Consider the following 72,089-nt stretch of genomic DNA (forward strand, 5'->3'; position numbering starts at 1 on the left):
TCCACCAGGTATGTCAGGAAGAACAAGGACTCAGAATTATGGCAGAAGATGTCAAATATTATTCTTGCTCTTGGACCTCCATCTTAATTCTAATTCCTCCATTGCCTAATGAATGGCCCATATCATCACCATCAGAATTTATTCAGAGCCTTCAATGCCTTCAATATTCCCAATCTAACACGTACGAATTCTACTTATATGGGAATTAACATCTTTATATTCAACCCACCATTTCAATCCTGTATGGCCAACATATACCTCAACTATTCAACCAAGTGATCACCAGGCCAACCTCAGTTTCCTCTCTATATTCATGGAAATCTCTGGCAATTGAACACTACTAAGTTTCATTAATAATGACGAAAAGAGCTCCCAAAAATCACCTCAGCATGAAATATATGAACCTGATCCTCAAAATAGTCGACGTCCTGCAAAATATTATACAGCTTCACTGACGGACCCATATTTCCCTCCGAGTCAAGAGTTGCCATGGGCATGCACCCCTATTAATCCCTCACCTTCTTCAACTCTTCTCTACCAATGTATTGCATCACTACACCGTCATGAAGGAAATATTTTCTCCATTGCAGTATTGCAAGGCAAGGTGTGTTACCGGTTCAGAGAGTAGTCACGAATAGCAGATGGATTTTGCGGAGAGGGGATACCTTAAAACGAATTCTAGCGATGTTCGTGCCATATTAGCTTACGGTAACATGCTCTTCACAACACACAAGGATCATAAAGTTCGGGTATGGAGCGTGACAGCATACAGTATTTATGTCCTTCAATTTGGTGCATTGTTAAATTTAAGTTTGATAGCTACTCCAAGAGCAAAACTGGCGTAGCTACTCCAAGAGGCTGCATTGGTGGCAGTTCAGAGAGGGCGTGGTTCTATCCTTCAGTTAGACATAGATGATGTTGTTAACCACTTAACTGTGGGACCAAAGCGTGTAGGGATTGAGTTGGGTCATAAAGGGCAATGTCGTAGAGCAACTACTGAGGTTGGAACTGCAATGCCATCTTATTCACATTGGCGGAATTAGAAACATGGCACTATAGAGGATTTTCTCAAGTCCAAGTCGCAGGAAGGTGTGAGGGTCCTGCTTTTGATATGGGATGATCCTACTTCAAGAAGCATCTTGGGTTTGGATTCATTATTGTACCCAAACTTCACTGCCTGAGTAAGATCTCCTGGACTAACAACGAAGTATACGGTCTAATTCCCAGGACTACATAACGACTTCTTCTACCAAAATAATCCTATTTATACTTAACTTCCTAAACAAACATATCTAATAAGAATCCTATTAATACTAAACTTCTAATAACATAATAAAACCTAAACAAACCTATATATATAAAAAAACCCACGATCCTCCTAACACAAAACAAAAAACAAAGGTAAACTTTCAGTTTTTTCTTTTAGTCTGATTTACATTAGTTTTACATATATAACTGAGTTTTTTTTTTTTCTTTTTTTCATTGCATACAATAGAAGATATTTAATCAAGGCTTCAGAAAGAGTTAACAAAATAGATAAGGTAAACAATTTCTTTTCCAGTATCTTATTTAATAATTTTGTTGATTTCTCTTTTATGATTCAACTGATGATAATATTAAAGTTTAAACACATGAGATATTAGCGTCTTTTAATTCAAAATTATATTTAACTATATTGAACTTAAGACTGTATTAGTGTAACAACCACTCACTATTAACTCGTTACGTGGATACGGATCTCCTGAGATTGATCCTTCACTCATGGACGGCTTCGATACTCAAAGAAAGATGTTCCGGTATGTCACATGAGCCCCCCTCTTAAGGAAGTAAAGTTCCCAACACCTATGAACATAAGCTAGGGAGGACCGCATTTGATGGGCTTAGTGCTCTTAGGTAGACTAGACTTCTGTAGTTCTTTCTACGTCCATCGGTACAGCTTCTTAGTCATCTCTGGATTTCATGTTATCATGGGCAGGACCGATCACTACGCTTAGAGTATAGGCACCACAGGCTGAAATAGTAATCACTTTCTTTTTCAGCTATCCTTCCCTAAAGGCACCGGCCGGTAGGGTAAGTCAGACCTATACTAGGAGTCTCAGAACCAAAGAGATTTAGATGCATAACTGGCCGGGCCTCCGATTCTATTATCCGGGATTCAATCCAGAAGAAGGAGATACTATGAATAATAACAATGAGAATAAATATTATTCACCTTCACAGCTTGGAATCTATTAGTGATGAATAATAACTCTAGAAATCAAAGTTTACCCTTCATTAAACCCCTCCCCCAAACACTACGAATTAATTTCTTTCCTCTCTCTCTCTCAATATTTGCCGCTTACTTCTGTAAGCTTGGCCACTGCATAAGCGAATCAGACACCTAGAGAAGTCATTAATTTCTCTCTTCAAGCTCATTAAACTTTTGGGGTTTGGCTAGGAATTTTTTCAGGTGAGATCTTTTTGCTTCAAACCCCACCCAGAACTCTATTGTCTCAAATCAAGATGTTGAGAAACCCTTAACAGAACTTCCATGATCGCGAGGCAAAATCAAGCTATTTTATTATTAATATTATTTTGAAGTTGTTCTATTAGGAGTGTTGATTTTTATTTTTTGGGTTTGGTTCTAAATTTCTGATGGTGAAGATTAGTTCCTCATATTCGTTATATATTTCCAGAAATAGAATTTGAGATCTCTGCAATCGAAGGGTTTCCAACACTAATTTTATTGTGTTCAATCTTAGAAATCTGGTAAGTTATCTTTTCTTTCATGAACACCGTGATTCAGCTATTATTAGAACTGCACCAGTTTATTTTCTTTACACTGATTTTAATCAATGTGTTCTACTTTCTTAAAGCAATTTATCGTTTGTTAATTTGCCACACTCAACCACTGGAGTAGTGGAGTCTATCATTCGAAATCTCAATCTGCAAGTATATTTAGTATTTTAAGTAAATTAATTTGACGAGCATGCTACCCCTTCCGTTTGCCATCAATCTATACCAAATGGTGTTGAAACTTCCGACTGTTAGACAAAAAATTTTTGAGCTTTTAGTATTTTATTTTCCATTAGGTATGGTGTTGTAACGACATTAGTATTGAAATGAAGATTGATTTTATCAAGTTAGGTGTTAGTTGTTAGCTTAATTGTTTCTTCTAATACTTTCTATTTCATTTTGACTTTGTGGGCTGTGCACTATCTATGCTATTTTCTAAGCACCAAGGATACTTTAAATACTCGAGAGTTTAGATTGATACTTGATCATTAGCCAGTATTCTTAGCTCAAGTTATTAGCAATATGGGCTGCACCAGGCCAAATAATTTCCAATAATTTTCTGATATATGTTCCTGTTCAATATTGCATTATGTGAACGAATATCTAACATAGTCTTATATCTGTGTTTGCAGCGCCAGAAGACTTCATGAGGGAAATTATTCTTGCGAAGTTCTGATTTAATGAAACAAGAAAAATGTTGTTTCATATATCTTAATTATTGTAAAACTGTTTACTGGTTTGAAATCGATTATTTTTATACAAAGCTTCCTTGGTTACATTTCATGTATATTCGCAAATAATTCTTTCTACTTATATAAGAGGCATCAAAAGCTGCCGTTTGTGCCCTTCGTCCTCTATTTTTTCGCTTTTCTTTCCTAATATCTAGATTGGCCCCACTGCCCCCACAAAACCTTCGCCACTGTTTTTTCTTTTGATTTCTTTAAATAAATGTTATATATATACGACAGGAAAAACATAAGTGGTGTTATTAATTATTGTCATTAGTTTTTCTTACCAATATTTGTTTTAATTAATTTTGAAACTGATGCATGTAAAATCAATTAAAAAATTGTCGATTCCTACCCAGACGTTTATGACTTGGGAAATGCTAAAATGCCACGAATTAAAATCATAAAACATACACAATTTGGAAATAGAATCACAAATTAGAGTATGACGCTATTACTTATCACATGTTATTATATCATTTCAAGGTATTTTTTTGGATCCCACAAAATTAGAAATCGGAAACTGGAAACAACTGGTAAACCACAAAAAAGAATAATTAACCGGAAATCGGAAATTGGATACAAATGCATTGAACTAACCTCAAAGAATAATGGATTAATGGGAAATCAGAAATCGGATGCAAATCCATCGTACTAACCTCAAAGAATAAATAGCTGGAAATCAAAATTTTGATGTTCAAATGCATAATTAACGAGAAATCAGAAAATAGATGCAAATGTATTGAACTAACCTCAAAGAATAATTAGTATAAAATCGGAAACTAGATGCAATTGCATTGAACTAACATAAAAGAATAATTAACGTACGGAAAATCAGAAATTAGATGCAAATGTATTGAACTAACCTTAAAAGAAATTAACGGGGAATCGAAAACTGGATGCAAATGCATTAAACTAACCTAAAAAAAATAATTAACGAGAAATAAAAAACTGGATGCAAATGTACTAAATAACATCAAAGAAGAATAATTAACGAGAAGTTGATAACTGGATGGAAATGTATTGAACTAACCTTAAAGAATAATAACTAATGAGAAATCAGAAACTGGATACAAATACATTGAACTAACCTTAAAAAATAATTAACTGAAAGTCGGAAACTAGATGCAAATACATTAAACTATCTAACCTCAAAAAATAATTAACGGAAAATCGAAAACTGGATTTGCAAATGTATTAAACCAACCTCAAATAAAAATAATTATCGAGAAATCAGAAACTGGATTTGCAAATGCATTGAACAAAACTTAAAGAATACTTAACGAAAAATCGAAAATTGGATTTGCAAATGTATTGAACCAACCTCAAAAAATAATTAACGATAGATCAGAAACTGAATTTACAAATGCATTGAACCAAACTTAAAGAATACTTAATAGGAAATCAGAAACTGGATACAAATGCATTGAACTAACCTAAAAAAATAATTAACATAAAATTGGAAAATATATGGAAATACATTGAACTAGCCTCAAAACATAGTTGTATTGGGAATGTCTCGACAAGTATAGTTTTACAGTTAAAATTTAGTTTATAATATCTATTTTCGTATGATTGAGAATGATTTGCCATTCAAGTAGCTTCAATATGATCTTTGTTTCATTGGGTATTATTATTGAACTTTAATTAAACTTCTCTTATTAAACAACTATTAAACAACAAAAAGAAGTCAAAATGTTTTATTAAGGCTGAGTCCAATGGCTCTCTATCCCTTTAAAAGTAGTGTTAAAGTCAATAAAGTAGAGCTAAAATCAACAAAATAGAGCTTTAAAAGTCAATAAAGTAGAGCTAAAGTCAACAAAATAGAGCTAAAGTCAAAGGATTTTACTTTCTATCTCCATTTTACTCTCTATAATATTCATATTTTATAACTATGCATAGTTAAAAATAATTTTTAAAATAATTTAATATAATAGTACCCGTTCGTAGGACGGGTTCGAAAACTGGTATATATATATGCATCTATTAGTGAATTTTCAGCAAATATAACCGTTCTATTACAAGAAATATATTATCCTGTATCTTAGAGGACATTATGAAGGATCAATATTCCGATTGTGTGAATGAAAGGCTCACTAAATAGATGTGTTTTTTCTTCAATATTGATTATATATACCAAACGAATCACATATTCTTATTATTCCTATTTTGCAATACTACATTAGTAAAAACATATAATGTAACAATCTGACCATGGGCCGGCCTAATGGCTAGTATTTGCGAAGGAGAATGTACTTTTGAGTGTTTTTACGAAAAGGACTTCTAATTTCTTGGCTATTTCGTTTCAACTTTTTTATTTTAAAAATTGTAATTTTCCAAACGTGCTTATGCTCTATCTGCGTTAATTGAAAAATAAAAAAAAGAGCTTTTTAGCTCGATGGCTTATGACTTATGCTGAGGCCAAATGCCCCCTAAATATAACTACTAGAATTGACTCCTCAAATATAAGTTCAGACCGATCAGAAATAAAAAGTAATCTATGATTAAGTGATTTTAACTCATCATCACCACTGTAAACCCCATTGATTCTCAAATATCTCCTTCCACATCATAATCTTGCAAAATTTCTGAAATACAAATGGTTTGGAATAAATGGATTCCCCCGCCACCACCACTCCCTCCCACACTAGCACCACTATGTCTTCCCTTTCAATTGGTTCGGATGGAGGGCAAATATCAGTTTAGAGAGTACTAAACAATTCGTCCCGGTTACCCAGCCATTCGATCATCTAGTCAATCACTATTGTAGGGTTAACAAGTATCACCCCCCACTAGATGAGCCACCCCAATACACAAAAAGAAAGTAAAATGAGAGACCCTAATTTCCCATCTAGTAGGGGTGGGAGTCCTAATTGGCTCATCTACTAGTTAACCCACTATTGTATTGGGAATGCCCTAATGGCTTGAATTTTCTTGAGATCATCTCCCCATGCCACCATAGAGATGCATGTAGGAAACACATTTTAAAGTTTAGTTCAGATCTCATAGTCAAAGTGCACCGTAGATCACATTGCTTTTTCGGCGTGGGAAACCTTATACAGTCCTAGTTCTTCATGACAACAAGGCATATAAGAATAACCGTATGTATTCATCCACTACCCTTTTAAAGATTGTATTGAATCATACTACATATCATCACGTTTTCCTTGAGCAATGTCATTTTCTTCTAAATCTTTGTTTATTTTTCCCTTCCAGCTCTAAAAAGCACAATGGATCGATCGACTTCATAAACAAGCCATTCTTATCACAAATAATGTGCTTAAATGTGTTCCTACTTCATACCGTGCACTTAGCCATTTCTATGTATGAATGCCATAGTCTGCAATCCTGCAAACATAATTATCATGCTTCACTTATTTCTCTTTACATATTTTAATCAACCTTAGGATAATCTTCAAGCGTACGCGCGTTCATGAAACTATAAAGATACATAACTTTTTGCCCTTGTTTGACATCAACCTTTGTGGATGTTTCGCGCATGGTGGTAAGGCATATTTTTATTGTTTTAATGGCATTTATGGCACCCTCTTCAAGCCCATGGGGCTCATGAGGTATTCAAAACCATACAGTGACATATGACATTCTGTGTTCTTAAATCCATTAATATAAGGGTTAACTAGATGAGCCAATTAGGATTTCCCCCCACTAGATGGGAAATTAGGATCTCCCCCCTAAATACACACAAAAAAAAAGTTAAAGTGGGGGTAATACTAGTTCACCCTTAATATAATCACTTCCACATATGGTCCAGTTAAATGTGATAGGACTTAGATTCGAAATTTGATATTGGAATTAAATGATTAATGTAAAAATGAAAACAATTTAAGCCCCAAAACCTAGTATAAAGTAGAAGTGGTGCTCTAGAACCTAAGCGTGGGCTATAAACAAATTTATCTTAGCTAATGAACACATTCTCCACTACTAATCACTAGTTAATTAGGCAAGTCGGATCCACTAAATGAAGGGAAGTAGGTAGCTTAGGCCGACCGGTGACTTGGACACCACCAAGTAGTACACCCGGCAATTTTTAACTCAAATAACGGTGCTGATGTGTTCACGCCACTCAAACGTGTCAAATAGTCATTTGTTGACTTCTCAGTCAAACTGTTATGGCGCCAGAGACATTCTTCGATCCCTTTCAACGGCAGTTAGGCAGATAACATACATTCTTTTGTAGTAAACATCTTGGCCTTTTATATCTTCAACACTGGCGCAACTTACATTTTTATCTTTACTTGAACTTGTTTTAATTTGCTTTTGTTTCTTCAAGTTTCTAGCTCAAAGAAGCGTGATTCTAACTATAACTATAATCACGTTTTTAAACAATGAGTATGCGCAATTTTTTCAAGTGCAATTCATTATGTTTAGTTGTTGTTATTTCTATACTTGTGTTTGGAGAAGGAAATGGTGGAGTTTCGAATGATAAAACTTCGCTTATTTCCTTCATGTCGGTCATTGTCTTAGACCCTGAACATGCTCTTAAGAGTTGGGGGTCATCAGAAATTCATATGTGCAACTGGGAAGGAGTCGAGTGTAACAATGCAAGAACTCATGTTGTTCTACTTGACCTCAGTGGAAAGTCGCTTCGAGGAACAATATCTCCAGCTCTTTCGAACCTTTCTTTCTTATCCGTGCTTGATTTATCGGACAACTTCTTTACTGGTCCTATTCCAAAGGAGCTTGGATCGCTTTCTGGACTCAAACAGCTTAGTCTTTCAAACAATGCATTTGATGGAGAGATTCCTACCGAACTTGGCCATCTTAAGCAGTTGGTTTATCTTAACTTGGGAAGTAACAGGCTTGTGGGCCAGATTGCGCCATCACTGTTTTGCAACTACTCATCTTCATTGCAGTACATTGATCTTTCGAACAACTCTCTTTCTGGAAGAATTCCTCTATGGAATCAATGTCAGCTCATTGAATTGCGATTTCTCCTATTATGGTCTAACAAGTTGGTAGGCGAGATACCTCCAGCTCTTTCGAACTCTTCAAAGATTGAATGGCTTGACTTGGGATCAAACTCTCTAAGCGGGGAGTTACCATTTGTACATAAAATGCCTCATTTGCAATTCCTTTATTTGTCCGAAAATAGCTTCACTGCTCACGACGGTAACACTAATCTTAGTCCCTTCTTTGCCTCTCTTGTGAATTCTTCTAATCTTCAAGAACTCGAATTAGCAGGAAATAGACTTGGTGGACAGATACCTCCTATTATTGGTGATCTTTCTGCTAGTCTTGGACAAATTAATCTTGGAGAGAATCATATTTATGGTTTGATTCCTCCTAGCATATCAAATCTTGTTAATCTCACCCTCTTGAACTTTTCTAGTAATCTCTTGAATGGTTCGATTCCGCCTGAAATAAGGCGACTGAGGAAACTAGAGAGAGTATATTTATCAAACAACTCGCTCTCTGGTGAGATTCCCTCAGCATTTGGCGACATTCCTCATCTGGGTCTTTTGGATTTGTCAAAAAACAGGCTCTCAGGTCCAATTCCAGACAGTTTATCTGATCTGTTTCAGCTTAGAAGACTCTTACTTTACGATAACCACTTGTCAGGAACAATTCCACCAAGCTTAGGAAAATGTATCAACCTGGAGATTTTAGACCTGTCTCACAACAGAATTTCTGGGATGATTCCAAATGAAGTTGCAGGATTGAGAAGCCTCAAGTTGTACTTGAACTTGTCTAGCAATTTTTTGCAAGGACCTATACCATTGGAGTTGAGTAAAATGGACATGGTTCTAGCCATTGATCTGTCTTCAAACAACCTCTCCGGCACAATCCCAGCCCAACTTGGAAGCTGCATTGCCTTAGAGTTCCTCAACCTGTCGCAGAATCTCCTCAGAGGTCCTCTCCCAGATCAAATTGGCAACTTGCTTTATCTTCAAGAACTTGATATATCTTCAAACCATTTGCTTGGAGATATTCCGCAATTCCTGCAAGCATCATCGACTCTCAAAAAACTGAATATCTCTTTCAACAACTTCTCTGGAGCTGTGCCAAATGATGGAATTTTTGAGTCCCTTACATTTGCTTCTCTCCAAGGAAACCCTGGCCTTTGCGGTTCAATGTCTGGTATACCAGTTTGCAAGAAGAAACGGATTCATAGTTCAATAATCTTGCCAATTCTCATCATGTTAGTTGGCACTCCTACCATATGCTTCTTTGGCAATCATCTAGTAGTCAAGGCAAGAGCTAGACAAATGCGAAAGTCAACAATCTTCAGCGAAAATGTCTTTGATGATGAAGAACAAGACAGGACACAACCAAAGTATCCAAGAATATCCTATCAACAACTTGTTGAAGCCACAGGTGGATTTAACAGTTCAGGCCTAATTGGGTCAGGCAAATTTGGCAGTATCTACAAAGGAACTCTCCAAGACAATACAAGGATTGCAGTGAAGGTCTTGAATTCAAAGATTGCTGGTGAGATATCAGAGAGTTTTAAAAGAGAATGCCAAGTACTAAAGAGGACTAGACATAGGAACCTGATAAGGATCATAACAGCCTGTAGTAGTCCAGATTTTAAGGCACTTGTTCTTCCGCTGATGTCGAATGGGAGCCTAGAGAACCATCTATATCCAGGCCAGTGGTCAAGGCCAGATCTGAATTTAGTTCAGCTTGTGAGCATCTGTAGTGACATAGCTGAAGGAGTGGCATACTTGCACCATCATGCACCAGTCAAAGTTGTACACTGCGACTTAAAGCCTAGTAATATACTCCTTGACGATGACATGACAGCTTTGGTGACTGATTTCGGGATTGCAAAGTTGGTGAAGGGTGGTGATGATAGAACTGTCGATTATACTGAAGTTTTGCATTCATATACCATCAATTCTACAGCAGGAATTTTATGCGGAACAATTGGATACATTGCTCCAGGTATGTAGATCCTCTCGGCATTTTACACCAGCATAAGCATGCGACTAAAATCATGTACGTGAAACATGAATGGTTGTACTTTCACCATTGAACCAAAATGATATCAAATATTTCTTTTTTCCTATTCTGTGAGGAGGATAGTTAAATGAACTTCAATCTATAATGAGTCATCCAAACTGGAGAAAAACGGAATTAAAGATGCACGGTCCAAAAATAGCCATGCATGTGTTGTCTGCAGAATGCTGAGTTCTTTCAATTCACAATATCTTATTCTGCAAAAATAACCAATTAACTAATTTTAGTACATTCTTTTTTGTTTTCAACTTCTGTAATAAATCTTGATATTGGAATACTTAGATAGGCGTAGCAGCGCAGGCGCGCAGCCACCATCTTCATGAAAATAATAACTTAATACATAATTTCCCTTTTCCTAGACACTAAATTAATCAAGACTGGTTCTTAGAAAAAATTAAATGGTTAAACAATACTGTTTGGATACGGCGAGAGAGAGGAGAGGACAGAACCAAATTATTGACTAACTATACATGCGACCCATATGATATGGACTTCAGACTATTGGCTGAGAATGTTTGGATTTCATTTTGCTCTACAGTGGACTACTTGTGGATCATTAATCCTATCCAATCATCCAACAGAGTAAGCATCATTCATGTAACAAATCACAAACAAATTGGTCTGAACCATTAGTCTCCCATTCCATCGAACGATTGTTACCAATCCGAGGGCAAATAGTTCAGGTTAATGAGAAAATATGATTACCAAGCATACATTCCAAATGCTAAATGCACTTCTATGTCAAAGCTCTTTGTTTAAATGGTACGTGTTTAGCAGTCGCTCACAACGTAAAAACTGACTCATTATCTATTGATTATTGTTGATTACAGAATATGGCTTGGGAAGACACGCATCGCCGCAAGGAGATGTATTTAGTTACGGGGTTCTACTCTTAGAGTTGATAACAGGAAAACGGCCTACTGACATTCTGTTTGATCAAGGTTTGAGTTTGGGAGAATGGGTGAAGAGTCTCTATCCATACAATCTTGAGCCCCTAGTTAAACAAACTTTGCAAAGGTTTTCACCACCAGAACCCCCAGCGTACTCTACCAAGACTTTGCAAGATGTTATCTTTGAGATGATTGAGCTTGGTCTAATGTGCACACATCGATCTCCTACGATGAGACCAAGCATGCTTGATGTAGCTCATGAAATGGGCTGGTTAAAACAGTATCTTTCTAATCCTTCCACCCTGAACATTGAGGAAGCTTCTTCTTCAAAAGATGGTGCTTCATGTTAGTAAACGACATAAATGAAGTTGGCTAGTGCAGGGCTTGTTCTCCTTTCTGAATTTTAAATAGTCCTCATTCAGTTTTGGTTCTTCCAATATTTGTGAGTTTCAATTCATTGTAAGACTCTGCAATTCCTTTGTACACAATGTTTAAAGCATTCTTTGGATTATTCCAGTTTATATTTTAACACCAATCAATTGATAGACTTTGAGAAATATGATATGTACCACTTTTATTTTTCTTTTATTTGTTGCTAATTTGTTCTTTCAGTTTTCGGTCTGTGGCCCTTGAAGTAGATGTCCATTTTGAGCCTGGAAGTTGAGATAGTTCAGTTTTTAATATGAGAATACATATTGCTACCACTGCCACTTGGGACTATAGATATTTCTTTCTATTGAAAGGGTAATGGTGATCCACGATAGTTGATAACGACCACCATCATATACTAGTATACTACAGATGTGCTAAGTAAACCTACACAAAACAATTCTGAGTAGTTCAACCCTATTCGTCATGACTTTAGACTTTATGTGCTGAAGTATGAGAATAAAGATGAAGAATGCATGCGGAACAGGGTTTAAGGTTAAAGCAAACCTTATCTTGTTTACACCTGAGGAAGGGTGGGGTGCAATGACTTCAACTCTTGAAGGCCTGGAATTGATGGGTCGGGTTCACCGTTCACGTCGTCCAACAATGCGAGACTAATTATATCTTTAATGATCTAACTCTAAGGGGGTTTTGCAAGGTTTATTATGACTTTTATCTTTGGCAATAAAACAGGTGGGTGGGTCTGCCTTAACCTCAGCCCATTTTTCAAACAAAATGCGACTCTAATAATGTGCGGGTGCCCATCAATATTATTTGTTCGGAGGCGAACCTGATCAATCAAATTATATATTCAGGTAATTGAAATCACTCTGAAAGCAATAGAAATGACACTACTCCATCACTCATCTCCACTACTAATGCAAATGTACAATCCTGACTTATGGTCTCAAAGTACTTTCTTGTGGGTTCCAGCCTTCTAGTTTTAAGAACTTGGTTATCAGTTATAGAATCATCTTAGAAGTCTACGTCACATATTACATATACCTATGTATCGACCTAATTTATGACCACCGAGACGACAGGTGACGAGCCAGGGTAACATAATAAAAGAAGGAGAATGAGCACATGATCCAGTCTGCGAAACAGAGAAGTACCGTGGAATCCGGAAGGGCATAGGGGTCAGCGGAGTGTCAATGCCCCAAAAGGAGATGCTGAATAGGAAAAGAAAGAGCTGAACCATAGCCACCATAGCCAGGACACGATAACTTGAGAGACAGGTGAACAATGCAAGGAGATGGGACACGAAAGGAGATCATGAGGAGAGGAGAGCGGTTAGAGAAGAGAAGGTGGTTAGAAGGTATATAATGAAGAGAAAAAAGAGGAAAAAAAAAGGGAAAAGGAAGAAACCAGAGAGAGAGAGAAGAGTAAGGACTGAATACAAGTAATCTTAGAGGTTGTAATAAGAGATTATACATTTGGCGCCGTCTGTGGGGACGAGAGAGGCTCACGATCAGGTGTTGATAATAAAAGGTTATAGAATGGCAACAGTAGCTAATAAAGCAAGAGGGAGACCTAAAAAAGTGAGGGCTGAGGGTGTTGGAGAAGAATCTATGAGTGTGGAGATAGAAGAGATGGAAGAGGTGGTTCAAGAGGACGCGGGGGAAGCAACCAGGCTGTTACAGGAGGAGATAGGGAGGTTGAGAGAGGAGAATGACAGTATCTGAGGAAAGAAAGAGAATTTACACGGGGAGAGGAGGAGATCAGAGAGCCGGAGAATAGTAAGGTGCAAGGCCAGCATGAGTAAGCGCATCTTCGGCCAAGAGGCAATCTGGGGGAAGGCATCACCATGGAGATGGTCCAGGCGATAATTGAAAATGACAGAGAGATGAACCGGGTGGCGGAAAGAGAAAGCCAAGGGGTGGTGAAGAAAGTGGTGGCAGGTCTTAATCAGAATCTGCTGGTAGATGCGGTCTGGAACGCCGAGGTGCCCAAGAGGTTCGTGCAACCAAGATTTGAAAGATATGACGGGAAGGGCGATCTTGTGGACCACCTGCACTATTTCAGGTAGCAGATGCCGTTGTGGCAAGAGAACAAATATGATGGACTCCGCTGCATGATGTTTCCCACCAGCTTGAAGGGGGGAGCTTCGGACTGGTATTATCGGTTAGCGTCGCGGAGTATAACCAAGTTCGAGGAATTAGAACAGGCATTCGTAGACCATTTTATCCACCAGAAAAGGAGGGTAGTGGATATAGTGGATCTGTTTAACGTCAAACAGAAGTCCCACGAAACACTTAGGGAATTTCTGTGTAGATTCAAGGAGGAGACTCTGAGGGTGGAAAGTCTGGATGAATACACCGCCGTCATCGCATTCCAACATGGGCTAAAACCGAGAACTAGAGTCCACGAATTTGTGTCAAAAATCGAGGTCACGACCTTACATGCGTTATACCCGAAAGTTGAGAAGTACATACGTTATGAGGATACACTACTAAAAAAAGGGTTTGTTATCTCGGTTCCAATTTTTGCTTTATCTCCGTTGTACTCAAACCCGAAATAATAGCTCACCTGAATAAGGTTTAAGACTGCTTTTTCCAAAACAAACAAACTTATTACCATGGTTGACTCTTGACCGAGATGAAAAATGTTAAGTTACATCGGTTCATCAGTAGCCGAATTAAAATAAATTTCGGTTACCTCAGCTATTTCTTTATCTGAGATAATCAATTTTTCGAATATCTCGGAATAGACTGATATAATAGGAGGGAGCGAAAAAATAGAAAACACAATCTAGTATCCAGTATCCACTAAGTCATGGTCTCTTCAAACTCAATCTTCCACGATTAACGAATTAAAAAAAAACTGAATTCCATCCTCTTCAGTCGTTAAAAACTCTAATCTCCACTCAATCGTTACTAGGGAAGTAGCAAGCCTCAAATACAGTTGGAAACTTGAAATCAACAACCATCGGTTCCCAATCTCTAGTAAGCTTTCCTTCCCAATTTTTTCTGTTGATGGCATTTTTATTCATAAGCATCTCCAGTTTTTTTTTTTTTTTTTTTTTTTTTTTTTTTTTTTTTTTTTTTGATTGGAAAATAATTATTGCAATTTTCTTATTAAGAATCTCGTTTTTCGAATTTTGATCTCTTCGTGAAAAAAAATATGACTGGAGTCATGTCACCGCCATTTGTTTGATGAATTTCCTCAGAGAATAAAACAGTGGCATCCATCATTTTTTCATATTTTTATTCAATTTGATTCTCCGCAAAGTGTAAATGTTTGGTTGTTTGGGTTTGAAACAATTTCACATAGAAGAGAATAGTCAGGAGGCCAGTAACGTTATTCCATTAAGTACTTCTTTCTTCACTTCATTTGTCTGCACTTCTTCTGTTCAAAATAGCATATAAGTTTCTGGCCTCTATTAGATTTAGAACCAATGAAATCCCACAAATATTTTACTATAGTGAACCTTGCCATAGCTGCATTTATCATGTTAAAGATGTATTCTAATACCCTGAGATGATACACATTCTACAAGCAATCCAAAAGAGCTCTAGTAACTCGGGCATTCCCAAAACCATTGTGGGGTAGTTTCCTTCCATTGCTTAAAATCTGCATCTTGAAGGTAAGCGTATAAATGTTTTCTTAACTTCATTAGCAACCACGCCTTGTGCAATATCTTCCATGTAGTGCACTAGTACCTCAGGTTCTATGATGGACAGTACTAGCCCAGACCTATCGAATCCAACCAGCTGATGTAGTTGTCTTCTTTATAGCTCCACAGTGTGTGCATACCTCAATCAACGATACATATAATGAACTGATGATGGATATCACTGTTTTATGTACACCTTTTTAGCCTTACACTGATGGTATGTATTAATGGTTTATTTGTTAGTTTAAAAGTCACATCTCATGTGGGTAGAAACCCATGAGGCCATGAGAAACATAGGTGAAGGACATATATGAATTTGTTGAATTCAAATACTAATATATTTGTGTAGGGTGTGTAATGGGGTTCTTAACTTAATTGATTCACCTTTAAGTATGTTTGTCTGTTTCAGTTGTATGCACATTTGTGAATGTTTCTGCAAGACAATTAATCTCGAATGTTGTGCGTAATGGACTGGATTATTGTTAAGCATAATGAACTGGTGGCATGGAATCCAACAGAGAGGTGAAGCCCATACTAATGTTTCTTGGTAATTGTTTTAATTTCTATTTTTTTTTTCGTTAATGAACTTGGTGTTACTGTTCATTGTCTGTGTAGCTTAGAGTTAAACAATATAGGATGCATGAAAGAAATAGAAAATGGTTTGTTTCAGTGGAAATATTGTGCAAGAAAGCTCAAGGTCAGTGGTTTTTTTATTATGAGGTCTAGTGTGATTTGGTTGTTTGTTCTTGTGGTGTGTGGGTGGGATTTGACTAGTGTGATTCTTTGAAGGTGGGTCGGTCCTAATGGTGTTAGTATTGAGGATTTTGGAAATAGAAAATACTTTTCACGTAGTGTTCAGCAAAGTAAACTCTGCTTGGCTGTTTGGATCCATTAATTTTTTTTCCGAGTATTTGTTGTTTTCGTTGGTTCAATTTGTATATCTCTTCCCCTATCATAATTGGTTTAATTTGTACTGTTATCGTTAATCCAGTGGTATGAGAATCAGTCTAACCATTCCTTTAAACACTTTTTTGGGTACACTTACATACAATGCATTTGTCAAATTTGAGTGGACCGGCATATAGCTGTACCCAGTAACAGGAGTCATTTACACATCAGGAACATGATTGTTATCAAGTAAAACTCTAGTAGCATATGAGTCTTGTAACACCAAAGCACCTCACCAAATTAAATCTGATCAACCTCTATTACACCACTACCTACTCCCCGAAATGAGTGTGGTTTCCATGTAGTCTTCTCATATTCTGTCCTTATCAACGCTCGTTAGGAGCAGTCCATTGAGATGCTATACTACAGCTGCAATTTTGTTGTCTTGTAGGAAGCTTTGAACTTTTTGCCTAAATACTTTTAACGCTTAGAAGGACCTACTTTTATTCAGGTTGCGAAGTTTTCTTGCCTTTGGGTTTGACACAAGCTTGTACTTAGTGAAGCTTATGTTAAGTTCTCGACTCCCGAGCCGGGCTTATGCTATTTTATTTGTTAATGATGCAAATCTTAATGGATTTTTTTGCATTTAAGCTAAAAAGTACATTCTTTATTCCGGTTTATTAAAGAATTCATGTGGTTCTGTTGCATCTTATTCAGCTTGAGGTCCAGAGTGTTTGGGACCAAATGCATCGGTTAATCGCATTCGCATGCAATTTAAATCAGGAGACCAGAGATTGGGGACTGACAATCCGGTTGATAAAACTGTAAGTTATATTGAACTGATGTATGAATAATATACATATAACAAAGTCTCAATATATGTTAGCTATACCTATCATGTTTTGAACCTTTTGTGTACAACTTGTTTATTCCTGTTGGATAACAAAGTATATAGTAAAAGGTAAACGGAGGAATAATGTCCCTTCTTCATTAATGTCATTTATTTATCTTTCATTTTCAAAGAGCAAGCTGGGGTAAGGCACCCCCGCCAGATTTTCTGGACTTAATTTAGGAGAAAATGTATCTGAGACTAGAGAGCCAAACTTGTAAACTTCATTGTTTGAGTTTCATTATTTAAGTAAAGAGCCAATTCTTGATGATACCTTTTTTGCTTTTTTTAAATATAGACAATCCAATGAACTGTTTTTTGCTTTCTTCTTCTAGAGAGTAAAGAAGATAAGAAAAAAAAAATCATCCTTAAACAGGACCTGTGCTTGACTTTTATGGCTTCTGTTGAGGTTATGGCGGTCATAGTTCCTTGTAAGCTAATTGTATTCTCATGTTTTGCGCTCATTCCCATTCACAGTATCGTGGATGCATAAATGCATTGCATAGAATTAGAATGGCTATTAACAGGAATATAGTTAGAATTCTCTTGCTACGCGTTGGTTATATCTTTGTTTAATATGGAGAATGACATGTTATATCTTCCTTTTTACAAATTTCAAGCAATTTCACTAGAAAAATGCCTACGCCTTCTAGTTCATTTGCTATGGCTGGTGCCTCCAAGAGAAATGCCACAAAACAAATGCCAACTAAAACTTCAAACATAGCTCAAGAAACGTTATCTAGAACTAGTCATTGAGTGGGTTCCCTTCATTACAACGCAACTCTTCAGCTAAATGAATGGTATGGGACACGTTATCCAAATGAGGAATTCTTTTTTTTTTGTTGTGAAATATCGATGTACTTGTACTTTGTGCAGGCATTTTTACTACATTCGAAGCTTCCATTAGATCTTTTTAGGTACATTATATCCTTCTCTAATTTAGATTCAAGAGTTAGAGAAGATTCAAGCATACAACAGTGAAAAGATAAGACAACTTTGTTTTGGATTGCTTGACTTTATTCAACAATTTCCACCAAGTACTTAAAGTGGTTAAAGGCGTTTGGGAATGATAGACTTTTAGTTTACTATGAGTATTTCTTACACGGTTTTGCTCTTCTGCACATCAATTTCCAAATAATAAGTACTTGTTATTAAAGTATCTCACAGTTTTTTTCTATATTATCAGTATTCCTTTGTTGTTAAAGAGTGAGCGAAATTAAAGTTATTTTGTAATTTGGATTAGTAAAATATAGTAATTGTCAAACTAATCATTTAATATCTTCATTTTGGGTTGGCAGGTTCCGTGTGTGTCACGTTCAAAGAGAAGATTTTGGAGCTTCAATTAGTTTTATTAGGATAACTTTTATATAAATAACTATTGAGCTTAGTCACTTTATGCCTTGATGTAACTATTAGTTATGTTCATGTTCGAAATTGTTCGTTCAATTCTTATCTTAATAAAATTTGATTCTTCAAATAAATTTAATTATGTTGGATTGCGTTTGTTGATTGGTGTATGTTATTGTGTTATGAATGTGAATGTTGTTGTTTAGGAGAGTGGTTGTTATCTGCAAGTTGTCATAATTAAATGAATAATAGCATACCAACACATTTTTTTTTAAATGACAAATTGTGTCAGGAACGGAAAAGGTTGTACATAAGATCGCCTATCCAAAAGAATTTATCACGGTTATTTTTATTATTACCTCGGTTCCGATCACAAATTATCTCAGTTTTCTTCTATGATATTTTGTTTCAATCACAATTCATCTCGGTTTTATTCTATATAATCTCGATTTTATTTAGAAAACTGAGATAATATATTTAGATAAAATGTCAGACATCTGAGATAATTTAGTAGCTTATTATCTCGGTTTTAGAGAACTCTATTATCTCGGTGGATGTTATCTCAGTTGTTTGTGTACTAGAAAACCGAGGTAAAAATTGTAACATCTCACCTTTTAGCTGAGTTTATATGCCTTTTTTTTAGTAGTGATATGTTGTAGAGAAACGCCAAGGAGCCCAGGAAGGCAGATAAATCAGTACATAATGTAGAACAAGATGAGCGGAAGAGCAGAGGTAAGACAGTGACAGGAGAAGGGAAATCTTATAGGGAAGAGTCACGCAAATCAGATAGAGGTAGAGACCAAGTTAGGAGAGACATCCGCGAACGAAAACCATATCGCGACATAGAGTCCACACCGTTGAATAACTCATTGGAAGAAATCTTGCCACTAATCAAAGGGCTGCAGTATTACGAAGGTCTGCGAAACATTCCCAGGGAATTAGAGGGTAAACCGTTTTGCGCTTATCACCAGATCAGAAATCACGCCACCAATGAGTGCTTCGCATTACGATGATTGATCGAGAGAATGATAGAGAAGGGATTGTTAAGGGAGTTTATCAAAGAGGTACACCCAGTTGAAAGAGCACCGGTCGTGGCCAGAATCCTGGGTACAATCAATGTCATATTTAGTGGAGAGACATTGGGGAGGAGTGCTCACAGGGACAAAATAAGAAGGACTGCCAGCTTACAACAAATAAACGAGGTTTCGTGTGTGCCGCAACCCGTACCAGGGGCCGCCATGGGAGACGGAAAGATTGAGTTCACCCCGAAGGACTTGGAAGTGGTAACCGCGCCCCACGAGAATGCATTGGTGATTACGGTAGCGGTGGGTAATTATATGGTGAAGAGGGTGTTGATAGATTGTGGGAGTGCAGTGGATTTGTTGTTTAGGGGCGCAATGGAGGAAATGTGTATTGAAAAGAGGCAAATGAAGCCCCCAAGAACGAATTTGTTTGGATTCAACGGTAGCATGACCGAGCCTGTTGGAGAGTTGCTGCTACCTGATAAGAGCCCAAAACTGTAGTTTTAACCCTGTAACAGTCATACTATTAGACCAATTATGTGAGTAATAATTAAGTGTTAACGATTCATTGTTTTATGCATTTCGGCTCAAAGTCCATTATGTGCAAAATGTGCCACTTTAGCGAGATAAAGGAGCAAAGGTCGGTTACTAAGGAGTTCCGTGATTAAAGGCCAAGATTCAAGAAGACAAAGCCTTTCTAAAGCCCGGTCAAAAGCTGAAAAGTCGACGCTGGCGTACTACAAAGTCACAAGTCGCAAACTTCCGAAGGCCGTATCTTTGGACTCAGACCTCGGAATGTGGCCTACCTTATGTCAAAACGACCGGCTCGGAAAGAGCTTTCCAATGGTATAAGCCTTGATCCAATCAGAGGAGCAGAAGTGGATGAAAAGTCTGTTGAAGCCAACTGCAGCTGAAGAGGCCTTTTTGGACTGAAAGAATTGGGTTTTGGGCCTGATTCTCTGGCCCAAAACATGGCTCCAAGCCCATGCACGATTTTTGGATCTGAAAGTATAAAAACCAAAGCTTCACTCTTTGTGAATGGTAGCTAGTTAGACCTAAAACAATAGATAATTATAGATCTAGTTTTTATTTAATTAAATTAAGTTTAGTTTATATTCAATTCTTGTTTTAGATTAAACTCTTAGAATCATTGTTCTTAATTAGTTTGATAAATAAAATAGCTATTTGTCAATTTTGATTCTTGTCATTTACAATTGTTTAGATATAATTTCCCTTATTACGTAGATAGCTAGACTTAGATTAGTTAGATTATTAATTTAGTATTTGAATCATTGTTTTATTATTCATTAGATTAATAAAATAGTGTTCTCCATAAGTTAGTTTCATTTCCATTAATTGTTTAGTTTCAATTAAGTAGATTCAAGTAATTGCCATTATTAGTTTAATTCAATTATTGCATTAGTAGTTTTTTGAATTGGGTTTAAACAAGCAAAGTTTCAATCTTTATATCATGTCTTGTTTGAATTCCATTGGGAATGATAAGCGTGATGATTCTCGGCTAAACCTCCATTGAGGGGTTGAGAAGCCTTGATGAAAGCTTGATTCCGATTATCGTAGAATTCGCCGTAATTTCCTTTCCACTCTAGAAACGATTAGTTCACCATGAGAATGGGTTTAATCGTTCACATACTAGTTATGAATTGGTAGAAATGCCATGTGTAATTAGGGATTAGGAGTGACCATATTGTTCTGCGAAGCAGTTCAATTCGGATTACGACGATTCGTCGTTAGTAGGATTAAGTCAAGTTAATGTGGAATCAATTCCCTTCTAACTCCTTATCATAGAATCAACGTAGCATTCCCATAGTTGTTCTGATAGTCGACTAGTTGCATCTTGTGGGTAGTTGCATCGTAGTCAAGTTGCCACTTCGTAAATCTCTCATTAGACTTTAGAGTGGAGAGTACTTATACGTAGAGAACACAGCATGCGGAAGGACTAGGAGTGGAACGAATCACTCTACTCCATTATATCTCATAGGATTGAGAGTAGAATCTTTGATAAAATATAGGCACGTAAATAGTTTTAGTTTACTTACGTTTTGAGTTTTATCGTTAATTTCGTAGGTAAAATATCAATTTTAGGTTTTATCACTACCCGTAACTGCTGGACTGGTGACTGTGTCCACTCGTTTCATGATAGTGGACACCACCTCTCAGTACAATACGATATTGGGAAGAAGATGGATTCACGAAATGAAAGCATTTCCATCCACATTTTATCAGGTGATTCGTTTCCCAACTAATGGGGGAACATATGAGATAAGAGGGGATCAGGTCACAGCTCTCTGTGGGGACTACCCAGAAATACGGGACACGAAGTATGCATACAAAATGTTTGAAAGTAGAATATCACCCAACTAAGTACATGAGAAAATATCTCCCAAACTACTGCTCATTGGCCGCATCCTGCGGAGTAGGATCCTCAGCTGGCGCTTTTTGGGGCAAGCCTTCAGATATTTCTACAACCGCATCATCGGCCCCTGAGGTAGTATTGAGATCTCCTTCGGATGTCGGAGTTGAAGCCGCAGAAGTACCAACAGCCGAGGTAGAGGTGGAGGAGGGCACGGGGATGAGTCTCCCAGCAGCGGTGAGCTCTTCTAGCTGACGTTGAAGCTCTTAGGCAATCTTCTTTTCAGCCAATTCACGAAAGCAATCAGATGCAACTTTCAGCGATTGCTTAAGGGAGGCTTTTTCTGCTGTTTCAAGGGCTACTTTGTCACTCTCCATCTTAGCCTGTAGTTCAGACTTTTGTTGGCTGAAAGCTTCCTCCGCGGACTGATGCGCCTTGTGGGATTTGAGGGCCGCTAGACATGCTTCATCCCGTTCTTTCTCCAAGCGTGCGCATCGCGCTTTCCAGCCTTCATGCTCGTTGATTTCCTGTTTCACCACGTCTAGGGTGTCCAGGGTGTTGGTTAGGCCGCGAATGCCATAGCCTATATCCAAGCTTAACTGAACAGAAATGAGTTATTATATACAGTGTTAACAAGAAAAGCGCACCAAGGCAACAAAAGAGATGTACCTTTTCCCAGCCAGTGTAAATGGTAGCACGATGAGCAGCAAAGGTCCCAGAGTCGTCGTAGGCCTGGTCCCGAGGAAGATGGGGGCCCGAAATAGCGCCAACCCACCAACTGCGGCATTGTCGAGTCGAGTCTCGGTGGTCACCACACGATCCCTAGCCTTGAAGTCGGGGCCTTGGACCGGCCCAACGGAAGGGGGGCTCTTTGCAGGCGACGCGGGAGCTACAGCCGCATGATATTCTGCCGGGGCAGCGGTAGGTAGCGAAGTCCCCATAGTTTTGCATCGCTTAGCTAGCAGGCTCTTCGCCGCAGAGTCATTGTTGCCCTCCTCTTCATCGCTGTCCCAGAGTTTCAACTTAGTGACGTCCATGTCAGGGGGTTGTAGAGGGGAGCCGATAGCTTCAAAGTTGTTCTCCCAGTCAGCAAGGGAAGAGTATGGGGTTGGGGCACCTGGTGGGCGGACTGTTGACTGCTCCGCGGTATGAGGGGCTTGAGCTGTCGTGGCTCGTTTGGCAGCAGCTTTGGAGCGGGAAATCTTCTTGGTGGTGTAGCCCCTCCTCTTGGTTTTAGGGGGGGAAGCTTTGGGTAGTCGTTCCTTGGGAGGAGGCAAACGATAGAAGGGTCCTTGGTACTTGCCAAAGTCTTTGAGAGAGGAATCCAGAAGAAGAGGGGTGCCTTTCTCCGGATCAATACCTAGAATGTCGCACTAATCACTACCTAGTGCACGGAGGTTCTAGAAGATGTCTGAGAAGACACCGGCGTATAGTTGTGAGTGTGAGTCGGATCTCCAGCCTGTGCACAAGAAAATTATAAGTTGTTAGCATCGAGAACGTGAAGATGAAATAGACGCGGTCAGACTACACTTACCGCTTGAGAGAAAATGTAAATGCCTCAGAGAGATTTCAGAAGGTATGTTCATGGACAGAAAGCTCCCAGACATATACAGCAGATAGTGATGCCACACTTTGTCGGAAGTAGTGATGTTGAGAACAAATGACTTCTTCCACGGATGGCTACAAAACGATTGGTAACACTCCCAAATTTGGTACTTTTCTTTATGTAATAGTGGGTAATCATGTCCTGGAGTTGGATTTTGGGGGAGTTGGTTTTGTTATAGAAGTTAGCGGCATACATGACTCGCTAGAAATTACCAATACCCTGACACGGCGGAATATTGAAATGATTGCATACTTTTATATCTAACAAGGATAAGGGAAATCGCAGATCGGCCACTATCTAACCTACCGTAGCGACAAGAGTTCCCGGCCGAGGTTTGACCAGGTGAGGGAAGTGAGTAACCCCAGACACGTGCTCTAAAACCACATCGTCTGGGATATCGTAAGCCGCCTTAACCGCAGCTAGGTTTGGTCGGTGGTAGTGTTAAGGGGGAGGAGGGAGCTTAAACGATCTTCCAGAGGTGGAGGGGACAGCGATAGGGCCATCCGAGTCCGAGGCCGAGGCCGCGGACTCAGATCTCTCAACAATGTGGCTACTGGACCTAGAGGAGGGAGACCTAGATCTGAGGGATATAGCGACGGATGAGCTTGCCGACTTAGAAGCCGACATGGTGCAAACGACACTAACTGTAGAGTTTAAAAGATGAAAGATTTAAAATGCACAAGTGGGAGAATCCACAGGTCACCAGCGAACAACAAAGCTAAAGTGTGTAATAAAGATTTGAAAGAGAGAAGGAAGAAGAAACAAACCTTGTCCACGAAGCAACAGCGGGCAAAGAAGATACCAAGATTCGAACCTAGAGCGAAAGCAGTGGAGAATCATCGTGAGGAAGGAGAGAGGTGGGGAAACAAAATGACTAAACGAAGGAGAAGTGTGAATGAAGAAACCGAATGAGGGGGGAGAGAAAGGAAAGGGTTTGAACGGGTTTCGAAGCGCCAGGGGTAATTCTTGGAGTTCAAAAACCGAAGAATCATAAGGATGGGCCAGCAGGTGAGTGACACGTGGAGGGGTAAAGAACGAGGCGTCAGGTTCTGCAGGTCATCATGATTGTTGGAAGCGTGCAAGACATGCGAGGTGTATGGAGCATGCAAAGAGAGTTAGGGTGACACGTGTTAAGAGGAAAGGGCCCAACGTTGGATAACAGGGCTTCCACTTTCCTATGGGCTCCAGGTTACAAAAACCAAGCACCGCGGTTTCAGTGGGAGAGGGTATCTCGGACCCCGAACTAAGAGTCCGAGGACCGAGAGGGGGCATCTGTATCGACCTAATTTATGACCACCGAGACGACAGGTGATGAGCCGGGGCAACATAATAAAAGAAGGAGAATGAGCACATGATCCAGTCTGCGAAACAGAGAAGTACCGCAGAATCCGGAAGGGCATAGGGGTCAGCGAGTGTCAATACCCCAAGAGGAGATGCTGAATAGGAAAAGAAAGAGCTGGAACACCATAGCCCGGACACGATAACTTGAGAGACAGGTGGACAATGCAAAGAGATGGAACACGAAAGGAGATCATGGGGAGAGGAGAGCGGTTAGAGAATATGGGAGCAGTTAGAGAAGAGAAAGCGGTTAAAAGGTATATAATGAAAAGAAAAAAGAGAGAAAAAAGAGGGAAAAGGAAGAAACCAGAGAGAAAGAGAGAAGAGTAAGTACTGAATACAAATAATCTTATAGGTTGTAATAAGAGATTATACAACCTATATTACTTTATGATCGTTGTCGTATAATAACAATTGTAAAATAAAACGAAAAATTGAATCACGCTAGTTTGGAACTTTGGATTCTTTCGTTTGTGCAGTTGAAAACTAGTTTTGTTGGCATACAAGTGGTGTCAATGGACCTGCCACGAGAAATTTCTGACTTTCGGTATAACACAAGTCTAAAAGACCTGGTAATAGAAAACTCAGTAATTGCTAGCTCCAAGCCCGGCCCATTGATACCCCTAGTTGGCAAATTTTATAGGTCCGAAAACTTGCCGGCGCCTTAAATAAATGTTGAAACTGCAGTGGAGAGTTACCTTTGTGCTTTCTAAACATCTTATTTCCAAGTATGATTGCGAAAAGTAGTAGCTCATTAAATATTAAATATCCATGGTGTTACTCATGTTACAAAACCCCCTTAAAGTTTTTCTTTTTCTTTTTTCTTTTTTAAATTATTGGAAAAAAAGAGGACTACCATTTCAAGGACATCTGACAAGATTAGTTCTAATTGTTAAATAAAGTGTAGTACTGTAGTCAGCATTTTGATGAGGTTGCTTTCATGTACCAGACTTACCAGTGCAATAGTGGACTGCATGCCCTTTGGCACAGCATTCCCCCAAGTGCAGTGCGCTACAAATTGTAATGCACTCAGTAACGCATCCCTACTAAGATCTCTAATAACACTAGTGCTAATCACAATCGATCAGTACGTTCCTAGCTTTTTCCTGACACCTCATGCTGCAGCCACTTAGATGTCGGATGATTTAGTAAAGCAAAACCACGAAGTTATCATTCCCTTCTATAATGTAGAAGCTTTCAAGGCAGTCATGAGTTCCTATAAGTCAAGTTCCTCGTAAAAGGGCCTCGTGATATTATTGCAGTGATATTATTGCACCACTTTAACGATGCCTCAATTAGCACAGAAGCAGAGCAACACAATATATACGTTAGAGAAAGTAGCTGAAAGATAACCATTTGGAATGTTGTGTACAAGCTCACGCGCTATAAGGACAATACTTATGGATCAAATAGAATGAAAATGGATATTCCACACTCACATTGTTCACCTGTATCCGGTCAGCAGGCTAGAGGAGTGTGTATATTCAACTCCCTATCTCATCTGCAGATGGAGTTTATCGCTTCTTAGTGGCCTAATATTTAAGGTTGTAGCCTTCATTTTCACGTCAGTCCGGTTTTAAAATGTTCATTACCTTCGAAGCTATGTGCAGATAAAGACGAGTCGAGGTTGTTATGCGTAAATCCAACATTTTGGTTCCGTAAAGTTCTCTTATAATATTCACTTTTCAGACATTTTACGACTTGGGCAATAAAAAATGCTGAACCTGGTAAAGCAGAGAAGTTAAATTAGAAATTATGTTCTTTTCTAATCAACGAGTCAAATCATTGAGGGAGAGAAGCTGATGTTATGTATATGTGTCATGAATCAATTTGAAAAGAAATAATAGCATAAACATGATCCCATAATGCAACTCCCAATTCTCATTTGGTTTTCTTGATGCCTGTTCAAAATAATGACAGCCCTTCCTTCTTCTCTTTCCTTTTTTTGACCACACAAATACTGTAAACAAGAACCACGTACAAATATGGAAAGGAATCAAACTAATCATGTATGTGATAAGATTATGGTTCATATAGCTACAGAGGACAGTTACAAAGCAGAAGAAGTCAACTTAGAAGATGTAGCTCAACCCAAAAGTTATTATCCCTTTCTAGTCCTTTTCTCAAAAATTCAAAAGGTTGCTAGGTCATGCAGATTTCAATGGAAGGTGGCTAAAGAGTTGGACATGAGCTTCACAGGTGCAGTTGCACTAAAACTTTCTATCTTTCCTTACATGAATAAATCACATCATCTTTTGATTCCACTAACTCACTGGCTATGTTACCCTTGACATCAGTGTCCAATCAACTACAAATTTCCTTTTGGATTATATGCTTCACCAATCTCCACCACCTTCTATCCTTTCAGTACATGCACACTTCTGTCGAACAATGTAGGTTGTATACTCTCATTGCCCTGCATTACCCAAAGTAAGGCAAACCACAAAATGGATCTATGGAACAAGCACATTTTCCTTTTTCTCTTCCTCACTATCTCAAGATTTGTTCTTCCAAGAGAAGACCAACCAAAAGGACATGGAATTAACACCGATCTATTAGGGCTCCTAGGTTTCCAGAAAAGCATACATTTTGATCCTCAGAATTTTCTTGCTAATTGGAATGAAACACTCCACGTTTGCCAGTGGAATGGAGTATCATGCAGTCGGAATCACAAAAGAGTGACAGGGCTTAATCTCAAAAGAAAATATCTTCAAGGAACAATATCACCGCTATTGTGTAACCTCTCTTCTCTTGAACAGCTTGATTTATCGGAGAATTCACTACACGGACCCATTCCTACTGAGTTTGGAGCACTAGCTAGCTTAGAAGAATTCAGTCTACGTGCAAATCAGATTGAGGATGAAGTTCCTGAAAGCTTTGGTCATCTCAAACAACTTCGGTTCATTGACCTAAGCCGAAACCAACTACATGGTCGGCTTCCCCTCTCCTTGTTCTACAACTGTTCTGCACTAATGTATGTGGACCTCTCAGATAACATGTTCATTGGTTTTATCCCTTCACAGATAGGACAATATCTAAACTCTCTTGAAACACTTCGCCTTTATATAAACCAATTGAGTGGGATAATTCCAGCTTCTCTATCTAATTCATCTCGTTTGATAGAGCTAGACCTGGAGTACAACTTTCTGACTGGCTCACTGCCATCAGAGATTCTGCAAAATATGCCATTGTTAGAGATACTTTATCTTTCAGGTAATAGTCTGGAAAGTCACGATGCTAACACAAATCTCACCCCTTTCTTCACCTCCATTGCAAATTTGACGCATCTGAGGGAACTTGAGTTAGCAGGAAACTTGCTTGGAGGTGAACTGCCTGCGGTCATCAGCGTGCTCAAGACCAATCTTTCCGAGATTCACCTGGAGGAAAACCTTATCCATGGTATGATTCCACCTCATATAGCGAACATTTCAAGTTTAACACTCTTAAATCTATCAAGCAACTCCCTAAGTGGAAGCATTCCTTCAGAAATAAGTCTACTACCCAGGTTAGAAAGGCTGTGCTTATCAAATAATTCATTAAATGGTGCAGTTCCGGATCTTCTAGGTGATCTAAGTCACCTAGGGCTATTAGACCTGTCAAGTAACAAACTTTCAGGTCCCATACCAGCCTCATTAGGAAACCTCACTCAGCTGAGAATGCTCTTCCTCCACAAGAACTTGCTTTCAGGAACCATACCATCAAGCCTAGAAGGCTGTATAAATTTAGATATCCTGGACGTATCATATAACAAACTAACTGGAAACATAGCTGCAGAAGTCGCTGGCTTCAGAGATATGGGAATTTACTTAAATATGTCTAACAATTTTCTGAGAGGTAAACTGCCAATGGAGCTTAGCAAAATGAAAATGGTTCGTGCTATCGATCTGTCGTCAAACAATTTCAGTGGCAATATTCCTCCAAATTTGTCAAACTGCGAAGCAGCAGAGACCATCAACCTTGCTAATAATTCTCTTCAAGGAAAACTTCCTTCATCCTTGGGCGATCTTCTGAACCTCCAAACTTTAGATCTCTCACACAATCTACTTTCTGGGGAGATTCCAGCCTCATTCAGTAAATCCCACAGTCTAGTTCAATTGAACCTATCATTCAATAACTTCAACGGATCCATCCCACAGGGTGGTCTCTTTAACTCTTTACCATTCGAGTCATTTCAGGGCAATCCACATCTCTGTTGGCCGTCAGCAGAGCTGCAAAGTTGCTATCCAAGAAAAGCATCAACATCATATTCATATTCTTGCAAATTTCTGATCTTGCTTGTCAGTATCGTATCCACATTCGTATTTCTTGCTACAATCTCTTGTGGGTTGGCGTATTATATGGCAAAAGGATTCAAGGTTATAAAGAAGAAAAGGATCTCAAACAAGCTCTTTATGCATCTAAAGTCTAGCTATCCAAGACTCAGTTATAAAGAAATTGTGGAGGCCACTGGGGGATTTGAACAGAGCAGATTGATTGGCTCTGGCAGCTTTGGACATGTCTATAGAGGAGTGCTAAGAGACGGAAACATAGTCGCCGTGAAGGTCTTAAAGTTGCAAGCTGGGAATTCCACCAAGAGCTTTGACAGAGAGTGCCAGATTTTGAAGCGGATTCGGCATCGCAACTTGATGAGGATTATAACAGCCTGTAACCTTTCTGAATTCAAGGCTTTGGTTCTTCCATTCATGTCTAATGGAAGCCTAGAAAGTCATCTTTATCCTAAAAGCTCGAGTTCCTCTTTGGACTTGAGCTTGATTACGAGGGTGAATATCTGCAGTGATGTAGCAGAGGGATTGGCTTACTTGCACCACCACTCTCCAGTTCAAGTCATTCATTGTGACTTGAAGCCATGCAATATCCTCCTTGACAACGACATGACTGCACTTGTATCAGACTTTGGGATTGCAAGGCTGGTAATGAAAGTTGGGGAGGTAAAGGAATTAACAGAGAAGACAAACAGCTCAACAGCCAATTTGCTATGTGGATCAATTGGTTATATTGCCCCAGGTATCAATGTCTTTCTTTCAAGAAAATATGCAGCTCATGAGACAAGTGACTGCACGACGTATGCACAGATATTCGTAAATTGGATTAAAGATTACATGCATGCATTCAATCATGTGTGTATGAAGTTCGCACACAGTACATAGATGTCTATGTCTATATTATCACCTCCACACACAGATACAGACTTCCTACCTAATACCTTAAGTTTATGATCTAAATGCAAGGTTTCTTTTCCCTTAAAGAATGAGCACAAATAAAAATTTGTGATTCTAAAGGCGCCCTACAACCAGATATTAAATAGTAGCTTTGCTAACATCTTCCACAAATATTTGTAGTTTCCTACAAACATTAATACTCTTGTCATGTACGGCAGGACTAATTAATCGATCTGTCATATCTTTCTCACTTATTGTCGTATTTATTCACTTCTAATTTCACTCAGAGTATGGGTTGGGAAGAAGTGCTTCCGTGAAAGGTGATGTCTACAGTTTTGGAGTTCTTGTTCTGGAAATGATCACTAGAAAGAGACCGACACATGACCTGTTCAGAGAAGGTTTGAGCTTGCCAAAATGGGTGAAAAGCCAGTACCGTGGTCATTTGGAGAAGATTATTGACCCCTATTTAGTTAAATCTGCAAGGGAGCAGATCCCTGAGTTTAGGAACATGTGGGAGATTGTGATTGTCGAACTGATTGAACTGGGTCTACTTTGTACACAAGATGGTCCTTCATCCAGGCCTACAATGATCGATGCGGCGGATGACCTTGATAGACTCAAAAGGTATCTGTGTGGTGACAACACGATGACTATTGCATCCTCACTAGGAATATCATCTTCTGCTGTTATGTGAAATACTTGCCAAATGGTTTAAGGTCATCGGCATGTTATGGAACTGTTTTCTTGGAAGTTTTGATGTTAGCTTTGGCACATGTTTCTACTAATAATGTTGCATAACAACTTGCTGGTGATGTCCAAAATGGCACCAGGTCGGTAGCTGTACTAGTTGCCATTCCCAGAAATACACTCTTAAATCAACATTTCCTAATCAAAGATTTGTTACTGACTGCAACATTGTTACAATGCTTCTTGTTGACAGGATTCTGATTACGTTTTACCCGTTTGAGTTTCAGATTTTTGCTGAAACACAATTCTTTCTCTATGTTCAATAGGGATCTATGGTCCAGCAATTATCAGTTGTTCGAAGTCCAAACAGCCAAAATTCTATGAAACAAACATGCTTTTTAATGCAATGCAAAAGTGTGTACTCCCAAGTCCTACTTACCTGCAATCACTCCAGTTCTTCTACTGTTCCACGAACTTCCTGGATCTGCACAAAATGAAAGATTTGATTACAATGCTATATCGGAAAAAACTACCCCGAAACTAAGCTGTAGCTGAGATCTAATGAGATTTTCTTGGTCTCATTAATCATATAGTAAGACCTCCTTGTTTTAGTCAAGTGTAGACATAAACTTTACTTTACTAATTCTGAATCAAGCTCATTCTGAAGTAACTAACATACTTCAGTGGTTGCAATTTCTTTCTCGTATAGACACGAGTCAGTATCGGACCAACATGTTCACCACCTTTTAAACTATCTAGACACTGAGGAAATGGGTAGTGATAGTAATATCAAAATTAATCAGAATCTCATACTCAGGAACCTGATCAATAACAGTTTCCCAGTAGGCACTTGCATGTGCGTGGGGCATAGTAGGACGTATTGACCTTAGAGACCCTATTTCCTTGGGAAAGAATGGCCAACAAGAACTAGGAATATCCAATGTCAAGTGCTATCGGAAGATAAATGACATCTGTTTGACACATTAACAAGAGGTCTTCATTCTGAGTAGAGTGCGAGACATGGTGCTTGTAGCAGGACTGAATGACCGAGCTGGGCAGAAGTGGTTGCAGCCTTCTAATTTCCTCGAATGGATCAGAACGTAGGATGTTGGCATCTGATTAGCTTATTTGTGATATGGGATACTACTTGAAATATTTAAGTCAAGTTTCTTGTAGCAGGGAAAAAATATATCCGGTAGATAAGACTTTCACTCCATCATCTATGCCTAAAAGGTATTTGACTGGGATATCACCAGAAGAGGTAGTTCTGCAGAGGCTTCCTTTTGTAGTTATAAAAGTTGAAAAAGATAAAAAATCTATGAATCGTATTATAGAAACTTTAAATGAAAGATCGATTTAATAGAAGAATATCCCGACCCTCGACTCCTCCCACAGTTCCAACCAACGGAAAACGGACAGCCTATTCCCTACTGGTCTCTTGGTAAAAGGTGAAGCCATTAAGGATGTTAAGTGTTAAGCTGAGTGATCACCAGCGGTTCCACAAAGAAGAATTTCATGAATTCAAAAGACAACCAGATTACGCAAACAAGTCATGATAAATGACACTTACATATTGGACGTCATTCTAGAGTTGCTCCCAAATATCTCCACGAAACACACCAGCTTGAACTGCGGCAGAAACACCCAAAACAACGGCCTCATCAGGACTCACTCCTTTGTGTGGTCTCTTACCAAATTTCTCCGCCACCCCTCTGTAGTTTTGGAACTCTTGCCATCCATCCAACAAGAAGAACCTCATCCACATCGTTGGTAGTTATACCACCATCTTTCAAACAACTCTCACACAGGTTTCTAGTCTTCTCAATCAAGTTGTTTACCACAGACTCAAACTCCAATCTAGTGAGTACGATATTCATATTTTTTATACCAGCGATGCATCATTGTTTGCAATAGGCAGATTGATCTTAGATTCAAAAGTAGACGAGAGTTCTATTTTTGCATTCTCAGCTGCTTCACGCAGGTAAGCCTCCCAAGTGCTAACTTGATCTTCGTAAGATCAATTGCCTCAGCTCGTTTAAAATCGCTCACCAAGTACACCAGTAAAGCAATGTCAAAGTCCTCCCCACCCAAGTATTTGTCAGTGCTTCTGCCTTTGATGTCAAAAGTACCATTGGAGATTTTTAATACCGAAGCATCAAAAGTCCCACCAAGATCAACAACTGCAAAAAGACCTTCCTTATTAAGCAACCCATATGAAATTGCAGCTGCAATAGGCTGTTGAAAACCTTTCTGAGCTAGCCCAGCCATCCTGCCAGCGTTCATTATCACACAAACCTGCTCATCAGTGAACCATAAGGGAAATGTGACAAAAGCTTTTGAAACCGACTTTCCAATATAGGACTCTGCAGTCTGTTTTATGTTGGCCATTATAATAGCTGCAATTTGCTCTAGGGAATACTTTTGGCCATAGCTGAAATCCACACATCACCATTCGGACGCATGATTATCTTGTAAGGAACCATCTTCCTTTCTTTCCGTACAAAGTGGTCATCAAACTGGAAAAGTCCCCGCACAACTCTTGGCCTCAGCTCTGATAGACGTGAAGATGTCAAGTCTTTCACATGTCCCGAGACCTCCTCTCGTATATGAATAGAATTGACCCTTCAAATAAGTTCAATCTTATAGAGAAATTGGCAATTTAACATAATATCGGAGCCACTGGTTTCTGAGAGGTCTCAGATTCAACTTCTACCAAGTGAAGTGTTTTACCCGAAACCTCCTCTTATATATGAATAGAATTGACCCTTCACATAAGTTCAAACTTATGTAGAAATTGGCAATTTAACACAAACTCTCCTTTCTTGTTTATGGAAACCAATGATGGAAACTTTAAAATAACCTTTGCACTCTCTCCCTCCATAACTATAACGCGTATATTGATCGTACCAAAACCGATACCAATGTAATGATTCTTGCCATCTCCTGATGTCGCCATACACAATCTGTCCAAGTGAGACAACCAGAGAAAGGGTTTCATTAGCAAGGTTAATTAGGAGTCCACATTTCCCAGTTGTTACATAGCTAGTCACACACACAAAGAAAGAGATAAAACCCAAGACACAAATTTAAGGTTGGTAGTGTGGTTTAGCTAGTTTGAAACACCAAAAAAGGTTACTCACTGTAATATTTTTCTTTCTCCGAGAATTTTGTTGGTGGGTTTTGGGCTTCCACTTTTAATGAGAAAAGAGGAGTAAGAAAAGGCAACTGTTGCAGCCGTTAGCTCAAAATGGCGATGTTAAGGAGGGTTTCTTCTGCTACTTTCTCCCTATCTTGCATTCTCTTTCCTTCTTTCGTTCCAAAACTACTACTACTACGTATCACCCACGTCAATCATCAACCACTTCTGCCGATAAAGACCACTTTGATTTTCATTTATTAGTAAATTTAGTAAGAGATCGTTGCAAATCTGGAACCCTCGAGCTTGACGAGGCATTGGGTTTCTTTAATGAGTTGATTCGGTATCGACCCTTGCCTTCCATTCACACTTTCAACCAATTGTTAGGAGCCCTTGTCAAGACCAAACACTTTTCTGTTGTTTTATCTATGTACAATGCAATGGCTTCCCATGGAGTCCAACCTAACATTGTGACACTTACTATCATGATCAACTGCTACTCTTTTTATGGGTCGGGTGGATTTCGGGTTTTCTACTGGGGACTATTCTGAAACGTGGCTTTGAACCGGATGCTTTTTACTTTCAATACTCTTCTCAAGGGTTTGTTTACGGAGGGAAAATCAGCACCAGCTTTGGAATTGTTCAACAAAATGGTGGCAAATCGATATCCATGCAATGTAGTCACTTATGGGGTTGTCATCAATTGGTTCTGCAAATCATTAAATTCAGATACTGCCCTTCATTTGATGAGCTCAATGGAAAAGGAAAAGCTGAAGCCGGACATCCATATATATAGTATGATCATTGACTGCCTTTGCAAGGAAAACCTGGTGTATGATGCCTTCAATCTCTTTCAGGATATGATTGCTCGAGGGTAGGACCAGTGAAGCACTTCAAGTGTTTGAATTGATGCTTCAAAGAGGTATAATGTCTGATGTCACACGTTATACATCTTTGATTCATGGCCTATGCATCTCCAAGAATTGGAACAAGGCAATTCAATTGTTCCATGATATGATCAGTCGAGGAATCTTGCCAAATGTGCAAACATACAGTATTTTGGTTGACACTTATTCCAAAGAAGGGAAAGTTAGTGAGGCACATCAACTATTAGAGGAGATGATCCAAAGAAATATGGCACCTAACAGTATCACATACAACTCTTTGATGGATGGGTATTGTTTGCAAGGTCGAATGGAAGAGGCTGTGAATGTTTTTCTTTTAATGGTTGACGCTGGTCTGGAACCCAACATTGTTAATTGTAATACTTTGATTAATGGTTATTGCAAGGCTAAGAGAATAGATGAGGCTATGCAACTTTATGATAAATTGAAGTGCAAGTGTTTGAATCCTGATGTTGTTACATATAACACTCTTATTGGTGGGCTATGTAAGGTCGGGAGAGTTGCGGATGCAAAGAAATTTTTTGAAGACATGCAAACTCATGGACAAAGTCCAGATATTCTCACATATGGTACTTTAATAGAAGGTTTGTGTGTGCTACGGTGGTCTTTACGAAGCAATGGAATTGATTCATTTGATGGAAAGCAATGGGTTAAAAGCTAATGTTGTGATTTATAGCAGTATAATTCACCACATGTGCAGAGAAGGAAATTTGTTGGAAGCAAAGGAACTATTTGACAACCTTTCTTCAAAAGAGGTGCTGCCCAACACCATAACATATACCGCAATGATCAATGGTTTTTGTCGAGGGGGCATGTTAATTGATGCTCAACGTTTGTTCATAGAGATGGAAGAGAATAGTGTTGCTCCAAATGACCGCATCGCTCAATATCATGGTTCAAGGATTTCTCAAAGGCAGAAATTTTGAGAAGGCAGTGCAATTTCTTAAGGCAATGGATGAGAGGAGGTTCTCGGCGGATGCAAATACTATGTCTATGGTTATAAATTTGCTGGGTAAAGATGAACCAAATCATGAGAGTTTGGACATACTTCGTAATTTCTTGTTGTAAGGGTGAGCTGCGGATGATATTCTTCGGTTGGGACTGTTGTTATCAATCATGTTCTGTATGACCTGTTGTGACGAACAAGCTTTTGTTATCCTGGTACATCAGCTCATAGTTAATCTTGTAACGAGTACATCCTCCAACCATTTTCTTGAATTTCATAAGTTTTAAAATTTTCTAATCGATAACTTAATATGTTCTTTTTATTTTATTTTTTATCATCCATTATATATTACCTTCAATTTAACGGATTACATCTCAGTTAATAGTTTATTAGTATCCATACTATTAATTCGTACACAAAGTGAGGTCTTTCTAAACTATTGTTTGCTGTATATGATTATGTATATTCTTTGTATTTCTTAAGCTAATCTTTAAGAGCATTGATGCGTTCGATATCTATAGTTTGCTGTATATTATTATGCATTCGTTGTATTTCTTGAGAGATTGTTGAAGAGCATTGACGTTTTCCATGTCCTATTGGAATACCATTTTGGTCAAAACTTAAAAGTACTATGTATGCAATATCTTAGTGGTATGCCCATAGTTTGTTAAGAACATTTTCCATCTGATTTCAGGAGAGTCCATGCATGTGAGATACCATTGGATAGCACTATGAACTTAGAAAGTTCACCTATAGGTAAAGTTATGTCTTACATGATAAAACCTAGGACATGGATCTGACGGTGTAGATGGTTGGTTTCTGATCTTCACGGAAGCAGCTCACCACACTTGAAATTTTATTTTTTATGCCAATGAGCCTCTTAAACTTACTGGTAGTGGATAAGTTTCTCAGAATGGTAATTCTCCATTAGTTCCCAAAACTCTGAAAGAAAAAAAGCTTTTCCAATTACTTGGTACAAGCTGTATATTTCAAAAAGTGACATGTCCAAAAGTCATTTTCCTAATTCACTTTCCATGTTAGAGTTTCTTTTTCTTTTATCCTTGGCTCCCCATAGCAAATTAAGAGAAGCGGTTGAGTAACTGAGCGATCAGATCTACCAAATGCCTATGGAATAAGGACAACAACTAGTATCGTTTGGAAGCTTAAGCTAATAGCAGACAGATCAATGTGGTGATAGGTCCCAGACTATGATACCTGGATAAGGACTCAGGAACACGGTTATGTGGTACAACACATAATCTTAAATATATGGGGACAAAGGTACACTTACTGGTATTTTATTTTTTGTAAGTCATTGTTTTTGTGCACATGATTAAGTTATCATAGTGTCTAGATTTAACATTATATTATGGGAATCTCACGGATTTTGTGGGGGTGGGGAACCGGGAAAAGGATCTCTTGTAAGTTGCAATTGACTTCCTTTTCATTCTTGTTTTAAATGAGTGGACCAATTTCGAAAACACCTCCAGTGGTTCACTCATCCCACTTCAAACTAAGACTCCAAGAGTGAGGGAACTTTTAGACGAGATGGGGATGACACATTTTTGTTTTTAGCTCAAACGTACTTGAGAGAGAGAGAGAGAGAGATCTTCTTGAAGGCACTCAACTAGTGGGTAACATCTACGAATAATTGCCTAATCACCTTGGATGAGTGATCCGCCTTTGAATAATGGCCTAATCGGTATCCCTTTGAAAGCTAAGCTGTGCAAAATGTCTACGTGTTGGCTTATAGAGAGAACCTTTCTTACTTGACTACTGCAGAGACCAAGGTGTGTGGCATTTCTTTGCAAATTTAGTTAATTAATAATGGTACTGCACTTATAAATTTAGAACTGATGAAACTATGGGTCTATAGCAAGATTATTTGATTCGCGTATATGTTTCAAAAATGCCTATACATTTCTTTGTTCAACAAACTACTTGTAGGCTATACTGTGATGAATTGAGGAGAGTGGGTGGAAAGGGGAGGTGGAGTTGTTTGAAGTGGATGGAGAGAACCGTGCATTTTATATCTTTGATCCTGATTGTTCCTCATCTGTTTTCTTGTGTTGTGGTCATGTTTTAATACAATTATACAAATGAACGCAATATAGATTTATAGTCATGAGTTCCTTGTTCCTCTCCAATGCAACAACATGTGTCACTCCTTCTCAAAAACTGGTTTTAGTTATAACAGCTCTTCTTTTCCCTCCAACTGCCCACTTCCAAGGCTTCTAAACAGAACCTATAATCCCATTTATTCCTTCTCCCTCGTCAACTTCATTCAGGGTGAATTGCAGAAAGAGTAATCAAGAAGATGGCATGCTTTCAGTGTCCCAAGCTTATGATGTTCTTGGTGTCACTAGGAACTGCTCTTTCATTGAGCTAAAAACTGCTTTTCGATCAATAGTACTGAAAACCAATTCTTATTAGTTTGATGTATTAATTTAAAGTTATAGTCGGTATTATCTGGTTGATGTGATAACTGAATATTTATTTCTGTCTGGTTATTTTAGGTCAAGCAATTCCATCCTGATGTTCAGAAAGATTCTGGTGATACAGATATTATGATTCGTCAAGTGTTTAAGGCATCTGGGGGTAATTCTTCCTGCCAGCCTTATTCTCCTGGAAATTTTCTGTAAATCACCATGTCCATATAACTCTTGTCAACTTTTCAAGTACTGTAACTGTTTTGGAAATTTGTTCTCCTAAGATGAAACAATTTTTTGTTAAGATAGTCTCAGATCTCCCATGAGCTGTAACTGCTACCACATGAACTGTTTCTAATCAACTTAAATAATTTAATTAAAACATTTAATGGCAATTGACATCTAAGGATGCCTTCCTAAAAGCTGGCAGAATTTGTGAGGCAATTGACATCTGAGGATATTAATGTCAGAACTAATTTAGATATGCTAGGCTAGCTCAAGTGTCATATGCGTCTGTAGATAGTTCTAATACTTGAGAGTCTGTTACCAACAAATTGATAGGTTTACCAACCAAGCAGTGTGTACCCTGTGACTCAGCCGAAGCAGCAGCTCAATTTTTTGATTCCAAAGGTTTATTTGCATCTGTATCTAGTATTTTAGTAGTAGCTTCCTGGCGGGACCATGTAAAGATGCTGGTATCCTGAAGTTGAACCGGTCATTGAAAGCAAAAGAGTATTGCTCAGACTCAGACTCCTTTCAGGTGATAGTCAAAATTACGGATCAGAAAAAATTAAAAAATGTAGAAGTTACAACTAAGAAGAAGCTGTTCCCACTTCTGTTTTATTACTCTTTAACCTTAGTCGAAGGTACATCATCTTCACCAAATCTTGTGTTTTGAGGAGGTTTTTGGATGTTTAAGTTGTTAAACTCTTCTTTTGGCTTGTGCCCATCCTTTGACCACGTCGATGCCCAAATACTACTACAAATTAAGACGGGAAGAGAAGGGGAAAAAGTAGGGATGGAGACATTAGGTTTTTGATTGGATTCCTTCCTTGTACAGAATGATCACTCATTATGTGGTCATTTGACCTCTTTGGTTGCACAAGGAAGATTGGGATCTTAAATAAGAAGTCTGCATCTCTTAACTGAAATGACATTGAAGCAAGGATGTCGCAGTTGTTTATCTGAAGATCCAGTGATGAGAATGTTTTTCTTCAACACTTTTTGGTGTTTATTTGGACATTTATCCTGTCTCCTCAAGCTTGGGCTTTCTTTTCCGAGTTTGGAACCTCAACTAGCATTCCTTTTTTCTCATAGCCTCCACATGATGTACTCTTCTTTTAGTAAAGGCGTACGCTGTACAGCCATAGGCATTGGTATGAGTTCAATTAACTTATAGGCATTATACCAGCCATTTTTAGGCATCCTTTATAACTGGTGGTATCAGAATATGTCAGCTTTTAAGCGAATGGTAATGCCTTTTTTTCCTGGATTTGATGTTAGAGGATATGAATATGACGAATTGACGACTTAGCTTTTATGTAGACCATTGCGTTAAGATGATGCCTAAGTTAGCCACATCCATTTGCTCTCTATAGAATGAAAACAGACAACATTAGAATAGAAGTGTCAGCAATCTAATTTGTCTCTGTGGTAACACTTGAGACCTGAGAAGAGAGCATAGGCATAGGCATCAGTGCAACCAATTTATAGGCATCATACTAGGCGAAAAAGGATTTAAAGTCATCATTTATAATCGGGGGTACCAGAAGATAGGAATATGACAGTTTTTTGTAAATATAAATGCCTTCCTTTACGTGTCTTTTTGTCTCTTCCAATTTAATGTAGGAAGATGGAAGTATGACGACGAGTTTTTTTTTACCTGAAACCATTGCCTAATTAACCACCTCCATTGCTCTTTATACTTTTATAAACCAAAAGATACAAAATTAGAATAGAAGTGTCTGCACAAAGAATTTGTCTGTGTTAACACTGCCACACTGGATATCTGAGACCAATCGCTGTATTTACCTGATTTTGTATTTGTGTAACAAAGAAGGGACGAATGCTTGAGTTTGAAGTGCAGCAAATATTCATGGCATCTAATACATAGATATCGAGACAGTAGACCTCAACAAGTGCTTTAATTGGTCAGTTTTAGTTGTTGGGCTTGTATGCTTCTTCCGAATTCCTATTACAGAGATCACAATGATTTGATGAAAGAGCATTCTGTTTGACATCTGTTACTACCAAAGCTGTTTTATAATATGTCTTTTTGACGTAATACCTAATGCTTTTTAGATTTTAAATAGTAGTTACTACTGGGGTAGGCATCATAGTTTTATATAGATCTTCAACTTTGACTTTTTATCATCATCCTGTTTCAAATGCAGGTGACCAGGTCATGTCTCGAACGTCATCTTTTTGGTTGAACAATGTTAAAATTGAAATCTGGAAGCTTCTACTAGTAAGTGTATCTAATTTCAAGTCATAACTTGGAGATTTCCGTATTTTCCTGGACTTTTTCTGCTGAAAATTGCTGCATATTCAAATTTCATGTTACATATTATGAAAAATACTTCAGGTAGAGGAGTTTATAGTTATTAATGACTGTCCTTATTTTGATTCTGCTTATAGAAATAGCCAAAGTTCTATAGCTTTAGTAGAACATTGGAGAAGCTTTGGCGTAAGCCTTCAAGCTAGTTATACGAAAGTTGGACATGTTGTTTCATGTTTGAAGTAACCAAATCAGAACTCCTTTTCTTCTTTGTATAGTATGATCGTTCAGCTCTAGCCTGTAGGAGGATTTGAGCCACTTGAGAAAAGTAAAGACCCCAAAGTAATGCTTGATTTACCAAGATAGTGGACTTACTGACTTACTCTTTTTAGTAAAAGACATATTGAGCTTTGTTTCTATGTTTCTATGGTTGTTTGTCTGTTTGTTTATTTTTAATTTTTAATTTTTATTGCTTTTTATTTATTTTTGTTGTTGTTTTCATTTGGTGAGATGGTGAACTTTTTTCAGAGGAGCCCCTAGTAGCATTTGCACAATCTGATAGGCGTGTAAGAAAATGTAAAACCTAGATTACCAGGTATGAGGAGAAGACGGTCTTAGTGTATGATACTTAACAATAGTTAGGCACTTATGAAGTAGGATCTAAAAGACAAGGGGAATAAGATGAATCAAACTATTTACATTGCTTCATTTGAGGAAAGGACATCACTGAGGAACTACCCTTCTATTTAGTTTTCAGGACTTCTACACATTGCTCGGATTGTTGCCTAGTAAGATTCTTGAAAGATTGTCTTGTTGCTATATTAATATAGACAACTTTGTTTTCTTTTTTTGAGAGGTTACCTAAAGCTCTGGTTAGTCCCGAATAGTGTAGTCTCTATCCCGAGGCTATAATATTTCACCTCCCCAATACAAGCTCAGACTACCATGCGATCTCTCTTATAGCCCAAACTGACTTACTTCATGGCCTTTACATATAGGCATATAGGTTTTAAGTTATGATGGATTTATTAGCTGGATGCTAGTTGTAGCATGCTTGTCCGCCTACTCTTCTTTTGCTATATCAACAGAAACCGGCATGCATAAGGCTGTTGTTAGTGTTCACATTTGTTATGCGCTTTAAACAACTTTGGGGGATTGTTTTTTGAGCAATTTGTTTTCAGTTTTGGTAAAATATGGTGAACAGAATGGATTACAGACACTCTCTTTATCTCTGTAAATACTTTTGTGCAGCTTTTTTGGGGTAAAAGTGGTTTCAAACAGGGCTAGTTCCTTGAAAATGTGATGTCCTCTTACACGAACAAGGCTTCCTATGTTTCATTTTTGTTGACGGAGACACAAAATTCATGCGTAGTTTCAATTTAAGAATTTTGGATAGCCAAATCATTTTATCTAAAAATACTTGTTTTTGCTTCCCCTGAGACATTTAGATATCCTAGCTCAATTGTCAGTGTGTGTCATATGGCTGTCTTGACAGATGTTTGGTCAAGTTCTAATATTTGACAGTCAGACCTTGAAAATTGATAGTGTTTTTTTACCAGATAAGGTGTACCATGTTCCTTTGAGGTTATCCCATCCTTGACAGGAGAAGCATCTCAGTTTCTTGATTTTAAAGCTTTATTTTATATCAAAGAGTTGATTTTCTGTGATTCATATTTTAATCTATTAACTACTTGTAATTCATTTTCATATATATATATTGATATTAGGTTTCCTGGGCGCGAACTTGTAAAAATGGCGGTGTCCTGAAGCTGAGCCAGAAGCTACTCATTACTGCCATCAAAAGCATAGGCATGGGCATCGCTCAAACTGATAGAGTGAATCATCTCCTTTGTTGGTGTCCTTTCAAGTCAGAAACAGAATGAGCCCAAACCTGGGCTGAAGAACCCGTGGATTTTATAGGCAAAATCTGAGTTGAAGAGCCTAGTAGAACTCAACTTACTAACTTAGAACTTGTTAAATTTTGTGTACCAAGAGATTATGTTAGGAAGCTATTACTGAATACTAATGGTAACTTAGTACCCAAAAAAGAAATTTAAAAACTGATTCCTAAAAGGAAATCTCGATTAATCGTTTATAGCAAGGGCCAAAAATCAATATAAATCATCGCCCTGCTACGACCTCAAATCTTGTCCATTGCATCTTTCCAACCTCAAATCTTGTCCATTGCATCTTTCCAAATTTGCCCGGTGACATCCTATATGATATCTACTCGAGATTACCAATCCAATCCCTCTCTCAATGCAGGTTTGTATGCAAAGATTGGCGCAAATACTGGTATAGTTTTATTAGTGATCGTCTTTTTTAGAAATTGTACCATTCTAGAAATAATCAGGAAGATCCTCTTGTACTTTGCTGCACCGATAAAGAATATAGCTCTACTTGACCGACCATGAAACCTCTTTGAAGTCCCTTAATACTTGCCTACTCTTAGCCCCCAAAAAATTCAAAATAGTCGGTTCTTCTAATGGTTTGATGTGTCTGTCTACTAATGATCGATCTTTCTATATCTGTAATCCCATTACAAGAGAGATCTTGGAGCTTCGAAAAACCCCTTTTCACCTTCCTAAAAACTATCATTACTGGCGTGGTCAATCTGGATTTGCCTTTGATGTTACTACCCGCACATTCAAGGTCGTTTATACTTTGGTGTGCGGCTATGATGGCTATCTCCGTACTGAGGTTTATATGTATACACTTGGGTCTCGGACTTGGAGATGGGTTGACCTTGTTCCCGCTATTATTCTTCGCTTTAGACCCGACTCTTCTCAGGTTCTCTTACATGACTCTACATTGGCTAACAGATAATGTTGGCGATCCATATAAAGGGTGTATTGGAGCCATAAATATTGCAACTGAAAAGTTTTGATGCCACAAGGCCGCCTCGTGTCAAAACCATTGAAAGAAAGTTAACGAAATATACAATTCTGGGGACGCTAGGTGGTTATCTCACGCTGTTTTTTGATAGATTCGATGACCAATTCGCCATATGGGTTAGGAAAGATTATAGGAGGGCGAACTTTTGGACGCAACAATACTTTATTAAGACGGAAACACTTGGGCCATTGCGGAGCGTGCCTTTGAAAATGTTTAGAATGATGAAGAATGGAAGTGTTTTACTTCAAGGTGGTGATGTTCTAGGTTACTATGATTTGGAAAAGAAAGAATTTCAACCTATGCCAATTCATGGAGTTCCGTCTCAGTCTGATCAATTTGAAGGCTTGAAGCTGTTGTTCACAGGGGGCAGCCTTGCTTCACCTGCAAGGATTGCTCGGGATTGCTGGTGCAGAAATTCATTACACGGAAGAAAATATTTAACACTTAAGTTAGGACTTCATTTTTGAGTTATATTGCAATTTTCTTTTAGAATTATTAGCCTTCAATTTCAAGCCCTGCTATACAGGTTTCCTAATAAACTATTTATCTAGCGGAATAAAGTCTCTAATTCCAACATGTTTACATGCTTGAGATTTTGGGAACTACAAACCATGTCCACAGATCTGCACCATTCCTGTTATATGGCTTCACAAATTACAAATCCTATAAGAATGCTGAAGAAGTAGAAACGTAAGCAGCCAGAAGTGGTAGTAAAGCTAGTTGCACAGTTTGGAGGAACAAAATTTGCTTTTGAGGGAGTGCGTAGAGGTCATTACGGCTTTTAATGAACCAAGATGTAACTGGGCACTGGAAGTCTGGAAGCAATTAAAAACTCCATTAAGTCACTTCTTTCAGTATTTAGCCGGTGCCGACTAGCAAAGTCGGTAAAAATTTTGGGTGATGATATCAAAAGTTTGGGGCTCGAACCCTGCCAGCATCAAAGAGTTATTGATCTCATTTAAAATAGGCTTACCAATAAAATTAAAAAAAAAAAAAAAAAAAAAAATTCAATAATTTTAGTCCTTTTAGATGCGAGTAGAGACTTTAATGGGGACGCTACTTTGGCTGGCTGGGCGAACCATCAGCTAGGGAGAGATGATCTTTCAAAGTGTATGCTTGAAGGGGACTTATTGCCTATTTCAGTATAATTTATAGAGTTAACTATTACGAAAAATGACTAAAAAGGGTATCAAACTTTACAAGTTTTGACAATATGGAAACTAAATTTTTTTTTCAGTCAAATTGGGGACCAAACTTTTTAATTTTTGCGATGTGGGGACATGTATAACATGACATCTAAATTGCTCACACGATGTTTCACACTTCGAATTAAAATCTATGGTCATGAGGTTGTAGCATGGATATACTTTGATAAGAAAGTGTATAACAATATATGTAATTTGTGAATTATGAAACATCCTATGAGAAATTTAGACTACATGTGTAATTAGTCCCCACATTGCAAAAATTAAAAAGTTTGGTCCCCAATTTGACCGAAAAAAAAAAATTAGTCCCCATATTGTTAAAACTTGTAAAGTTAGTCCCATATTGTTAAAACTTGGGAAATTAGGGTCTTTCTCCAAATAAAAAACCAAATTTGATTTTTTTTTTTTGTACTGCGAGGAAACCCTAATTTCCCATCTAGTAGGGTGAAATGCTAATTAGCTCATCTAGTGGGGGTGTAATACTAGTTAACCCTAATTTATATACAATATGCTAATAGAAAAGAGAAAAAAAGACAACTGGCAAAGGTTCTACTAGACCACCATCAAGATCACATCAAACTAATGGCAAACCTAAAATCGCTAGGAACCAAGGCAAGTGGTTGTTGAATTTGTCCAAAACAACTCCCTGTTCTAGTGACTCACTAGATTGGGACTTTAATCCCTGGCAGCTGGAACCCGCCCATAGACCGGAGGCTAGCCCAATATAACTAAGAAGGCCCAAACATTAGACCTCATCCGGGTGTTCATGCAGGGTCAATGTGCCATGTACTTTGTTGATTCTGCATTGAATTGTTCTTGCTTTTTATAGTTCCATTGATTTGGCTACGGGACATTTTAAGGAAAATCAGAATCACTTTACGGAGGTCATAAAAGAACAATGGGATTTTATCATCATGTCTTTGCCAGCGCTTTTATAAAGCTATGTTCCTCAGTCTAACTAGTGCATGTTGTAGTTTAGTCCATGGACCAAAATATCGCCGATATATCCGATATATCACCGATATATATCGGTATTTTGGTACACCGATATCGATATTTCCGATATATATCCACCGAATATAGAATCCTTTTTTTCCCCGATATATATCGGAATTTCCGATATGAAACTTTATATCGCCGATATAATCAATATATATCGGTTGACTTTTTGACCATTTTAAAATATAAATCCGATATTTCCAATATATTTCCGATATATCTGATATTTCCGATATTTCCGATATTTTAAATAGTTTGGATTGGTTACCAAAAAAATGGATATATCCGATATATATCGGTTTTTGAGTACACCGATATATTCATCGATATCGATATTTTGGGCCTTGGTTTAGTCTAACTCATGCATGTTTAGTCAGGATTACCAAAAAAAAAAGAGTTTAGTTTAGTCAGATTTCGATCAATAATCTTGAAAATAAACCCAAGTAAACTTAACATACTTAATAATAAGACATAATGACCTAAAAATACAACGTAATTTGCAGCTTTTTACATTAAATACAATGTATTATTTTTCTTGCCTAAAAATACAATATACTTTCAATTTTTTACAATTGATACCATCTGTTAACTAGACCTAAACGAAATACGATTTGGCCGTTTAAAAAAGGCCACGTGACTTGCACGCACCATATTTTCTCATTTGTTTACAATAAGCACGCAACTAAGCACCAAACCTTTGCCACGTTACCCCTCAATTCTTCCCATTCTTTTGACTAACCTAAATATCTTTTCGCGAATTTGCTTGTCTAAATCTCGATCCGAGCTTCCGTCTTTCTAAATCTCGATCATACTCTCACGTTACCTTGAATATATTCTCACGTTATAAATCCAATATTCTGAAAATTCGATGAAACTGTGAAAGAGTTAGCTGCCATTGTGCACATCATTTTAAAATTCTTCTCTGGCTGTTATGATGTGAGTCACCCTAAATCTACTTGGTGAACCACCTCTGGCCATAACATATAGCAGTTGTTCTGTGTGTCTTTTCAAAATAATTTCTCTGCCTTGTGTTTTAAATTGACTTGAGTACTTGTCTTTTCTTACTCGTTGATCTTTCTTGATGTCAAATGAAGTCAAGTTTTCAATTGTCTTTGTGACGTCACTGATATATGAGCATGGCTTCCAATTTTTTGCAGCGTTGAACTTTCAGCTAGTATTCACCTCCTGTTTTGTAACTTATGATAAATAACTTATATCTTATCCCAGTCTCATGTTTCAGAGAACAACGATGGAGACGGTGAACATATTCCGGAAGAAGAGGCTGTGTGTAGAATTTGTTTGGTTGAACTTGGTGAAGGCGGTGACACCTTTAAGATGGAATGCAGTTGTAAAGGAGAGCTTGCACTGGCTCACAAAGAATGTGCTGTTAAATGGTTCAGCATCAAGGGTAACAAGAACTGTGAAAAGATATTTAGGTTAGTCAAAAGAATGGGAAGAATTGAGGGGCAACGTGGCAAAGGTTTGGTGCTTAGTTGCGTGCTCATTGTAAACAAATGAGAAAACGTGGTGCGTGCAAGTCACGTGGCCTTTTTTAAACGGCCAAATCGTATTCCGTTTAGGTCTAGCTAACAGATGGTATCAATTATAAAAAATTGAAAGTATCTTGTATTTTTAGGCAAGAAAAATAATACATTGTATTTAATGTAAAAAGCTGCAAAGTACGTTGTATTTTTAGGTCATTATGTCTAATAATAACTAATTAATCATGCTTAGATAGAACCATATATAACCAGAGAGTGATATATAATCAATCATCAGTATCAACAACCATAGACACTCTACAACATGACATCACACCAAGTCCAAACAGGAATATGCAAGTAAGATATGAAAAGATAATATAGTATGCAATGGATTTTATCAAATGTGGGACATACACAACCACCAGAGGAGATCTTCAATTCTCTCACACCCTTAAACATCTCCTGCACTAATGTTTCCTCATCACATCTCTTCTTGTTTACCAAAAAACAATTGTTTAAGAAAAAAGATGCCTCTTCCTTCCATTTGGATTGTCCTCTAGAACAAATACATTAGGTATTGTCAACAGCTTCTCCAAATAACTTCCAACATCTTCAACTTTGGAGTTTCTCAGCATTCTCCTCTTTCAAATCAGCATTCTCCTTTTTAGCAAAGTAAATTCCAAGTTCCAATTCATAAACCTGCAATCAAATCAATTTCTTATTATTCATGAATCGATCAATTTCTTATTATTAAAGGAAACATACTGAAATAGAAAACACTGCATTTGGGCCCATGGGCTGGTTATTATCTGGGATGCCCCACACTTCAGAGCAGTCGATGTCTACTTAGTTATGTTCTCCATATCTTCTGATTCAAATATGTTTATCTTGATTGTGTACAGGGACGGAGCCAGGATTCTAAACCAGGAGGTGCGAGATTATGTGCCCCTCCCCCCCAAAAAAAAATAAAAGCATGCAATTTTTTTTTAATTTTTTTTTTGTCAAAAAGTCTAAACAATAAATATCAACAAAATTATGCATTTATTTCAATTACAAAACTAAAGTGCGTTGACTACTAAAAATTTAATATTGACTGACAAAGTTAACTACTTAAGCACTTAAGACATTAATTGATACTACTATATCCATATATATCTACATAATCTAGTCCACAAGTCTACAACAATTCAACAAATTGTTAACTTCCTATAATACTATAAGTCTATATAACCCTACTATCATGTGGAGAAAACTATAAAAGATTAACATTGAAAGTAAAAAATTACCTTGTTTTGTTATATATTTGTTTTTTTTTGTGTTTTTTTAAGTGAAAATTTCATTGATAATGATAATGAGTTTTACAAATAATTAGGACAAACGATATGTCTATATATATTTACATAATCTAATCCACAAGTCTATAACAATTCAACAAATTGTTAACTTCCTATAATACTATAAGTCTATATAACCATACTATCATGTGGAGAAAACTATAAAAAATTAACATTGAAAGTAAAAAACTATCTTGTTTTGTTTTGTTTTTTTTAAGTGTAAATTTTTATTGATAATGATAACGAGTTTTACAAGTAATTAGGACAAGCGTGCAACAAGTTACGTCACAAGTCTTTTATGAATTTGATTTTGTTTTTTGTTTTTTGTTTGGGCTAAGGTCTGACGCTTACTTGTTTAAGAATTGAGAGTGAAAGAAATGAGGGAGAGCCTACGGGTTTGTTATGAGTGATTATAATTATTTAGGCCTTTGGCTATTTGTTTTAGTCTCATTAACCCATCAAACCTTCAAAGTCACATTTGTCTCTCTTTAATTGTTTTGGACTCAAAATAAATGATAAATGATAATTTTCTAAGGGTAAAAAGAGAAGTAAAAACAAAACGTTGGTTTATTGGAATGTTTTTTATTAGTTTTTTTTTCATACTATTTTTTATTATTATTATATTCTCACTATAGTTGTGAAAATTTTAGGAGTGCGGTAGTGGAAGTTTGCTAAAAAAAATTGGGGGTGCAAATTCTTATAGTTTGAAGATTTTTGTAGGCAATTAGTTAGTAGTAGTGGAGCTTTTCTAATCTCACCCCGACTGCCCCACACGCACCCCGATTGCCCCCACACCACACGCACCCCCTATCCGGAACCGATAAATTTTCGGTTCGGGTCAGTTATAATTTGAGTTTTTGGTTGGACCCTCGGTCTAAGCTTAAACTATGGCGTAGCACCTAAACAAGATAGTCCAAACTCCAAACCAACATACTACTATGTGTTTCTTATATAAAAAATTCATTTTGATATATAATACCAATTAATATTGAATTAAAACATGTATTTATTCATTTTATTATTGTAATTATTAAAAATTTGCTAAATAAACATCATTCGGTCCGACCGATGAGTCGAACCATGGTTGAACCATTTTAACAAAAATCGGTTCGATCACAGGTTCGGTTTTCAAAACATTGCTCTCAACTTCTCCACTTGTTTCACAGTAAGCTCCACTGCACCATCAACCTCAGCCTCTGTAGTGAACCTCCCAATGCTAAACCTGATAGCTGTATGAGCTGTAGGAAACTTATTCCAAAAATATACTTATTGTTAAGTAAACAAGAAAATCAAATTGATATAACAAATATATCATGAACAAACCTTTAGTTCAACTAATAAATTTAATTTACCAATTATTAAATCCGAGGCTAGTGAAGATTCACTATGTCCTTAAGACAGATTTTTCAAAAACTTAAGACAGATTTTCCCCCTCACGGTGCTTGAAGGTTGATAGGAAACTGTCTCCCAAGATAGAACATATTTTCTTCTATAGAAAGCTAGCACTCCAATTCTATAGACTCAGCGAACACAACATAGTATTTGACTAAGAACAAAGGGAGAAGAGAAAGATCAGAACTCTGTGTGATATGATGTGTCTTTCTCTCCAAATTCATCCACTATTTATAGGTGAGTGGTGCCTCTTCGAAATAACATAGTGACTCTTGGGAAAAAGTAAGCAACTCTTTGAAAAGTCACATGTTTTCAAAAGACACACAATTTCGGCATAAAACACTGTTTTGAACCATTGCCTATTTTGAAAGGTCACACCTTTTCGGCATGATGCACTGTTTCGAACCAATACACATTTCGAAAGGTCATACATTTTCAACATAATGTAATGTTTCGAACCAGTGCATCTTTTCGAAAAAGTTTTTCTCACTTTACGTACTGTTTCAAGAGAAACCCATTTCATCTTAAGTGGGGTAACTCAGGAGACAAATTACTCATTCATATCTCAACTAGTTTTTGAACCCGTCCTACGAACGGGTGCCGTTATATAAATTATTCTGAAAAATATTTGCTACTATGAGATATGAGATATGAATATTATATTATATTAATTGCTCATTCAAATTTCTTGTAATGTGAAAACTCTACTCTCTATAAAAAGAAAAAACCTATCCATGAAAATCATAATAATCGGTTTTGGTTTTGGTTCGGGTACCCATTGGTTTTTTACTATTCAGTTCAAATGGTTTCGGTTCTTGAAGACCCACTTTTAATGGGTCTAACATTTTAAGACCCATAACTGCTATAAATGATTCCGATTTCGGTTCAATTTCTTGTAATTGGGTACCCATGCACACCCCTAAGTTCAATGCACTTGTATCATTTTTCCGATTTCTCGTTAATTATTCTTTATGGTTCTAATTTCCCATTAACTATTTTTTGAGGTTAGTTCAATGTATTTGCATCTAGTTTTTGATTTTCCATTAATTATTTTTTCAGGTTAGTTCGATACAGTTACATCTAGTTTCCGTTGCATTTGTATTTGGTTTCCGATTTCCTTTTAATCATTCTTCAATGCAGTTGCATCCAGTTTTTTATTTTATGTTAATTATTCTCTGAGGTTAGCTCAATGCAAATGCGCCCCGTTTTCAATTTCTCGTCCATTAATATTTGGGGTTAGTTCAATGCATTTGCATCCCATTCCCGATTTTTTGTAAATTATTTTTTGTGGTTAGTTCAATGCATTTGCGTCCAATTTCCAATTTTCTATTAATTATTTTTTGAGGTTAGCTCAATGTATTTACATTCACTTTCTGATTTCTCGTTAATTCATTAGCTAATTTTATAAATCTCTTTTTCCATATGTTACTGTTTTAAAAACATAAATTTGGACTCCAGAAATTTGGGTCATATCAGCTTTGTTTAATTTCTTGCTCCTGCTACGTATGACATTTCTCTCTTCATTTGTTACAAATTAATTTTCTTTAGATTAAATTCATTTAATCATAATAGAAGTTCATACTCATTCATTAGACAATTCATATATAGCCTGATATAAATCAATAGTAGGTATGATACTATAATGAGAGGGCTAATAACACATCCATGCATATCATATATATATATATATATATATACAAATCCCCCGCTCCATTCAAGTAAAACATCCCTGAAGTCCCCCACATTCAGCAACCATACAAACACAAAATCACACACATACAGAAAATGTAAAAGGTACTACATAGCCGGAATTTATTAGTGCAAAAACCATAAAAGCATACCTAAACACATTTGACCATTGCCATAGTGTATGGATGCAGAGTAACAGGTGGGACTAAAGCCTGTTTTCACACAAAAAATATCATTAGGAAAAATGTATCCCATAGCCACAAAGGAAAAACAAAATGAAACACAAAACACAAAAGTTCCAATAAAAAATTATATGTTTTTTTGGAACATGAGGAGCTACATAGGGTAGTGTTCAAGGTAATCAACTTGAAACTGAGAAAAGCTATCCGCGTAAAAATGAATTGAAGAAGAAGAGTATAAAGAAAGTAGAGGAGTCATACCTGATATGATCGGGTAATCTGGGTAATTAGAGAAGGGTTTTGACTTTTGAGTAAAAGAGAAACTAAAAGCTCGAGCTCCTAAAAGTCCTTCACCGCACAGAGACACAAAGAATCTTTATATTAAGTCGTGGGATACAGATAAATAATTCGATGAAGCTTATGATGCCAAATTGACATAAGAACCAAATCTTAGTTTATAACAAATAATGTCAGAAACCACTAACTTTTAGGTAGTAAACAAAAAGGTCTACACTGATCAAATGATTAAGTCATGGAATAATGTCAGAAACCAAATCTTAGTTTATAACAAATAATGTCAGAAACCACTAACTTTTAGGTAGTAAACAAAAAGGTCTACACTGATCAAATTGACATAAAATGAAGCTTACTATTGTTCATGGAATAGAAACACGGTAAACTCATTATCTAAAAATCACGGTAAGCTCATTATGATGCCAAATTGACAGTTTAATATGGCACGTAAAGGTCAATGCAAATCGGTGTATAAAGCATATTGATGATCAAAGTACAATGGTGCGGAGAGCAACAAATCATTAAATCCTTAGCAAGGTTCAAATTAATTGTCCCAAACAGGAGAGGTTCTCTTATACTTTATTAGGTTCTTAAACTAACCAATTCCAAGTCCACGCAGAAGAACGAAATCTTAGTTTATAAGAAATAATGTCAGAAACCACTAACTTTTAGGTAGTAAACAAAAAGGTGTGCACTGATCAAATGATTAAGTCGTAAAATGAAGCTTACTATTGTTTATGGAATAGAAACACGGTAACCTCATTATCTAAAAAACTCGGTCAGGGTATTAATTTGGCCTGAACTAAGGAAACATGTATAATCATGTACAGGAAAAGCAGCAACACCTCCTAAAGGACCCGGTTCTAAATCATTTAAGCTCCTTTTGAAATCAACATTTGAAGTTGTTAAGCCATATCTCATTGACATCATCCTATGTAAAATTAATGAAGGTCCACTATCATTAAATAACCTATAGAGAAAATTAATTTCTAATGCAAACAAACCTATTGCAAGTCCAGGGGATCTCCTCCTAAGGTTGTAACCCCTCCGAAGATGAAATATAGAGTCCCTATATCCTTGTGGTTAGTTGTGAACAACCATTGGACCAGATTGACCTACTATTATTTTTAGGTTGCTCCTTTCTTGCTTTCTTTGCCTGGCTTGCTTGTTTGTGCTTAATAGTGAGTAATCTACTCTAGAAACAGCAAATAGCAAGTGAGAGCAACTCTAGGCCTGGATCCATTCCAGCATAAGTGAGTGCATAAACGTCTTAGTCTGGCTCTGGATCTTTATCTCGATCTCGACAAATTTCGATTACCAAGCTCTTAACCTCTACCAGGTGGGCCAACCTCTCCTGCTTCTGTAGCATATCGAGCTCCAAGGTAATCTAATTAGTGTTCTCCAGCAAGCAAACGGTGAAGAGCTCGACCGACCAATCGAAAGGCGAAGGTTCTCAATTGGGGTGCGGTAGCTTGAGGCAGAATAAGATCTCACTAATAGCGTACTCGAGACTGAGACTCGCTAACTACTATCATCAAGAACTATTCTCCAGAGGGGGCCCTCTTCTTAGGGGAAGATAAAGAGCCACTGTGATTATATAATTCATTTTGAAAGAGAAAGAACAACTATTTAAGTATAGTTTCATTAGAGGAATCTGAGACGTGGGAGTGCGAGAGAACCGGTGCAGCTTCTGCTTGCTCTTTATCTTTTCATCCATTAATCTCTGCCAGCTAACAATTGAAGGACCAATTTTGGAAAACTTGGGATAACCCTAGAATCAATCGGAGAAGTTGGAAAAGATATCATGCCTAACCAAAGAACAACTTCCTTTCTTAAATCAGTGTGTCTTGCAACCATCTCAGTTTGATGATCAAAGAGAAGCACCACAGTGGAGATGTGAGAGAGGCTGTTGTGAGAAGGTTTAATCGTGCGACCACCTCAATTTTTTCCTTTTTCAGAGTTTTTGGTCTCGGAGTTTTGAGGGACTCGTGGGGTTTAGAATCTTATTTGTGGTTACTCAATGTATAATTCCCTTTTTCTCTCCCTTATTTCCTTTTTATTTCTCTCCTTACTCCTTATTTTACGTGAGTAATTTTTGCCTTTCCTGATTTCTCGTGAGTTAATAAGGTACTTAAAATTAGCCTACGTGGACACCCTCACAGCACTCCAAAAGGAACTGCTATTATATCTAAAATACTTTAAAGAACGCTGATAGCTAGCTGATCCATGAAATGATAGTTTATTAATTTTTTATGTAACTCTTGGTTACTTCGTCATTTGTTATTTGCCCCCTCTATTTTTTATTTATTTACCTAATTTACCCCTATCTAAAAGAGAGAAAAGTTGTTGGGGGCTTTTGATGGACACGTGGAAGAGAGAGAAATGGTAGGATGAGAGGAGATATAAAAACGTGCATAGCACGTGCACCATTCTAGTATATATAAAGATGGATTTGTGCAAAGCAAATCCATTTTTCTAACATGAGCCATATCCTCCTCTACTCCCAAAGCCCTCGAGACATAAGAAGGTTCCAGACTAGCACTAGTACAAGCACTCCCACTTGACACGGCAACCTCCTTCAACCCCATAAGCAAGCTTTCCCCCTCAACATAAGCAAACGAAATGTTCAAGTTACCTGCATACCTAACCTCCTCTCAGTGCTTCCATTCACCACAACACCATCAATCTTACTTCTAATACCATTCAACAACCTTTCATGCAAACCCTTTATCCTTTTCTCATCGTATTCCTAAACAAATCAAGATCCAATATACCATCTTTCCCAACAGGTAAATAGCTAACATCAAACCCTTCTTGTTGTAAATGCTGACACGAGTCAAGTACACATTTATGCTCAGTTTGAGTAGTAATAAGAAGGCCCAAACATGAGACCTCATCCGGGTGTTCATGCAGGGACAATGTGCCATGTACTTGGTTGATTGACTTGATTCTGGTTTGAATTGTTCTTGCTTTTTATAGTTCCATTGATTTGGCCATGGGACATTTTAACGAAAATCAAAATCACTCTATGGAGGTCATAAAAGAACAATGGGATTTTATCATCATGTCTTTGCCAGCCGCTTTTATAATGCTCTGTGTGCAGTGAACGTTAACATCATTTAGTTTCGTCGGATATTGGCACATTAACAAAAAAACAAAAAAAAAACAAGTCACTAGGCAATTACATTATTACTGTACATTAAACAAAAAATAAGAAGATGCAAAAAAAGTTGCAACTTAGTAGAAAAAAAAACTACTACAGCAGGTCCCTGAGAGTAGTCACAACATGCTCTGATCTTTCAGCATCAGAATGAAGAAGTGGTTTTCCTCGCTCGTCATATAAAATTAGTCCACTAAATCGCGGTAGTTCACATTTTTCTCCCATTAGTATCGGTCTTTGCCACACTGGTGAAGCTGAATCATGACTCCTCCATCCCAATTCCAACTCACTTCCACAACTTCCTAGCAGTAAAGGTGGATTACGTCGCCAACTTCCGCTCTCCAAATCCTCCCAGTTACTTCTTTCACTCCATCTCATATAATCCATCAATAACTTCTTCGTCGGCCCTTCACTTGATTCTGATTCCAAACTCATTGTACTACTAATCCCATTACCAGCACCTGTTTCTTCATCAACAAGTTTCGTCCCTCGTGTCTTCTTCTTCTTCTTTCTCTTAAGTATAGTAGTAGAACACAATCCAATTACAGCAAATGCAGTACACACAAAGAGAAGTACTGCTTCTTGGTTTGACAACTTCCATTTCTTTTCCAAATTCCACAACGCTTCCATGACTTGTTAACATGTAATAAGAACTAAGAAGTGCAGACTTCAGATGTAAATTGTACGATTGTTGTTGAGAAGACTATATGTATAGAGATTTAATTGCTCGAACTAAATTTCATGTGGTGAATTAAATAACTATAATAACTAACCTCTCTTCTGTTGGTGAAATTCTCGTGACGTTCACCTCTATTACTTCCCACTTTCGATTATTGGGCCTAAGTTCTTCCTACTGGACCTTCAGGCCCATTAACAAAAAGGCCCATTTCAAAGCCCGAAATAAGACCTCCAGCTTCATTCACAGAAACAAAACTTTTTTAGGGTTTTGATCCTTGTCCTCGTTTTCCTTGGAAGAATTCACAATTCACGCTCCAAAAAACAAAAAAGGTTAATTAACTTTCCCACTTTGCCCTTATTATTATTACTTATTTTAATATACGCATTTTGGTTTGTAGTGATTATTTATTTACACATGTTTATAATAAATGTTGAAAATAGGGGGTGATATAATAATTTCGACATGTCGAGGAGCCGAGGGCAATTAAAAGGACCACCAATGCATGAACCACAATTTGGTAGACCAATGCCACATCCAGCACTACTTGAGGAAATGCGTGAAGCGCAATTTGGACGAGGGGGTGGAGGAGGTGGTGGTCATTTTCCACCACCCCCACACCCAGTTTTTATCGAAGAAAGGCTTGCGGGACAACATCAAGAAATACAAGGACTATTAGTTGATAATCAAAGATTAGCTGCAACTCATGTTGCATTGCAACAAGAAGTGGAAGCAGCACATTTGGAATTAAAAGAATGAGTCATATTGCGGGATCAATGCGTGCAGAGAAAGATGTTCAGTTGAGAGAAGTTTATGAGAAGTCTATGAAGATGGAGGCTGATTTACATGGTGTTGAAGCTATGAAAGCTGAGCTTGGTAAAGTTAGAAATGATGTTCAAAAGCTCAGTGCTGGTCGACAAGAGCTTACGGTGCAAGTTCAAGGTCTCACTCAAGAGTTGACTAGAGCGAATCGCGGTTTACAGCAAGTGCCTGCATTGAAAGCGGATGTTGAGACGATGAAACAGGAGTTAGAGCGAGCAAGGTATTTTTTCTTCTCATTACTTTGTTTAATCATAATGTGCTGGTAGAAGTTATATAAGAGAAGATCACTAGTGTTGTTTACTTTGCACTCCGATATTGAGAAACTTGAAAGGAAGCCCCTTTCTTCAGAGTAGGTAGTTGAATTGACTTAAATTTGCGACATTGATAAAATTTAAGACTGTTCACTACTTAAATGAAACCCACCCCTTTTGTTGCATGGAGAGCTACCTGTGTGAAACCATGATGGGTAGCATAGGGTTTTAAGGGATAATTTAGTTTCAGGAACAAGTGTTTTAGCCTATTGTTACTTAAAAGTATCTGGTGTGGGAGTGTTACTAACTGGACCAAACTGACTATATAGAACACATGTATAAATAGGGCTAGCCAGTGCACAAGGCTCTTGCCACTGTGGGGTATAGGGAGGGTTAGATGCATGCAGAGGCTTTCTTCCGTTGGCTCCCTTGCTTATTGAGTCTTCAGTTACAGCTCTCCCTCGAGATGGGAAGGAGAGCGTATCCAGCATCTGGCCATGACGATGGAGAATTCCACTGATCTTGCTAGGATACAGTGTATCTATGTATATTTCTAGAAGTGGACTTGCATCAGAAGAGACTATTTCTGAATTTCCAACTTTTAATGCCCATGTCGCAATGGACAACGTTAAGTTGCGCCAAGGCCCACCGTTTTGGAATTCATTTTTCTATGTCCATTAGGCCAAAAATTGGCTCTATCTCAATGCATGAAACATCACGTGGAGGGTATTTCTTTTGAGACTTGTATTTCCAATGGATATATTGCATAGAGCGGACTACATGCATCATGTATGTTGCTTGAATTGCTATTGATTATTACGTAAGTGTAGTTGCTTATTCTACTGTTTTAACTCTCTTTCTTATCAATGTAATTGCTAGTTCCTGGATAATATCGGCATAAAACATCACATAAGGGTATAAGGTCACTGCAGTTGCGTGACAAAATCGTAGCTGAAAACTTTAGAATAATTGTTAGATAAGAGGGAATAATCAGGTCTGTTTAGTTCTACTTATAAGTTATATTTGGGGAGAGATTGTCTCCTTAATTGACTTTGTTTTGTAAGACAAGTACAAAGTAGGATGTGATGGTTCAAAAAAAGCCAAAATTAAAAAAAGAACAAAGCAAGACACTCCCCCCCTTCTGCAATAACACGCATCTGCCTACATGATGGGATATAATTCAATTATTGTCTCAAATTGTACATTCATATGCATGATATCCCGAGACTGAGACTCACAGCCTCTGAGGCTTTCCTCCATTACATGAAATGATTTCTTATATGGATAAAAAGGTCCAAGGTGGAGAAAGGAACAAAGCTTCTAAGAGAGGCCAACAGATAAGAGGCCATCCACGATGCTCCTAATTGAGTCGCTTACTAACTGATAGATCCATATAGTATGTGAAAATAGAAAAAAAGGTTAAGGTGAGAGTCGCTCTCACACCTTGGAGAAGTCGTCAAGAAGTACTTAAACAAAAGAGTCTCATACAGAGTAACACAGAGGGCCGAACTATAACTAATACCCCTTTGAGTTTTATTTTTACCTTTATGTGAAATTTATACTATGTTGCTAAGAAACATTTCAATATGCAGGGCTGCCATTGAGTATGAAAGGAAAGGACATGCTGAAAACTATGAGCAAGGTCAAGCCATGGAGAAGAATCTGATATTAATGGCTCGTGAGGTGGAAAAGCTGCGTGCAGAGGTTGCTAATGCTGAAAAGAGGGTCCGTGCTACAGCTGCTGTTGGGAATCAAGGTTTGTCTTCACGACTGTGTAGGAACTGTAGATTTGGTTTAAACTTGATTATGTTTAACCTTTTCTGTTTTGGGTGGGGAATGGGGTTAGGGTTTGTGGGGTACCATTTAATTAATTAGGGTTAGGTTGTTTTCCACCCATAAAATTGATGTGTCCACTGAAATCTACGAAATATAAATGACTTGGTATTGATTTTGTTAAGCAAAGAATTCATAAGAACCTTTGGAGGATGACCTCTTGGCTTTGGAGTACCACAAATGCATCAGCTGACAATAGAGTCTTAGGATTTAAGAGGAAGACTACTACCTCATTTAGATGAGGCAGTTGTGTTTGAACAAAGTCAAGAACCCTAAGAGGGAGTGGTCATTTATCTACATGATGGCTCAAGAAACTCCTATATAAGAGACTTTGTACCCAAGGGCGTGCAGTGGATGATGAGATGGGGACATGGGGTATACTCTCTATGAGCTCCCATATAAGGTGAATGTTCCCACTGCATGACCTCGCTCCAACTGTTTTGGTGCGGGACCAGTTAGGGTTAGGTTCTGGAATGAACTGCAGCTTCATCATGATCACAATGTCTTTTTTCAGCCTCTGATTTGCTCTTTTTCCATCTTTCTTTTGCCTGTTTTATCTGAGCTTGAATTATTTGCATACCAAGGTTGTCTTCTTTCATCTTGCAGGTTATGGTGGAACTTACAACAATCCCCAAACTGGATATGCAGGGAATCCTTATAGTTCTGGCTATGGAATGAATCCTGTAAGTTACTTATTGGTATTTCATATTTGGTACCTAATCCATAGCAACTTTAGTTTGTTCGTAATGTATGTTTTCCTTTTATCATAAATCTCAGGTCCAAGGTGGTGCGGAAGGTGCTCCCCAATATGGACCAGGACCGGGTGCTTGGAGCGCGTACGACATGCAGCGAGCTCCTGGGCGCTGACAAGTTCAACGCAATGCCAATGCTAAGCTGTGGTACCTTGACCTATATACTGGTACCTTAGGCTGAAATTTGATAGTTACACATGTTGGGTCGTAAGGTTTTATTGTGAATGACAAAATCGCAAATGTGCTTAATGTTGTTAATTTTTCGGATATGATTGTGACTCTCAGGAAGTGGCATTTTATATTAGCTATATGCTATGTCCATTCTTGTGGTACATCTCTCTATAAGGCATGCTTGCGTGGTATCTGATCAATTTAGCTTGATTGTTTATGTTCTATTTTACTGCTGCTGATAGAATGAGCTTGCTTTTATTTATTCATTTATTTATATAAACAAAAAATCATGCATTACATTGCTGTTTCTGGCACCAATATGGTGGGTCTGTAGATCCTCTTTTAACAATGTTTTTAATACATCTTCTAGGGATGTAAAGAGACTTGGTAATTATGTTGTTTGATCCTATGTGAGCTATATCTCTCATGAGATTGCTACCTTACTTTGCCCTTATGTATATTGTTTAGGCTGGTACTTTTTTCTATATTTTATGATACCTGGATACGGACAGGTACTGACGCGGGTTCTTATTTTATTAGTTATATTATCTTGTATTTTAAGTTTCTCGATTTGATTGAATATTAAAAAATTGAGGGACAACCAGTCTTTGAAGAAAATTGTGTTAAAGTCTATTATATGGGACTATAGTCCTATCCTATAGATAAGAAAATACCTGTATCGGGTTACAGGTGTAGCTTTTCGTCTTAAGTTTTTGTTATTGTAGTTACAATCATATTAGATGTAATATAATTTTAGGACTACTAATTTTTTCTGATTAACGTTTCATGGGTACAAAGGATACGGGTAAAAGTTTCTAAGAAATATTGAGTGCTCAAATCGATGTCATATCCTGTGGATATGGATACAATAGGCATATGGAAGTATACTGCTATCATAGCATATAGTTGTGTTTGTTCATTGTTGTGATAACTGTCAATCTCAATCAGCTTTAGATTAATTTAGGTTGTTCTTAGAGGAAAGTTTACGTGTTTGGGGGTCTTAGAGTATGAAGTCAACTTGGTTGTAGTAGTTCCACTGTTGCTTCTGGAAGCATCATCGAACGGTTTAGATTTTGTTTGACCAGTTAAAGAAGCAAAATTTCTTAATTAGAAATATGAATATATTTCCAAAGTTTACCAAATAATAGCCTGGGATGTGTTATCACCCTAATCAGATGGAAGTATGGGAAATCATTATTAACTTTGAATTCAGCTTAGTGCTGACCGAGGACTCACAAATATGCGAATGACGAGGACAGTAAATGGATCAAGCTACTGATTCTAGCTTTGATTAGTCTGTCATGCATCTTTCTTCTGAATTGTCTGATGTTTTTGAGAATCAATGTATGGGATTGGACTTTGAAAAGGGAAGCTTATTAGATTCTGTCCAAGTCACATCCCATTAGAAGTACAGAAGAAAGTACTGTGCCCGTTTGGAAATGCTGTTGATTGGCAAGATAGTTTCACCGTCTGAAGCCACAGATTCTCAGTCAAGTAAGTGCTGTCACCGTCTAAAAATACCACTACTAGTTATAGTTATCTATGTCTCTTGCTATTTTTATGAACAATAGCATTGCCGTGTTTGCATGTGATAAAGTATATTCCGTACTGTTGTCATGGTTGAGTAAAGTTTGCCCATATTTTTATGATTATTGCTTTTGTATAAAAAATGGACTAGGTGCTAGGTATGTTTAACTTCCTTCAGAAGAAAGGACCTAGTGGTTTTCTACTTTTCTGTACCTACAGCCCCCCACTTTCACATCTAATTTTGTGCTTAATGTTTCTATAAATGCCTTCGGCACCTGCTCTAGCACAAGTGTACCGCATTTTTATATGCATACACAAATATTGAGAGGGAGAGAAGAAAGAGAAAGTGGACCATATTATAGATGTAATTGTTGTGGATTGCCTCATACATCCGTAGTTATGACTTTGCCCCACTAAAGCGGCAATTGTTTTCCCGATTTACTTTCACTGTTTCTCCACCATGTGTGAACAATGATCTTTTCCTTCTCTTTAGTGTTGCCCTTCACATGCTTTCTATTACATAACGTGTCATTACATGTAAAGTGAATTGAGTTGGTCACCGCTGCAGGTGCCAACTAGCTTAGACGGTATAGTATGCAGGAGTTATTACCACAGACTTTAGTCCAAAACCTGCTGTCTGGGAAAGAAATTTTGGTCACAATCTCCAAAAACCAAGCCAGTGCTTTCTAGAGTTCCATCGGAGCCCCTTCATTGTCCATTGGACAGGCGTGGTTCTAATAGTTGTTTAAGATGAGCTGTTTGGTATATATATTAGTTTGTTATGGTGTTTTGTACAGCATGTTTTGTTTGTGTCTGTCTGTGTGAATATGATTGTTATACATATCTATATAAGACGGCCATAAATCCTTTGCAGATATATACAAAAAAAAAATACATCACATTATCGTTGTCAGGTTTTGTTTTTGTATGTAGTCAATTTTTTTGGTTTGAGACTGATCTTTCAGGAAGAAGGTACAAACACAGGTTTCTTATGGTATAGTTTCTTCAAATAATAATCTACCCACAACTAGCTTCTTTCGTACTTCTCGTGTTAATCGTTTGGCAATAATTGAATGCATGGTGTAAACCATTCCATGGACCACAATTTCAGCTTTACCGAGCCAAAATATATATATCAGCTTTTCAGTAGTGTGAGAAACTTAGAACAGCAAAGTCTTCTAAAATCTTTGTAAGCAAATGAGATTCTTTGTCGTTGTAAACTATTATGTATGAATGTAGGATGAATGGACTTTTTGTTTCTGTTTGATTATTGAAGTTTTTTTGTGTATATTACTCAAATATTTTTGCTCCTAAATCATGATTCAAATTCTAGTGTTATGCTGTGTTGACATGCTTCTGTACTTGATGATTGTTTATTTGATGTTTAAGAAAATATATTTCATTAATATTTTGTTTGCATGAAACATAACTGTTGAATGTGGTACTATTGAGTTCTTTTTTGGTAAATACATTCGAAAGTACTCTAAACTCCGCGATATTTTTATTTACAGATTTGGCGTCTTAATCACTTCATTTTTAAGGAGAAAACTCTGCAAAACCTGCGGTCTGCTGTTAGCACGCACCAGTATTGAATCAGGTGTGTATTTATTCATTCACCTGCGAGAATGGAATCTTTGTTCTTATTGAGCTATTCCATTTCGTCACATTTTGTAGTTAAAAAAGCGGTGGAATATGATGTTTTAGATTAATTAGCTGGTAAATCAGATAATGAGAAGCCTAGTTGTTTTCAGGTAGTCACCATTATTCTCTAGCTATGCTAATAGCCAAAAGTCACCTGGAATCTTGTACCTGCCACTGGTTGAGCTTCAAGGGTCCCTCGCTATACTTTCAGAGATTTCTGCATCATCCTTTTGGCTGTAGTTTTGTGTCTGGTTCTCATGGAGATGACAATCCAATATGGTTTATTGCATTTGTCTATTCGTCCACAAGTCTAGCCCTCCGGCTTAAACCATCGCAAAGGAAACAAATATGCCAGTCTGGTTGAAGTTTTTACTTCTCATTATTCTTTTTCGCAGCTGCAGCAAATTTTGTATCTTTACTAAACATATTTGCTAGTGTAGAACTGTAGATTAGTGCTGAAAGGAAACAAAGCATATAGGTCTGACAAAACTAGAGCCTATATATATAATATACATGATGGTTTGTAGAGATTGGGTAAGTTGGCCAAAACGTCGTTTCTTAATTCTTGAAATGCTATCTAGATATGGTGCTAAGTTAGCCATTGCAATTGGTGGTACTTGGATACTTCTTAAAGTATTCATCAAGAGAGAATTACCACATCCTTATCTGTTCGTACAACTTCCAATTTCGTGATTTTACTTCTCTGAACGTAGTATATATTAGAATTTGTTGCACAACAGCTGCAATGAGGGAAAAAACTATCTCATTACTGGGCAATGGAGTTAAAAAAATAAATAGTAGTGACTCACGAAATTAGAGAACAGCTTAAGACGAGCAGAACATCATTCTCCTGATTCTTGAACACTCCGTACATAAAACATAGTCTCTTTCAAATTAAACTCTGTTTCAACGAGTTCTGATTGTGATTTGGTTCATTAGTGAGGGCACACACGGGAGTCTGCAATCCAATATCTATTTTCTACACTATATGATGCTTCAACTCACAAGTGCAGCAGCACGGTTCATGAACTAGGCAAACGCCCTGAGGTCGATATGGTTGAAGTCATGCAGTGTTTCACTTGGTGGCTTCTCACTTCTGGCATCAATGCATCATGCCTGACTTTATTTTTAGAGGAAACAAAAAAATCATGCACCTATATTGAACACTTTAGTTTGCATTGGCTATGTTTACTTGTGTTGTTGCAGAACCAAACTTCTTGGTGAAATGAGACTCCCCACATGAAGAACTCCTTCAAGTGACTCTGAATACGGTCTGGTCCTACTTGGAATTCCATGAATGGCAACATGCTTGAACTCTTCTTTTATGGTATCGTAATAACCTTGAGTTCTATGACCATGAAATAATATACTCCCGCTCCTCATTATCCTCAATATGTCAAAATATGACAATGGCTCATTGGTTTCTTTCCTGATAACATACTTTTTAGTCCAAGACTCCTTCACTCCATAATCTTTCATAACCCATAATAGAATATGGCCAACCAATCTATTATCGACCGCAGAAAGCTCGTCACCTAATAATGATAGGGTTCTTAGTTGGATTTCTGATTCCCAAGGAGATGCTTCAAATGCCGCAAATTTTTCAGTGCGTAAGTCTATAGCACCAACACAGTTCTTGAACTCTAAATTGTTCTCTGAAGGAGAACTAATCAAAATGAAATTTGAGTTGTTATCATATCTGGAGAAAAACTAGAAGGTATGTCATCTATCCTTTTCCATATTCCAGTACCTAGAGTATAAACTGCAACTCCCATTCGGCTAGGAAATTCATCCCCTTCATCCTCGACGCCAGTATGAATTACCTTGTATGTGTTAAGTTTTTAATCGTAGACAAATCCATTAGGAGAAGGATTAGAGGTTCTGCGCCATTTACCAAGACCGGGGCGGGTGTGTGCAGGGATCTCCAAGGTTTCTCCTGTAATAGGATTACAAATATAAAAAGATTCAAAGTGGTACGGTGTACTCAAACAGATCAAGCCCTTGGAAGATCCTACTATTCTAAGATTCTGGGTAGGTAGGTGAGAGCAGATATTGACGGCAGTGTAAAATGATGTTTCATCATTTTCATGATTTACCAAGTAGAGTAGAGCTTGCTACTGTATAGAACAATAAAACAATAGCTTTAATCCTCCATCGACTACTATTATCAAATTCATGCCCAGTTGAAGTCCAATTTGAAGTATATAACTGCAAATAAAGTAAGTTTGTATAGGCACTTCTAATTCAGGGTAACTTATAATAATTAGCAAGTAAAAACTAGCAATGTGTTTAGGCACAGAACAACCTTCGTCACGTATCAATGATCGAGCTAATTGAGCCTATCACAATTAGTAAATTATGCATGCTAAACTTGAATTCTCACATTCGAAACTTATAAGTTGTAACAAAATAACTAACAAATTTGCGATAATGCAACATTCTATGCAAAAAGCTCTTTGCTATATTACTAACAGAATGACAAACTTCAATTCCTATCAGTGCTGTCAAAGTGACAAACTTAGCTAAGTTATGTGCGCTAGCTTTGAGGGGGTCGAGAGATCGATCACAGACGCAGTTGCTACAATTATCTGGTAACTTGGGAGTAAGGATTGAACACGTACTATTCATCAAACGGATACACAACATTGATATATATATATTTTTTTTCGCTAACCTACACAACATTGATATCAGGCTGGGTACGGACAAAAATAAATTAAGAAGAGAATTATTGGTTGCATAGGTCAGGGGTACATTGGAATAGTAGGTGACTCCTTAGTCTGGTAGGAGAATCCAATCTCGATCAGGGGAGATATGATATTCACGACAACGAAGACCACTAAACACAGTTTTATGATGTATCTTAGAAATCACTCTGTCAACTCCAAGTTATTAGCACTAACAGAAAGCTTTATGCATATATGCCAAACAGTAAAAATGCTGTGATGTATTAATACTACAAGAAATCTCTTTGTATATATATACCACAAGCTAAGTCGAACAAGGAACAACAATAGATGCACAATGAGTAATCAACTAACAAGCATAGCTAAAAACCAACACAAAACTCAGAGCCATGAACAGCAGGGTGACTTTATTGTTACTTACTGCCCAATAAGCCATCAATATATTGTTTTCATTAATAAATGCAATAACACAATATATGTACTGTTCTACCGTGAAGGTATGGATACAATCAAGAGCTTATATATACTGTACTACATGCAGAAAAAACACAATTAATTCAGATGATTGCAGTATATATTTTTTATCAGGAAGATATCAGAATCACAGTTTATGATGAGAGCTATTAACAAATTCACATGTTCTACTAGCTATTTGATTAAGCACATTGAGATTTGAATTTAAGCACAAACTTGATGTTGACTAAACATTTTTGCAATATGAGCAGGCCGGGCTGGCATATTGAGATGCAACATTAACACTTGTTTTCTATATAGGAATGAAGTGCATCAATGCATATTAATATACGCACACGCGCGCACACACACACACGCATATTACTCATTTGATTATACCGCCTCATTTAAGTACAAAAACAAAATCCCCAATGACTGGAACAGAAATAAAAACAGAATGTACTTTGATAAACTAATAGTATTTTCAAGCTGTACTGTTGTAGATAAACATGCCTAAATCTTAGATTTTATTATTATTATTATTATTGTTATTATATATATTTATTTGTTTTAAAAATAATTAGAGAATGATAATTATATATATATATATATATATAGTCATTCTCTAAAATGTATCTACTTAAGTTAACTTAAAATAAGTACGTAGGTAAAACTTTACCTATAAAATGAATTCTATCCTAATGTTTTGTGGATAAGATATACTCACTGTAAAAATCATATCCATCAAATTTTAGTTCATTTGAAAACCTCCAACATTAACAAAAAAATTATTGCAAAAACTCAACATTTCTAGATGTTAGATTTAACTTTGAAAGATGGCAACAATTTTTATCTATGTTAAATGTTTCCAAACGAATGGTGAAATTTTTTGTGAAGATGATCTTTATGGTGAGTGTTTCACAACCACAAAAAATTAGTTTTGAATTCATTTTAGAGTCTTTTTGAGTTATCCCCCCAAAGATATGTCGAGTTTTGTGTTTAACCCCCAAAATTTCAATCATCACAATTAGACCCCCAATCTGTCTCAAACCTCTAAAAACACTATTCATTTTTTCCATAATGCCCAAACTACCCTTTTAAGAAAATTGCGGGAGCAAATTATTTTTCCCCCCAATTAAACATGGCCCACTCCAATAAACAATTATTTCACAACTCAGGTAAACTTGGTTTCAATCGGTTACGTATGTTAACGCTGAAGAGCATCCGTAATATTTGTTCCGAAGGCAAATCCAACGATCTAGCCCAACTTCTCCACACATGAGCTGTTAGTACCTCAAATGAGGTAAACGAAAAAGGTAGCTCACTGTGTTGACCAGTTAAGGAAGCTAGTTTTTTCAACTTAGTTAACCTCGTCTTATAAAAAACAACTGATGTTGGAGACATAGTTTCACTACCGAACGTGGCGAAAAACCCTGAAATGTCCGGGATTAGGTTAAACTCGAGGTTGCGAGTATGAAGACTCATTTGTGTTGGATCGAGCAAATGACGATCCCAAACCGATTTTGGTTGAAAATTATCAGGTTCTCGTCGTCCAGAAACCAAGTCAGCAAACGAGTTGAGAAACTGGGCAGTACCAATTCCATCCATAAGACAATGGCTAGTTCCAACTCCAATTGCAGCACCTTCACCATTAGCCAGCCAAGTCAGCTGAACAACAAGAGGTGGCGCACCATCCTCGCATACAACATCATCATCCACGGGTTTGGTCAAAAAGTCTTTCCACTGCAAACAATGAGATGGAGCATGTTCCAAGTCAGCGATTGTGATATCTTTAGATACACCTTCAATAAACATTACACCTTGTGACTCACATACCACCTCGAGATTCTTACCATCCGGTCCAACTCTAACTCGTCCGGCTAGGGGTTAATATGGAACCAAAGCACGTGCGAGCGCGTTTTTTATACCAGCCACAATGGCATTACGATTTAAACCGGGGTTAGACATAAACCTCTTCAAACTAGCTTCACAGGCTGCTCTAACATAAACAGGATCTCCACGTATGCTAATTTTCCCATCCGCGAAATGGAGACCAAACTTTGTAGCTAACTTCACTTTGTTGCGAATGTCTTTGAGAGCTTTGCCTAGAAGGATTTCATTTGTGAATGGACCGTACACGTCGGATGTGTCGAGGAAAGTAATGGCTGTATCGATGGCATGGTGAATTAGTTCTATCATGTCGGATTCGGGCTTTGCAGGACCGTAAAATGCCGACATCCCCATACATCCTAGACCTTGTCTAGAAACCTCAAGGCCTTGAGAACCCAATTTCATCACAAAAGAAAAGATAATCACTCACTTAATAGAGTGAGAAGCAAAATAAAACCCTAAGTTGGGGGTTTTAATTTAAGTTATTTTGAGTTATTGGAGTGGGCCATCTTTAATTGGGGGGAAAATAATTTGCTCTCGCAATTTTCTTGAAAGGGTAGTTTGGGCATTGGGGAAAAAAATGAACAGTGTTTTTAGAGGTTTGAGACAGATTGGGGGTCTAATTGTGATGATTGAAATTTTGGGGGTTAAACACAAAACTCAACATATCTTTGGGGGGATAACTCAAAAAGACTCTTCATTTTATAGGTGAAGTTTTACTTACATATTTATTTTAAGTTAACTTAAGTAGCTATTTTTTTAGAGAATTACTATATATATATATATATATATATATATATATATATATATATATATCGGTTAGGCTAGGTGAACAACCAATTTTCGGATAGCCATCGAACAACCAATTTTTGACCGTTAGATCGTTAGATCATCTAAACTAATATCAGAAACCAACTTTAAGCCTTAAGCCGCGATATTCGATATTTTGATATTTCAAAAATCACTATATCGGTCTCCAAAACAAAACTTACTATCTTGATTCAAACAAAACCCCAAATTATTTAAACAAATTGGATTCAAAATCAAAATCAAACCCCAAATTATTTAAACAAATCGGATTAATCAAAATCAAACCCTAATTATTCAACCAAAAATTCAAACAAATCAAACCCCCATTCAAATTTTGGACCAATTTCAAACCCTCATTTTCGATTTAAGGTATGTTTTCTTAGTTATTTAAAAATATATTGTGTTATTAACTACTTGTATGGTAATTTTATTAGGTTGTGTTTATTGGCGGATGTTAATTTTTATATTTTAATTTCCTGCAGCCGATTTATCGCTAATACACAACCGTTAGATCACCCAAAATTGTGCATGTATGGAGTCAACGGCAGAAAAATATAACAATCGATATCAACGAAGATGTAGTTGTTGGTCTTCTTGAATAAATCCCCCGATAGAGAAAAGCATAAACTAGTTGCTCCATTTGTAGGAATGATTTTTAATAGTGTTGACGACGCAAAGACTTACTACAAACAATATGGTCTACAAGAGGATTTGAGACTTCGTGTTCGGTCGACGGATAGGAAAAATGTGTGGATTTTGCTACGGGTTGTTTAATGGTTTTGCGACGTGAAGGGGTCTATAAGAGAGCGATTGGGAGAAGTGGGTGTTTCTAAGAATACGAAACCTTTGTCAAGTGTAGTTGCCCCGCTAAAATGCGATTATGAAAAGAAAACACGAAGAGATGTACTCTGTAAGTCTGCGTTGAAAATGAACATAGCCACGGGTTTGGTTAGTCCAAAGAAAGAGAAATTGTATGAGATCGAAGAAAAATATGCCCTGCGGCAAAGAGGTTGGACTGAGATTTTAGTGAAAATGGATTACCCAGGCCGGAAAGGTCGCAGCAGTGTTTAATGGGGAAGAACTTGGGTTTACAAAAGAAGGATTCTTTGGAACCATCATTATGGTTTGACTAGAAAGATGCCTAAAGAAGGTGATGCAACCGCCGTGCGGCTTAGATATTTTATGCGAGAAGAGTCCGAGGATCCTCGGTTCTATTATGCTATTGATCTAGATGAAAATGGGACTGCAGTAAACTTTTCCTCGGTTTGATGGAGGTCTCGAAAGTGCGATGAGTATTTTGGGGATGTTGTCTCTTTTGATACCACATATCGCATTTTAATGCATACTCTATGCCTTTTGCCCCTTTTATCGAGTCAACCATCATATCAAATTCGATTCAGTTTGGTTGTGCGTTGTTACTTGATGAGACGTAAGATACATTCATATGGTTGTTTAAGGGCACCGGCTTGCGACCATGGGTGGTCGTCGCCAAACCGCATCATCATCATCGACGGGGATAGAGCGATGACTGCAGCCATTGCCAAAGTGTTCCCTAATACTCGTCATCGTTACTGTCTTTGGCATATTATGCAAAAATTTCAAGAGAAGTTGTCATTTACTAAAATTGAGACACTGGTAACTGATTTGAAGAACACTATTTCTTTCTCGTATAGGATTAGTGATTTTGAAAGAAGATGGCGTACAATAATAGAGAATAATGAGTTGCCTGAAAATCCTTGGTTGACATAAATGTATAATATAATGGAGAGATGGGTTCCTTGTTATCTCGGTAAACACATTTTTTGGTATGTATGCATACAACTGGGAGAAGTGAATCGATGAATTCTCATTATGACCAATTCGTAAATTCGACAACTAGGCTAATGGAGTTTGTACATGGTAATGAGAGGTCTTTGGCTTTGATTGCTAGGAATGAAAGAGATTATGATTACCGCACCGAGCATAGTTCACGAATTGTGGCTAAAGATGCTTTTCTCCTTATGCATGCTGCGTCGGTCTATACAATTAATGCATTCAATAAATTTAAGGAGCAATTAGAGAAGGCAAAGATGGAGTACAAAATTGATGGGGACGAGATTGTCGACAATGGAATCGGAAGCTACATGGTAAAATTCAGAGACCCGCAGAAGAAGTCCGTTTGGAAAGTGAGTTTTAATAGAAGAACCTTAGAGGGAGACTGTGAATGTAAGTATTTTCAGTTTATGGGGTTACTTTGTGGTCACATGTTAAAGATTTTTCAGCGTTATGAAATCGAAGAGATTCCAAGGCATTTTCTTTTAAATCGGTGGGATGCAAAAGGCAAAACACGATAGAGCGGAGTTTGATAATCTTTGGATTAGTGGTCGGCCATGAAAACCATGAACCTTTGAGAGTGGCGCATTGTATCAAAGTTGCTTCTCAAGTGGCTTACGATCTGAGGGGAATAGTGTTGAGGCTTATTCATATTTTATAGAAAAGATGGGTGAAATGTCTATTGGAGTTTCAAAGTTGAATGAAACTTCCAAATGAAGGAGTCGCAGAGATAATGAAGAGCTTTTCGTTGAAGAGCATTGATTGATACCTCACAAAGGTTAATTGATTTTAATGTTTAATTTGATATAGGTTTAGTGTTTAATGTTTAATTTGATATAAAAATTTATTTGATTTTGACTTCGAAATCTTTATTTCAGATATTGATTTTGAATCCCAACATTTCTCAAACAAAAGGGAGGAAGAAGAATGTGGAGAGATGGAAATCCCCTAGGGAGATAGCCCTAAACAATCCAGGAAGAATGTGTAGAAACTGTGGAAAGATAGCTAACCATGACTCGAGAAATTGTCCGGAGAAAAATAAGACGTAATTTGTGAGATGTAAGTATTACTTGCATACCTGCAGTTTTGATAAGGAGTCTGGATTGAATCTTGCGGTGTTTTTATCACATATATAGCTTGCGGTGTGACCATTTCTTCATATATTTTATCACATATATAGCTTCTCAATCAACTATATAGTTGTTCTTCATCAACTGTTTATTAAAACAGATATGAACAATAACTGTTCATACTCCAATTATGAACATTAGCTATGAACAAAACATATATGAACAATAAATGTTCACACCCAAAATAGATATGAACATTGATTGTTCATACCTTCTTTAGGTATAGGGTTTAGGGTTCATACCTTCTTTAGGTATGAACAATCCGTGTTCATACATAAAAAAAACATGAACCCAAAACAAATATGAACATTGATTGTTCATACCCAAAACATATATGAACAATAAATGTTCATACCCAAAACAG

General features: G+C 37.4%; 4 protein-coding genes, 3 long non-coding RNA genes and 1 pseudogene across 7 annotated transcripts; 5 read left to right on the top strand and 3 right to left on the bottom strand.

Annotated features, from left to right (window-relative positions):
- Positions 1–7,712: 7,712 nt before the first annotated feature.
- Positions 7,713–11,931, top strand: LOC147518934 (Leucine-rich receptor-like protein kinase family protein). Its single transcript, XM_086590625.1, has 2 exons — positions 7,713–10,409; positions 11,315–11,931. The coding sequence occupies exons 1-2, from the start codon at positions 7,850–7,852 to the stop codon at positions 11,722–11,724; spliced, it is 2,970 nt and encodes a 989-aa protein (XP_086446751.1). The 5' UTR covers positions 7,713–7,849; the 3' UTR covers positions 11,725–11,931.
- A 14,941-nt stretch (positions 11,932–26,872) lies between these two features.
- LOC147518935 (uncharacterized) lies at positions 26,873–28,273 on the bottom strand. Its single transcript, XR_015211930.1, has 2 exons — positions 28,134–28,273; positions 26,873–28,053 (listed from the first exon to the last, which is right to left on the bottom strand). It is a non-coding gene; the product is annotated as an uncharacterized LOC147518935 (long non-coding RNA).
- Positions 27,328–30,952, top strand: LOC147518936 (putative leucine-rich repeat receptor-like serine/threonine-protein kinase At2g24130). The gene is made up of 2 exons (XM_086590626.1): positions 27,328–29,884; positions 30,327–30,952. The coding sequence occupies exons 1-2, from the start codon at positions 27,328–27,330 to the stop codon at positions 30,731–30,733; spliced, it is 2,964 nt and encodes a 987-aa protein (XP_086446752.1). The 3' UTR covers positions 30,734–30,952.
- Positions 30,953–30,990: 38 nt separating this feature from the next.
- Positions 30,991–33,692, bottom strand: LOC147518937 (uncharacterized). Its single transcript, XR_015211931.1, has 2 exons — positions 32,297–33,692; positions 30,991–31,210 (listed from the first exon to the last, which is right to left on the bottom strand). It is a non-coding gene; the product is annotated as an uncharacterized LOC147518937 (long non-coding RNA).
- Positions 33,693–33,975: 283 nt separating this feature from the next.
- Positions 33,976–35,626, top strand: LOC147518938 (uncharacterized; annotated as a pseudogene).
- A 2,731-nt stretch (positions 35,627–38,357) lies between these two features.
- LOC147518939 (uncharacterized) lies at positions 38,358–42,784 on the top strand. The gene is made up of 2 exons (XR_015211932.1): positions 38,358–40,609; positions 42,367–42,784. It is a non-coding gene; the product is annotated as an uncharacterized LOC147518939 (long non-coding RNA).
- Positions 42,785–47,834: 5,050 nt separating this feature from the next.
- On the bottom strand, positions 47,835–56,078 carry LOC147518940 (uncharacterized). Its single transcript, XM_086594042.1, has 4 exons — positions 55,371–56,078; positions 55,296–55,302; positions 54,746–54,859; positions 47,835–47,921 (listed from the first exon to the last, which is right to left on the bottom strand). The coding sequence occupies exons 1-4, from the start codon at positions 55,898–55,900 to the stop codon at positions 47,835–47,837; spliced, it is 738 nt and encodes a 245-aa protein (XP_086450168.1). The 5' UTR covers positions 55,901–56,078.
- A 61-nt stretch (positions 56,079–56,139) lies between these two features.
- On the top strand, positions 56,140–59,936 carry LOC147518941 (protein FLX-like 1). The gene is given in 6 exon segments (XM_086590628.1): positions 56,140–56,278; positions 56,390–56,694; positions 56,697–56,988; positions 58,612–58,775; positions 59,459–59,535; positions 59,630–59,936. Coding segments are annotated over 5 exon segments (906 nt in total). The 5' UTR covers positions 56,140–56,278; positions 56,390–56,411; the 3' UTR covers positions 59,720–59,936.
- Positions 59,937–72,089: the final 12,153 nt, after the last annotated feature.

The sequence above is a fragment of the Coptis chinensis genome, chromosome 2 (assembly GCF_015680905.1).
Source record: "Coptis chinensis isolate HL-2020 chromosome 2, ASM1568090v1, whole genome shotgun sequence".
NCBI lineage: Eukaryota > Viridiplantae > Streptophyta > Magnoliopsida > Ranunculales > Ranunculaceae > Coptis > Coptis chinensis.

Excerpts from the sequence above, each read along its gene's own strand:
- LOC147518934 (XM_086590625.1), top strand. The coding sequence starts at position 7,850 with ATGAGTATGCGCAATTTTTTCAAGTGCAATTCATTATGTTTAGTTGTT. Across the intron at positions 10,410-11,314 it reads AATTGGATACATTGCTCCAG|AATATGGCTTGGGAAGACAC; the intron begins GTATGTAGATCC and ends TGTTGATTACAG.
- LOC147518936 (XM_086590626.1), top strand. The coding sequence starts at position 27,328 with ATGGATCTATGGAACAAGCACATTTTCCTTTTTCTCTTCCTCACTATC. Across the intron at positions 29,885-30,326 it reads AATTGGTTATATTGCCCCAG|AGTATGGGTTGGGAAGAAGT; the intron begins GTATCAATGTCT and ends AATTTCACTCAG.
- LOC147518940 (XM_086594042.1), bottom strand. The coding sequence starts at position 55,900 with ATGGAAGCGTTGTGGAATTTGGAAAAGAAATGGAAGTTGTCAAACCAA. Across the intron at positions 47,922-54,745 it reads AGAGGAGGTTAGGTATGCAG|GTTTATGAATTGGAACTTGG; the intron begins GTAACTTGAACA and ends ATTTGATTGCAG.